This window comes from Lactuca virosa, chromosome 9, assembly GCF_052849685.1.
Source record: "Lactuca virosa cultivar CGN04683 chromosome 9, Lactuca_virosa_CGN04683_v6, whole genome shotgun sequence".
Lineage (NCBI taxonomy): Eukaryota > Viridiplantae > Streptophyta > Magnoliopsida > Asterales > Asteraceae > Lactuca > Lactuca virosa.
The window spans coordinates 261,353,541-261,425,629 of record NC_136434.1 but is presented as its reverse complement, the minus strand read 5'-3'; the positions used below and the strand labels follow the sequence as shown (position 1 = coordinate 261,425,629).

The window sequence follows — 72,089 nt, the reverse complement described above, 5'->3', positions numbered from 1 at the left end:
ATATTTGGGTGTATGAAGTATTGTTTCAACAAATGGAATGTTCACTTGGAGGGTCCTCACTTGCTCCATAAATCTTCTATACTGTTGAATCTGCTCATCTGGTATGGCTCGGATTGGAAATGGCAAAGGGGGCCTATAAGATTTCAAAAGAGAACAATTTTTCTCATCAGCTCTGGGACTCGTCGAGTCCATTATACCGACTCGGCGAGTCGAGTCGGGTTTGCTCGAATTCCTTTCAATCTCCTCTTCTGTTTGCACCTTACTGGGTTTCTTCTGAATAGAGGTCAAAGGAGTGAAAATTTTGTCAGAATTAGTGGTTATCACATTTAGATGCTGCATTTTTGGATTTTGTTCGGTATTGCTCGGAAGTTCACCAAGTGTTCTTTGATTGATTTGTTGTGCAAGCTGTCCTATCTGCTTTTCAATGTTATGAATGGAGGCTTGCTGATTTCTAAGCAAATTTTGTTGATCTTTCATCATAGCTTGATGATCTTTAAGCATTACTCGTTGCTCCTTCAATTCAACGTCGGTATCATTGTGTCTCTTCTCGGACGCAGCTACAAACCTTGTGAATATTTCTTCCAAATCAGCTCTCTTTTCCATAACCGGTTCCTCCTTTTGATAAAAACCCCGTTCTTTTTGCTTGTACTTCTCCTCCTTTGCCTTTTTGTACTCGTCATACGGGAGCCATTCCTTCTTCGGTTTCCGCCAATTATCATCAAATCTATCGCCACTTGAATAGAATACTTGAGCTTGCTTGTTTCCATTCTCATCCAAATCACAATCTTTAGTAAGATGAGGTCCGTTACAATTTTCACATCCAACCCGAATAACATGGATTGTTTGATCCATCTTAGTCATCCTCCGATCTAAACTATCTAGTTTAGCCATCATTGCCGCCATGCTATCGTTCACAGTGTTCACCACCCCCTACTTACTTCATTCCGTGGGTTATGATATTCTCTAGAATGTTTAGAGAATTCCTCAATTAATTCCTTGATCACCGGGGGTGGCTTCTTGGTGAGCGGTCCTTGCGAGTCAAGAAGCTGCCTTGTAGTCACATTTACCCCATCATAAAAAATGGAGACTTCTTGTTGGCTATTAAGATCGTGATGTGGGCAATTCCTTAGTAGGCCCTTGTATCTCTCCCATGCCTCATAAAGGGACTCTCCAGCTTGTTGTTCAAAGTTGGCAATAGCTTTCTTCAACTTGGCTATTTTCGAAGGTGGGCAAAACTGGTCAATAAATTCTTCTCTCATTTTAGCCCATGTAGTGATGGATCCGGGAGGGAGTGACTTGAGCCAATCCTTTGCAGCACCCTTGAATGTAACTGGAAGCATACGAAGCAGCTGGGTTTCGCGAGGCACATTTAGAACATTAAAATAATCAGCTACATCATTGACTTCGTCCAAGTGTTTATAAGCATCTTCGTGGTCTTTTCCGTAGAAGGGAATTTCCTTGAGTTGAGCAAGTATGTGGCCCTTTAGTTCGAAAGTGGCGGTAGCGGGAATTGCGGGTTGCACAAGTCCCGGGCCAGTATCGTCACGTATTCTCTTCTTCCATTCTCCCATGGGAACTTCATCGATGTTGGCCATGGGATTAGCTAGTTCGCCTTCAAAGTCGCTTTCTTCTTCCTATTCGGTTTCGTAGTCGTATTCGAACTCGACTTCTTTTGGATTATCTTCAATATTCTCTAATTTTCTTTCTTCGCTCTTTCGACTGCTGGTCTCTCCTGGTTTCTTGTACTTTTTCTTCCCAAAAACCGTTTTCAAGCTCGCCAAAGGTGACTTTTTAGGTGTATTAGAGCTTTCAACCTCTTTGCCTTTGTTTTTCCTCAAAGCGGATTCTGGGTCTTCAAGTGGAGGAACCAGGGGTGTGTTGGATCCTCTGGTCATGTACTGCCTGCAAACAAAACAAGAAAAACGCGTAAAACGAACAAAAACAAAATAAAATATGAAACTGTGTAGCAGCGCCCGACTCGCCGAGTCGCTTCGATTACACTCGGCGAGTTCAACGCAGAAACAGAAAAATTACTTACTAAACTTCTAAAACTGAAAATTATTAAAACCTATTCTAATTACTAAATTACCTAAGAAATAACTTTGTGTAAGATAAATCTCACACAAAGGATCGATTAAACTAGGAATTATAATTAATTTTTGAACTGTTCCCCGGCAACAGCGCCAAAAACTTGATGTGTGTGAAACTAACTAGTTTTGAACCTACTTTTAGTTATAAATTAACACACAAAAGGCAGTGGACCTATCAATTGTGGTATGGCTAAATAAGTAGGGTATCGAACTCAGGGAATGGAAAATTAAAACTAATAACTAATATTATCTAAAAGACAAGTAATAAAATTAGGGTTTTCTCTAGTTTTACAAGACTAGAAACTTAAACTAAAACTTAACTAAAATACTAACAATTAAGCAAGCAAAGACCAACTAAATTCAATATCTAAAAGGACTTCTGTTCAGGTTCGACTCAATTGATCCTATGGTTGATTTAATGGTAATGGTGCAATGGATTAACCTTTTATTGGCTACCGATTCAAGTGATTAGATTCACATTCGCTATGCTAATCCTTAGAAAATAAACTAATTCAAACAGTGGCCAGTTGTCTAAATTAATTAATTCCCTAGGTTATCTATTCGGGTTGAATAAGACTTGTAATGGTTAATCAATTTGTCAATTCAATTAACCTCTTGTTGTTGGTTTATCAAACAAGCTCACACATTAACTTACCCATTCTCTAATTAATCCTAGTTTCATATTCACTAATCCTAAGCACATAAGTAAGTGTTCACATAAATCACATGAGGTAAACAATCAAGAGATGTTCATGCAGCCTAATTGTCTTCCTATTAACAGAAAATAGTTATGGTTAATGCATAAGGATCTCTAACAAGCTTAATTCAACAAAATCACCAATTTAAAGTTAATCCTACCATTAATCAAATCATAGTCTCAAAATTGTCTTACCCAAACAGAAGCTTGCAAGTTTAGCTCATAATTAAGGCAGTAGAAAACTCAAAAATGAAATTCAATAACATAAACATGGTTTAAGTACTAGATCTAGTTAAGAGAAATCAAAGTATGCCTTAGTTATCCTTCAAAACTTGAATTTGGTTGAATCTTCACTCTTCCAGATGTCTCTCTTCGTTCTGAATCGCAGCTCCTCCTCCTAGGGTTCTCAGAATTCCCGTCTATCGATCTGGAAGGTTTCTTTTATAGATTCGTCTCGACTCGTCGAGTCCACAACCGACTCGAGGAGTCCCTCATTAAATTCCCGTGTACGGAAAGTCAAGGACTCCCCTGATTCGCGAATCTTCGAGGGAACTCGTCGAGTAGACGTCCCTACTCGCCGAGTCCTTTGTGATTTTTGATCCTTTCTTCTTTTGTTCACTCCAAAGCTTCCTGATAGCTACTCCTGCTTCCTTTTGCTTCCGAGTACTTCTTTTGGACTGAAAATATAATTCAAACATAATTAAGTATCTTTTGTCCATAATATGCAATTAATCAGCTAATAAATGATAAAACTTTATACTAAATATAGGGCTAAACATGCACATATCAACATTGGTATCATAATTCTTGAAAACCCTTAGGAAAAATTCCAATCTTAGCAAATTACTGGGGAGGATCCCAAATCGTATGATAACATAAAAATGATATAAATCTTATTTATTTTTTGGGGAAGATCACAACACGAAAATGTTATGAACCTCGTGTGTTTTCTGGCAAGATCCCAACTTAAGATAATATGAAAATGTTATAAACCTTGTGTATTTTCTGGGAAAGATTCCAACTTGAGATAACATGAAAATGTTATAGACCTTGCGTATTTTCTGGGGAAGATTCCAACTTGAGATAACATCAAAATGTTATGAACCTTAGGAATTATCTGGGGAAGATCCCAACTTGAGATAGCATCTCAATGTTATAAACCTTAGATTTCAACTTTAGGATATTAACTTACGTTCAGAAATAAGAGGGTTGCCAAGTCACTGCAACGTGAAATGATCCCCTTATTCACATCCCAGAGTTAGATAACGTGCGTCCAAGCAAGGTGTAGAAACCTTAACTCGTGTGAAAGAGTTAACTCTTTAAACCTTAGAGGGGATTAAGTACCCTTATTCGTAGGAGAGATGATCAATCTCTATTATTAGGATACTTGCGTTACAAATTATAGGGCGTTGTAGCTACGAGACTCTTAGGTGCCAAGGTCTTCAAACGTCAAGATCCTTGTTTATCAGGATCCTTGAATCTTCATATGTCAAGATCTTTGTATGTCAGAATTCTTGTGTGCCAGGATCCTTGAATGTCAGGATTGTTGAGTCCTTGCACACAACAAACATTAGCTAGGGGTGGGCGTTAGTCTAGCTAACTCCCCTCCGATGCTTAAGTTAGTAACGGTATTCGAAGAGAGAAAATAGTAATAAAATAAAGGGTAAAAGGTAAAGAACATGTGTACCTTGAGTGTGTTGGAAAATGACTAATCTTACTTACATAATATAGTCTTTAAGATGTATAGCATTCCATGATCTTGGCAAGACATTTCCATCGAGGGTAGCTAGCCAATATGCTCCCTCTCCTGCTTCAGCATCTATAAGATATGGTCCTTCCTATTTAGGTGCCAGTTTACCTGCACTAGGATCGTTGGTGTTTTGGAATGTTTTCCACAGTACCAATATCCGATTTGGAATCTTCTTACTTTTACATTTTTGTTGTACGCCTTGGTGATTCTCTGTTGATGAGCAGTGATGCGGATCTTGGCAAGATCCATGAGTTCATCAATAGTATCAACATCCTGGGCAAGAATCATGTCGTTGTTTTCTTGGTTTTGAAGTAGGTATCTTCCTTTTGGGATCACCACTTCAGTGGGAATCATTGGTTCTGCTACAAACACCAAGGAGTATGGGTTTGGCCTGTGGCTACTTTGGAAGTGGTCCTATCGGTCCACAGTACGAAACAAAGTTCTTTTGCCCATCTTCCTTTCTTTTCGTCCAACATTTTCTTCAAGTTATTGACTATGATTTTGTTTCTAGATTCTGCTTGACCTTTGGCTTGAGGGTGAACAGGGGTGGACATTACTATCCTGATTCCCCAACTTATGCAAAAGTCTCTTGTCCTTTTGCTTATGACCTGGGATACGTTTTCGCATATGATTTCAGTAGGGATCCCAAACCTGGTCAAGATATTACTTTTAATAAATGAGACTACATCTTTGTCTCTTAGTTGGACAAAAGCTTCGGCTTCTATCCACTTTGAGAATTAGTTAGTCATCACTAGTATGAAGACCTTTCCTCCAGGAGCTACCGACAATTTTCCCACTATATTAATCCCCCACTTCATGAAAGGCCAAGGGGAGATGATTGGATGTAGAGGTTCTGCTGGTTGATGTAGGATATTGCTATGTCTTTGAAAAGCATCACATTTTTTAGCATGAAGCAAGGAATCTTTCTTCATGGTTGGCCAGTAGTATCCTGTCCTCAGTACTTTGGAGCATAAGGATCTGCCCCCAGTGTCATTGTCGCAGTCTCCTTCATGTATATCCTTTAGTAGCTTCATGATCTTCTAGGCATCTAAGGTATGGACCTGCCATAGATTTTTTTATATAACTTAGCTTGGATTATAACAAACCTTGAGCCTCTTGATCTGAATGCTCTTGTTTTGGTCAAAAAAATGAACAATCAATAATCAACGAAATTTTATGAGAGGTTGTGATGTTCAGGGTAAACGAGTACAAAATGATGATCAAAGTGACACAAGTGATTTATAAGGAAAGCCCTTGATCCTTGTTAGGATCTCTGACATAAAACCTTCAGATGTGATAACGATCACCTGCCTTGATGATTTTATTGATTGAAAATGTTGATTACATAGATGAATGTAAAGAATCTAAGTACAAGTTGTAGGGTTTTGAGCATTCTAACACTCCTATGCTGTACATGCAACCCTAGAAACCTTGGATCTATGTTTTATCTATGATACATGCAAAATTGTTTTTCCAAGGTTCATAACCTATCTAGCATACATGGGGAACTTTTAAACATAAAAGTTAGTAGGAAATACATACCTTGTAGTACTTAGGATTCCTTGAAAACCTTGTGAGCCTAGCACCTCAAGTGTGATGCCTCAAATGTCTCACACAACACCAAATGCACTTGGAATAACTTAGAGAGAAATGAAGAACCCTTAGAAATCGGCTAGCCCTCACTTGTATATCTTAGTGGCCGATTTTGGTGAATAACATGTAGCTTATATAGTGTGTTACAATTAGGGTTACACCATGTAAACCCTAATTGTCATGACTTTCCATTTCCATGACCCATGGGTTATATAACCACCATGGAGCATCCTATGGGTTTTAGCCCAACTTGATAATCCATGAAGCATTAGCCCACTATATAAGTATGGATGATTTACACAATCAACCCATATATTTAATTAGTCTTCTTTTGATCACTTAATTAATTCTTGATCAATACTAACTAAATAATACTATTAATATATTAGAACTTATAATATATTAATAAACCTTAAGTGTTATTTCTCTCATTTTAGTCTATCCAAATGCATGATGCCATGCAACCCAAATGGACCATGCTAATCGGGTCAAGTACATTCCAGAAATAGTTATGAACTTAGACACCTAATCCAACAGTCTCCCACTTGGGTAAGTCTAATAACTATAACTGCAAGAATGGCTTCAGGAACCGATCATCAATCGTAGCTCTTTCAAGGTCTCTCGGAACTGAGATGATGATGATACGCCATTTAAGATAAGTGATCATATAATCCTCTGCTCTAGATATCAGCCGGACTAATACATGGAACAATGTCTTACTTATTGTCCAGCAGTTTGTTTCTCGATTTTTGATTTGTTTCACATAGAACTGAATTGAACACATCAAATTAGTTCTGACCGGGCCCGGTACATGGGTCAACACATAATCATCGAGGGGCCCAGATATCTCTTCTAATCCAAGAAGGAACAAATAAACTTTGACTCATATGCTTATTCTACTACTTGTTGAATCATACACAAAGGCACGTTTTATAACATCAAGTCACCAATACGTTTTCGTACAATCAATGCATAACCAACTCATAGGAAACAAGTCATATCTCTAGGTTTGAAGACTTATATGATATTACCATCTTGCGATCACTCGAGATAGATTCCATGAAGTGATACCAGCGAGCGTGGGTTGAATCCAATACTCAGAACTTATGAGCACTCATAAGTGTTGTAGCCATATCCAACATCTTAGACCTCTACAACCAACTCATGACAGTATTGATTCATACCTACTTCCAACATATGACCGACTGTGGAGAATTCTAATAATATGAAATACAACAACATAATTATTCTGGAAGTCAAAACATGTAAAATGAAACGATAGTAAATGACTGACAAAAGATAGCAACACTTTACTCATAAATAAACACAACTTTCATTCATCATCAAATGTCAATTACACTTTGCACATTTCAAAGTTATCTAACTACTAAAACTAATATCATCCTTCAGCCCTATGTGCCTCGCATGCTGAAGATGCTTAACCCTGCCCAGTCCCTTCGTGAGGGGATCTGTCGGGTTCTCATCTGATGATACCCTCTTTTGCACGAGGAGTCCTTCTTCTATTCGATGTCTGATGAAATTGTATTTTCTGTCGATGTGTCTGGATCTCCCGTGATCCCTTCGTTCCTTGGCTAAGGCGACTGGACTTTCACTATCACAGAAAATCTCTATAGGCTCCTTTATAGCTGGTACAACTCCAAGGTCTCCAATGAAGTTCTTTATCCATATAGCCTCCTTTGCTGCCTCGCTTGCCGCTATATACTCTGATTCGCAAGTTGAATCAGCCACTTTCTCCTGTTTGGAACTTTTCCAAGAAACTGCTCCTTCGTTTAAGGTAAAGACCCAGCCTGACTGATAGCGTAAATTATCCCTATTAGTCTGAAAGCTAGCATCACTATACCCCAATACTCTCAAGTCATCACTCCCACTGAGGGTAAGAACCCAGTCCTTAGTCCTCCGCAGGTACTTGAGAATGTTTTTTACCGCAGTCCAGTGAGCCTTGCCAGGGTTCCCCTGATATCTGCTAACCATGCTCAATGCAAAGGCCACATCAGAACGAGTACAAGTCATAGCATACATGATCGAGCCTACAACGGAAGCATACGATACTCGACTCATTTCTGCTATCTCAGCCTCTGTACTCGGACTCTGAGTTTTACTCAGTCTGGCGTTACTCTAGATCGGTAACTCTCCTTTCTTGGAATTCTGCATGCTGAATCTATTCAGCACCTTCTCCAAGTAGGTACTCTGACTAAGTCCAATTAGTCTTTTACTCCTGTCTCTCTGAATTCTTATCCCTAGGATATAGGCAGCTTGACCAAGGTCCTTCATAGTGAAACACTTCCCAAGCCAGGACTTCACTTCGTGCAGAGTTGGGATGTCATTTCCTATGAGTAGTATGTCATCCACATACAATACCAAAAAACTGACTATACTCCCACTAGCCTTGACATATACACAAGATTCATTTTCACTCCTCGAAAAGCCAAACTCTTTGACTTTCTCATCGAAGCAAAGATTCGATCTGCGAGGTGCTTGCTTTAATCCATAAATGGATTTCTCAAGCTTACACACTCTATTAGGGTACTCTGTACTGACAAAACCCTCTGGCTGACTCATGTAAACATCCTCAGCCAAGTTTCCATTAAGGAAAGTGGTTTTGACATCCATTTGCCATATTTCATAGTCATGAAATGCAGCAATGGCTAGCATAACCCTAATAGACTTAATCTTCGCTACTGGTGAAAAGGTCTCATCATAATTAACTCCTGGAGTTTGAGAAAAGCCCTTTGCAACCAGTCACGCCTTATAAGTGTGTACATTACCATCCATGTCGGTCTTCTTCTTGAAGATCCATTTGCACCTGACTGTCTTGCGACCTGGTACATTGTCAACCAAGTTCCAAACTTGAATTTCGTACATGGATTGTATCTCGCTGTCCATAGCCTCTTTCCATTTAGCAGCCTCAGGGCCTGCCATGGCTTCCATGTAGTTGTTAGGTTCCTCCAGATTTACCAGTGTGCTATCACTGATAAGTGTATCACCTTCCGTAGTAATATGGAAACCATAGTAATGCTCAGGTGCATTCTTAACTCTTGTGGAACGCCTCAGAGGTACAGACTCTTCTGTCGGATCAACAGGAGTTTCCTCCTCAGGTTGATTGCTAGGGTTTAAGGTTCCTTCACCACTTGACTCTTGAATTTCTTCAAGGTCAATTTGCCTCCCACCGTTTCCTTGGCTTATGAATTCTCTCTCTCGAAAGACTCATCTCCTTGCTACAAAGACCACATTATCGCTGGGTCTATAGAAGAGGTAACCGAAGGATCTCTGTGGGTAGCCGATGAAAATACACCTCTTACTTCGACGTTCGAGCTTATCGTGAGACTCGCGCCTCACAAAAGCCTCGCAACCCCAAATCTTGATGTGGTCCAGATTTGGAACTTTTCCGGTCCACATCTCATGAGGTGTTTTGGCAACCTTCTTTGTAGGGACTAGATTAAGGATATGGGCGGCAGTCTCTAAGGCATACCCCCAGAATGAGATTGGTAGCGAAGCTCGACTCATCATGGAATGAACCATATCCAACAAGGTTCGATTGCGCCTCTCAGCCACACCATTCAACTGCGGTGTCTTGGGAGGTGTCACATGTGAGATAATCCCACATTCTTTAAGATAGTCAAGGAACTCTGTACTAAGATACTCACCACCTCGATCGGATCGAAGCATCTTAATTTTCCTGCCCAACTGATTCTCCACTTCCTGTTTGAACTCTTTGAATCTTTCAAAGGTCTCTGACTTATGCTTGATTAAGTAGACATATCCATATCTACTAAAATCATCAGTAAAAGTCACATAGAAGCCGTTTGCATCTCTTGTGGCGGTTCTGAAAGGTCCACACACATCAGTATGTATGAGGTCCAACTAACCCTCACCCCTTGCACAAGTACCAGTGAAGGGTGACTTTGTCATTTTCCCAAGCAAACAAGATTCAAAACTATCATATGATTTTAGGTCAAATGACTCCAAGACTCCATCCTTTTGGAGTTGGCCTATGCATTTCTTGCTTACATGTCCAAGACGACAATGCCATAAAGATTCTTTATCCAAGCTAGTGGAAGAATCGATACACAATACATTATTTCCTAGGTTATCTACAACCGACACAGTTTCATACACACCATCACAAGGTAATGCTATAAAATAAAGAACATTATTAAAGAAAGCATTAATACCACCACTATCATTATCAAATGAAAAGGTAAAACCTTGTTTGTACAAACCATGAAAGTAAATAATATTTCTTGCCATTTCAGGCGAATAACAACATTTATTCAAATCAAATGTTAACCCACTACTTAGAAACAAAGAATAAACTCCAATCTTGGTGACATGTGTAACTTTCCTATTTCCCATGATCAAGTTTATCTTCCCATGCTCCACATTCTCACTTCTTCTTAGTCCCTGCAAATCACAACATATGTGAATACCACAACCTGTATCAAGGACCCAAGAATTAGAATAGAGTGAGTTATTAGACAATATATTGTAAATACCTGCATGGTTGGGTTTTACTTTCCCATCCTAAACATCTTGCTGGTACTTTGGGCAGTTTCGTTTCCAGTGCGACTTTTCATGACAATAGAAGCATTCAGCCTCTTTAGGGTTAGCAGAAGGAGTGACAAAACCTTTCTTGGTTCCACTTGAAGAGGAGCCATCAATGGAATTTCCCTTGGTACCCTTCGAAGGGCTCTTCCTCTTCTTTCCTTTGCCTTGCCCGATTGCCAAGACAGGGGCCGCGTTAGGAGTAGGAGTAGTAACAACCGACTTACCTTTAAGACCACTTTCTGCGGTCTTCAAAAGTCCTTGAAGTTTGCTGAGTGTAACTTCCTCCTGGTTGTTATCATGGAGGAGATGATCTCATATCGCTCTTGACGAGCACTCTGATGGTAGCGGTCCATCAAATCCTGGTGCATCTCAAAAGGATAGTAGTCCTCATAGGACTTTTGGAGCTCGACTGTCATAGTGGCCAACATGATGCATGCGACTTTGGTAGCATCTCTTTCATGGGCCTGATATTCAGCGACCTCCTTAGGAGTAGCAGTCGGCTCTAGTTCTTTAAGCTCCTTGTCGAGGACATATTCCTTGTCCTCATACCGAGTGACCATTCTGATGTTCCTGATCCAATCCATAAAGTTGGATCCATCAAAAACGACTCTCCCACAAAGGTTCATGAGAGAGAAGGAGTCCGTAGGGTTTGAGCCAGAAGCAACATTGTTGGAAGACATCTGAAAAGAAGAAAGACAAGTTTAGATTAGATATAAAGATAGTCCTTAATAAAACACCCAAATGTAATATTAAGGCTAGGACCCAACACAATATTTTTATAACTTAGAAGAGGGATGCCGTAATCCAAGCTATAAAATATTTGAAGGTAGGTGAATGACGATCCACCAATTTCCACCATGAAAAAATGAAATAAATTATTAGGTTTTAATTGGTTTTTGAACATCCTAGATTCTTTGAGATTCATTGAACTTTTCAATGACATGTTTCAATCTCGAGTGTGCCCTTCAGGTTTTGTGACTGGGATGCCGAGGATCACAAAACAAGGTGTGAAGTAACCATGCAAATTACTTGATACCCTCAATATTTACCCCTCAATCGATATGTCGGTTAACCACATGCGCTCCATCGATACTATGATAAATATTAAGTTACCCTTGGTCTACCTTGTTAAGTCCAGGTTAGTGTGCTGGTTAACCACACACGCTCCACTAACGACTTAATCAAAGTACAAAGTGTAATTTCATGGGTTAGCACCTTATTCATATTTTCCTAAAGTAACTAAGATTGGGAATTTATAAAAAACATTTAGTTACTTTATTTTTCATCATACTTTTAATAAAGATTTAGAAGTCCTTGTCCTACCCGTTCGGCTAACGACCCTCTACCAGTCAAGGAAGCGGTGGGTGAGAGTGGACACCCATTAAGCTGCCATTTGATAGGCAACAACCTTATACCCCCCTTGTAGACCGGCTTCGTGAATGAGGCCTACTAACGGTAAAACGACTTGTTCTTTTATATATATATATATATATATATATATATATATATATATATATATATATATTATTAAACTTATAATATTATAAAGTATAAGGATTGAATTTTAACTTTTAAAATTCTAGGAGTTAGCACTAAAGTTTTTTAAAGTGACTTTACATGTTCCAAAACTTGAGGGCAAGTTTTGTAACTTTCAAAACTTTTCATATTTCATAACTTATGAGTTAATGGATTAATAAAATGAGAGACTTTTCATTTTATGTAACCTATGTGTTAAATAATGGACTTTAAAAGAGTGACTTTTGGTAATCCATAACTTGAGGACAAATTATGGATTCCATTAAAACACATAATGATCAAGAATTAAACTAACAAGCAAGATACAAATAATTCCTATGATCTTCTAAACTCATAAGTTCATGAATGTTCATATCAACAATTTCAAGAATCATAAATAAACCATATAAAACTTGAAATTTTGATAATAGCTATTGAAAACGGATTAGCATAACCATTACACCATCTAAAACAAGTTTTATAACACCAAAACAGTTTAGGGTAATGTTTCTAGTCCATTTCCAGCAGCAAAACTCGAAAATCTGCATTCAGGGGCTCCTACTCATCGAGTGCAAGAGCCTACTCGACGATTAGGATGAATTTGGTCATGGACTCGTCGAGTCCCCCCATGGACTCAGCGAGTTCATGCTGCAGAGTGCAGAAAAACTGAGTTTTTTCACAATTTTGCATCAAGTATCAAACAAACAAGCCTAGGCTCTAATACCACTGTAGGGATTTGAGCATTCTAACACTCCTATGGTGTACATGCAAACCTAGAAACCTTGGATCTATGTTTTATCTATGATACATGCAAAATTGTTTTTCCAAGGTTCATAACCTATCTAGCATACATGGGGAACTTTTAAACATAAAATTTAGTAGGAAATACATACCTTGTAGTAGTTAGGATTCCTTGAAAACCTTGTGAACCTAGCACCTCAAGTGTGATGCCTCAAATGTCTCACCCAACACCAAATGCACTTGGAATAACTTAGAGAGAAATAAAGAACCCTTAGAAATCGACTAGCCCTCACTTGTATATCTTAGTGGCCGATTTTGGTGAATAACATGTAGCTTATATAGTGTATTACAATTAGGGTTACACCATGTAAACCCTAATTGTCATGACTTTCCATTTCCATGACCCATGGGTTATATAACCACCATGGAGCATCCTATGGGTTTTTGCCCAACTTGATAATCCATGAAGCATTAGCCCACTATATAAGTATGGATGATTTACACAATCAACCCATATATTTAATTAGTCTTCTTTTGATCACTTAATTAATTCTTGATCAATACTAACTAAATAATACTATTAATATATTAGAACTTATAATATATTAATAAACCTTAAGTGTTATTTCTCTCATTTTAGTCTATCCAAATGCATGATGCCATGCAACCCAAATGGACCATGGTAATCGGGTCAAGTACATTCCAGAAATAATTATGAACTTAGACACCTAATTCACCACAAGTATCGTAGATAATCTAACCGTGTCCGTAGTGTGATAAATACATGTCTTATTTATAGTCTAAAGCTAATAACAACAAGTCCGATAATTCCAGGATCCTCTGAGATCAGCTTATAGACGCTATTTGACTTGGTATTCTGAGTCTTTTGCATGGTCAAGATGATTCTTCGTTGATAATAAGTCTCTAACTTACTATGTCTGCAAATGTGAGGAAAATGAAGAAGCATATAATCGTTATATATGTTAGAAAAATAAATGATAATAATCAGGATCTTGAAGTATGTTTAAGGATTTTGAGTATTGAGGATCCTAAATGTAATTATGGGATCCCAGCCCTAACAATTGCCCACAAGTTATTCCTGCGAATTATTTTGAAGTTCGTTTATCAATATATAACGGGATAATTTAAAAAATAAAGGAGATAAGTGCCACACCCTCGGTCGAGGCGGAACATGCCGTGCTCTGTGACTAAGTTCATGTATCACAGATAAACTGAATATATAGCACAAGTACAATGATAAACAAAACATCATTTGTATTCCATCATTAGGTTTGAATACAAGGTTCTTGCAGATAATAATAGTACAGTTGTTGCCTTAAACAAGTAAGCAGATAACAAAAACTAGATAGCTAGGTCACCTGTAAATCATGACCAATCTTCTGTCTGAACGCTTTTGTAATGATCTCCTGAAAATACATGTAAGTTTCAGGGTCAACACAAAGGTTGGTGAGTGTCACAGGTTTTCTGAAATAATGATACTTTTAATCTGATCTAAAAAGTATTGCCTTTGTTGTAAGTAAAACTGTGTTTGGAAATGTTTAATAAAGATAGAAATCTAAACTGTGGTTTCTAGATAATGAAATCTAGTTCAAGTTTATAGTGAAAAAGTTGTACGGATAACGGATAAACAGATATACGGATATACGGATAAAGTTATCTGCTAATGTTGTACTTAACAACCGCAGATACGGATAAACGGATGGAAGACAAGTATAATTGATAAGCGTAAGCATAAAAGTGTATGATACTTGTTTAAACACTTGATAAAACTTAGGGTAGTGTACACAAGCACATATATGAGCCTAAGATACAAGCTCTTTAACTTGTATAAATATATAAACCTATATATTTTTGTGTATGTATGAGGTATATTGAAACTACCAAGTTGATAACCGTCTATACAGTCATAGCATAAGTATATGTTATTTTTATTAGTTATATCATTTTAACGACATAACATATATTGATATTGAGGTTCAAAACTAGCTTGGTTACTGATAAGATATAAGCGTTTAAACAAATATTTCACAAACTAGTAATGTATTTAAACAAAATAATGATATTTCATGTGTATTTTGTATGATAAATATTACTTAGTACACATACTACCATGTACAGACGAGGTCCATACATGAAAGACCGGAGGACAGAATCATTTTAGCAATTAAGCCGTTCTGAAATCTAACAACCCTATGCGGCCCTTCAAACCAGATTCCCCGTACCGTAAATAGTAGAGTAGTAAATAATATTTTTGTGTGATTTATATCGTATAAAAATAATGATGTTGGTTGTATAAACAAAACATTTTGACACATGTATATATATACATAATATAGTAAAAGTAGTACATTTATCCCCCCCCCCCCAAAAAAAAAGGTAAAAGTGTGGCTGTAACACTCACCTTAATGTATGATTGTGCAACTTGATGCTTCTAACATGAACCGTCAAGACTATTTTTGTTACCTATTTAACCAAAGTTTGAATTTTGGTATAAATTAATAAGCATGGGGTTGTTTCGTAAATTAGCTAAATTATGGGGGTTGATTTCCTAAATTGTATTAAAATTAGGGACTGATTTTGTAAACAATTACTAAATAAGGGGTTGAAATGTTTTAAATAAATTTAAGTTTGAGAATGGGACTTATATTGTCAACAAATTCCATGGAAGGGGTTAAAATAATTAAAAGGAAATGAAAGTTTGAGTCTTGGGACTTGTTTTGAAAGAAATATTCAGGGAGGGTAGGTTTTGATTAATTTAAAATTAAGTTTATATATATATATATATATATATATATATATATATATATATATATATATATATATATATATATATATATATATGTGTGTGTGTGTGTGTGTGTGTGTGTGTGTGCTTGTGTACACTACCCTAAGTTCCGGATTCACGTTGTGAATTTTCAAAGATTCACATTGTGAATTTGACGTAAAAAAAATCGAATTTGGTATCATTGGAAAAAGGATAAAAAGTTATGAATTTCTGGATTTTTAGTTTTTTTTTGATAAAAAATAAGTTGTAAAAGTTGAAAAAAAGATTGGTTCTTTGGTTCCTTGGTTAATTATAGTTTTCTATTGAATATATATATATATATATATATATATATATATATATATATATATATATATATATATATATATATATATATATATATATTTATTTATTGTTTCTTTGCTTTTTGATTAATTTCGTACGAAAGGAATACATAAACTAAATTGCGATGGTTGGAAACTCACGGTAGTAGCATGTGACAACCCGTTAATTTCTATCTTGTAAAAGTCAACCAAATTCAAACATATCAAATTAAAGTCAACTTTGTTTTTTGATTAATTTAATAAAGTTAAATTAATGATTTTGGTTAGGATAAATCTTGTGTTAAAGTGTGTAAAGTTTAGAAGGAAAATCACCCAAGAAACCCAGGATTCTCGCCTAGACCGAAAACCCTCGGATTGCCCATCTTTCTTCGGATCGCAAACCGGAGGACAGCAAATCGTTTACAGCCGAGAACCCTCGGACCGCAAACGTGCGAGACAACAGAAAACCATTTCAGAAGGCTTCCTCTTTTCGGCCGAAAACCTCGCAAACTTATCCCTTCTGATCGCAAACGAGGCTTCTTCCTGGCTTTGTGTTCTCAGCCGAAAAGCCACACACATATATATATATATATATATATATATATATATATATATATATATATATATATATATATATATATATATATATATGTTGGATGAAAACTTTCCTCATTCTTCCACCTTTCAGCCGAAAACTTCATCTATTCTCTCAAGAACTTCAATCGAAAACTCCTCTCTCCTCTTAAGAACATGTGAAACCTCTCACTTCTCATGAATTCCATACGAAAATCCATTGATTCTTCTTAGAATCTTGCAAAGTAGCATCTTTTGTTCTTGATGTCATCTATAAACACCTTCCAATCTTCTCATATTGGGCCGAAAACACCAAAATACTCTAGTTTTCACGAAGAACGCGAAGAACACGAATAACACCAAGAACACCCACACACTATTCTAAGAATTATTGTAAGTCTTTTTACAATAATTAAGTGTTGTTTAATACTTTAAACATTACTAGATTATCTAATTTATACTTAATATGATATTAATATAAATTAGGATTCGTTCTTTATCACGAGTTCTAACTTGTGGATTTAGCTCTACAACACCGTATCTTCAACCGGAAACTCACGAAAAGGTGAGTTCATACCCCTGCGTTTTTACTATTTTTCACTGTTTTAAGGGGGAATACAAGTCTAACACAAGAATATTGTGTTTACAATTAAATGATTTCTAAATATTTCTAAAACGAATTCAGGTTACGGAAACATTTTTTAAATAATTGTGAACTAAAACTATGTTACACTATTTTATAGTACAACAACAATTACACAGAACGGTTTTATGGTGTTAAAACTACTTTTCAGTTATGTTAGAAAATATTGAATTTTCTGGAACAATAAACATGATTACTATTTCAAGAAACAAATAACAAGCTTCTAAACATAAATACTTATGAACTCACCAACTTAAATGTTGATACTCTCTTTTTCATAATACTTGTATTATCAGGGAACCAGTAGACAAGTACATTTTCAGGATTTTGAGAAGACGGAGTAGTATAGAGTCATGTCTTCTATCTTTTGCTATATATAACTTTTGATGTCATATAAACAATGACTTGAACACTATGTAAAACTTATACATTATTAATGCATTGGTTGTTGTACTTTGATTACTATGATGTGTATGTTGTGATACTTAAACATGAAGTCATCCACCCCCGGACGTTTCCGCCGCTCCGGTTTGGGGGTGTGACAGATTGGTATCATAGCATTGTTTATAGTGAACTCATTATATCAATTCATAAAAGATATACAACTTAAAATATAAGTATTTTACAAGAAGTATACGAACAACTCATACATACCAGAAACAATATCACAGTCGTAACAACATAAAAGTATTTGGATGTTGGACACTACGGTTAAACCTGGACAATTATGTAATCATATATGGGGTAAATATAGCCTGATCAACTCTATTTATTTGACATACGACCAACATGTCTTTGGGAGTAATGGTAGTGTTGCGACAAGTCAAAAACTTACCAACTCTACATATACAAAAGAACTCTAGAACAAAACATAAAATTTAAAATACTATAGGAGTAATATATGGGGTAAATATAGCCTGATCAACTATATTTATTTGAGATACGACCAACATGTGTTTGGGTGTGATGGTAGTGTTGCGATAAGTCTACAACTTACCAACTCTACATATACAAAAGAACTCTAGAACAGAACATAAAATTTAAAATACTATAGGAGCATTTTTGGCACTATAATACTAAGAACCAACTATGTGAAAACAAAGGACCCTTGCTGGTAGATCTATAAGTACTAAGTGTATACATTACAGTTATATATAATTAAGATTTTATAGACTTAGAATGTGTAGTTTAGCTTTACTTCCTTTTCCTTGTTTGGATGTGGATATAGAGTAGGATCATTTATTCGAAGGTCTATTCAACCTGAGTTATATATAATTAGTATATATTATGTAGTTATAGGGGGACCCAGCATGGGTCATACCATACAGAATACATTAACTGTTAACTGTAAGTTTCTTATATGGAAACTTGAAATTGTTTACTTGTCTTTACTAAATCTATTAGATGTCTCTTATATCCCTATTCTTGCATAGATAACATGGCTGGATTTCATCTACCGGGAGACCCGTACTTTCCTAATCAAGGAAACGGTGGTTGGATTGAAGATGAGCCTGTAGTTCCAATAGAAGAAGACTTCGAAGAAGACTTTCCAGAAGATTCTGACTTGGAACCAGAAGTCTATAATCCACCCCAAGTTGCCCAAAACCCCAATCCCCGTCAGGACTTCCAAGGTTCGACGCCTCAGTGGGCATTAAACTTAGATAGGTGGAGTCATGAGCAGGGTCAGGACCGTCCTTACAATGGAGACCGAAGCTTCTACAACCTTGACGAGGGAGGCTCAGCAGACAGAGCCCTCCCTATGATAGTTAGTCGAGTTGCTCGTAATGACGAGCAAACAAGGGCAGCCATCCATCGAGTTGTGGAGGTCGGTGCTACCTCAATAGTCAACACAGTTCGCCTCCGCCACTTGAGCGAAGACCAAGAGTTAACCAGAAATCACACTGAAGCCTTGCAAAGGGAACTGGATGCAAGCCGAACTGAATTTAGAGAACTTCGAGAACGTCAAGCGACACTAGAAAGGCATATGTTTGCAACAGAACGCCAGTTGGCTAAATCCAAGGATGAAACTAGTAGGAAACCAAACAACACTCCTCGTGAGTAGAGCATACTCTACTCACTATTTTGAATATAGTTTAAGTCTACGTATATACATTAGTGATGTTTTCATGTACATAGTACGACCTCGAAATTTCACTTTTCGATAGGTCGGTATGCTGTCAAAGTTTTCCGTTAAGTTGGTATATTGTAGACCTACTTCAAGGTCAAATTTTCCGAACTCTATGTATCTAATATACCAATGAAATTGACAGGCATCTTATTTCCTTTGAAAAATCACTATCCAATTTCACATTATAGCTTTGCAAGCTGTTCCTTGTGGTAGACTTCTATATAAACTCCTTTCAGAATACATGCTGAACTAGTGTAATTAGTTCAAAGACATCTGATTTATAATCACTATTGATGTCTTACTACCTTTCTATCTTTTGAATCTTAAAGAAAAAGATGCCTCCAAGAAGAAATCCAAGACGTATAAATGTCAGTGCAGCACCAATACCACCTCCACCTCCGCCGCCACCTCCACAGTTTGACGCTGCTATGTTTCAGACAGCGGTCACTGCAACTGTGGCAGCCGCCATGTCACACATAAATACAATAGGTACCAGTGGATCTGGGAGTGGTGCCCATCCCTTAAATCATGGTGAAAGTCATGGACACCCACGAGAGTGTTCTTATAAGGACTTCACAAATGACAAACCTAGTACCTTTAATGGGACTGGGGGAGTCATGGCTCTAACTCAATGGATAGAGGGACCTAAAACAGTCTTTGAAATCTGCTCGTGCCCTGAAGGGAGCAAAGTGAAATTTACTGCGTGCACCTTTTTTGACCGAGCTCTTACATGGTGGAATGGCCATTTAAAGTCACTAACTCTTATAGTGGCTAATTCAATGAGCTGGGAAAATCTGAAATCGTTGATGATGCAAGAGTACTGCCCAAGGGGTGAAGTACAAAAGCTCGAACAAGAGCTTTTGGGGCCTTACCATGACAGGTATAGACATAGCAACTTACACCAATAGATTCAGTGATCTAGCGACCCTATGTCCTGGAATGGTTGCTCTAGAGAGCAAGAAAATCGAAAGGTATATCTGGGGACTATCACCTCAGATTCAAGGGAGTGTGTTAGCCTCAAAACCTGTTACATTCGATAGTGCCAAACAACTGGCACAGTCACTAGTAGATCAAGGAGTGCGTCAAGGCTTCATGATTGTTGCTCCAGAACAACCCAAAACAAACAACAACAACAACAACAACAACAACAGCAAGAATAAGTCCTAGAACAAAAGGAAGGGCCAATCTTCCCAAGAGCCTTCCAAGAAGCAACAGATAGTGGCAGTTCATGTTGCTACTGTTCCTCCTGTTGTTCCTGTTACCCCTACCCCAGCAAAGGAGTATGCTGGAAATCTGCCGAACTGCAACAAGTGTAATTTCCATCACACGGGAAATTTCCGTGAAATGCACTGTAAAAACTGCAACAGAAAGGGGAACACTGCCAGTTTCTGTAGATCACCTGCATAACCAATCACTCAAATTCTTGGCGTTGGAGTAAGCCCGGCATGTTATGAGTGCGGTGAAACTGGACACTTCAAAAAGGATTGTCCAAAGGCGAATAATGCCGGTGGTGTGGGAAGAATACTGGCTATTGGTCACGAGGAAGCCGTTGCAGATCCTACTGTGGTCACGGGTACGTTTCTTCTCAACAATTCATACGCATGCATTATATTTGATAGTAGTGCAGAGAAAAGCTTCGTGAGCCATAAATTCGAACACCTACTTAAACAAAATTCTCAACCACTAAAAGATACCTTCACTGTAGAAATGGCCAACGGGAAAACCGAGAGCACTAACAATATATACATAAGATGTACCCTTACTCAAAATAACCTTTCCTTCCCAATCGACCTTATGCCGGTCTCCATAAAAAGTTTCGACGCCATTATTGGTATGGATTGGGTAAGTCCTAATCGTGCCGACATCCTATGTTACGAGAAAGCCATTCGCCTTAACCTGCCAAGTAACGAAACCCTTATCATTTACGGCGACAAATCCGGTGCGAACCTACAAATCATTTCCTGTATACAGGCGCACAAGTATCTTCGCAAGGAGTACTGTGCTTTTCTAGCTCACGTGGTAGACAAGAAACAAGAGGTGAAGGAGTTTGAGAGAATTCCCGAAGTCTGTAATTCCCCCGACATTTTCCCCGATGATCATCGAGGAGTCGCACATGAAAGACAAGTCGAATTCAGAATCGACTTAATCCCTGGAGCTACCCCCATAGCCAAATCACTGTATCGTCTTGCACCAACAGAAATGCAGGAACTATCCAGCCAACTGAACGAACTTCTTAGCAAAGGTTTCATTAGACCAAGCTTCTCACCCTGGGGAGCAACGGTCTTGTTCGTGAAAAAGAAGGATGGATCTTTCCGCATGTGTATAGACTACCGCGAGTTAAATAAACTTACCATCAAGAACCGATACCCTCTACCGCGGATAGACGACTTGTTCGACCAACTTCAAGAAGCAAACTATTTTTCAAAGATTGTCTTAAGATCCGGGTATCACCAGTTACGATTTTTAGAGGAAGATGTTCCCAAAAAAGCCTTCCGAACTCGTTATGGTCACTACGAGTTTGTAGTGATGCCTTTCGGATTAACCAATGCGCCCGCAATTGTTCATGGACTTGATGAACTGGGTGTGTCATCCATACCTGGACAAATTCGTGATAGTCTTCATAGACGATATCCTTATCTACTCACGAAGTAAGGAGGATCATAGCCAACATCTCCAACAAGTCTTGTAAGCATTGAGAGCAGAGAAGCTATATGCAAAGTTCTCAAAGTGCAAATTTTGGATTAGGAAAGTAGATTTCCTAGGTCACGTGGTCAGTGAAGAGGGAATACACATGGACCCTTCCAAAATAAAAGCAATCAAGAACTGGTCAGCACCCAAAATGCCTACAAAAATCCGTCAATTCTTAGGCCTTGTTGACTACTATTGCAGATTCATTCAGACTTTCTGTGACAACCCGAAAGATATTCCGTTAACATAACCCGTGCCGTTAATAAAAATTATTTTATTTTGGGTTTCCGTTAACTTTCGAATTAAATAATTCATTTAGAATTATTATAATTTCCTATGTGTCATAACGAAATATTTAATTGAGTGAAAACACTCTAAATAATCTTTTGAAAATTTCTAGACTACGACTAATACGGGTAATGGTCATATTCACGGGTAAAATATTAAGCTCCGTTTAATGTCCGTATTGGGTGTATTCCCACCGGGTCACTAACTCTAGTCATATAAAAGAGTGGAGTGACCACCATTTGAGCTTTTCCCACACTTGAACTTTCTCTCTCTACTCTCTCTCTAGTGATCGAACTCTCTCAAGAATCATCACTCTCAAGCTCCAAATTGGTAAGTGATCCTTCCTAACTAGTTATTCATTCTATCATGCATACGAATCTATGATCGAACTTTCCAAACATCACCAAAAACTCGTGTTTACGGTTTGGGGAAGCCTCCCAAAAACCGTAAACTCCTTCAATGGGGGGTTTTGAAGCCCCAAGACCTTTCCAAACCTCTTCTAATGCTTAGATCCTTACATGCATGGAGTTAGAACCACAAGATCATGAAGTTTTGGCCATAAACATGAGTTTACGGTCCTTGAATATTCAAGAACCGTAAACACCCTTTCAAGGGGTTTTGACGCTCCTTAACCCTCCCAATGCATGTCTAATGGCCTAGAAACTTGTTTGAATGATCTTAGAACCTTAAAACGTGTCCAAAGAAGCGTAAACATGAGTTTACGGTTTGGGAACGTCTCCCAAAACCGTAAACACCTTCCAAAGGTGTTTAATGCTCCAAACACCTTGCATGGCTTGTATTTGAGTCTAGAACTTGCATGAATGGTCTACAATCCACCAAAACACATGGAAAACGGACAAACATGACAAAGGTGGGTTTACGGCCGTAAACCCATGAGTTTACGACCGTAAACTCCCCAAGGGTGGTTTACGGCCGTAAACCCATGAGTTTACGACCGTAAACTCCCCAAAGGTGGTCCAATGACCGTAAACCCTATTTCCTTGGCCATTTCATGTCCCGATCATTTCCTAAGCCCTCGAATCAACACTAGATCCTTCCTTTGTGCAAGATGAGACCTTGGATCACTCAAACTACCACACCCATGAGTTTACGGCCGTAAGCTCATGGGGGATGTTGTCTTTGGACCGTAAACTCCCCTAAGGGTTTACACTCGAAGAGTAAACACCTCATCTAGGCCCTACACTCCTTAGGTGCAACCCGTGCCATCCCTAACACTTGAATTGAAGTGTTTTCGTGCCTCGGAGTGTATTGTCCTACTATCTTGGTAAATCAAAGTCTAATTAGATACAATTATGTATCTCTTCATGTTACCTAGGAACCTCACGCGTGTTCAATCCCTAAACGAATACTTAGCATTTAAATCGGCACATCCTCGTCAGGTGAGTTCATACCCCTACACCATTTTCAGTGTTTTTCATGTTTTCAGGGGGGAATACAAGCAAAAGTACAAGGAAACTTGTACTCAAATCTATTATTTCGTATAACAATACTACATGTTCAATATGTTTTAAACATTGAAAATCCGTTTTAACCAACCGTCTAACTCGTGGAGTTAGTTTTCAAAACCATTGTGAAACTCATTATAAAATGTTACATTTTTACATTTCACAAGGATTTCATGACATTTCATAAAACGGGATTTTCTATACTATTACTTGTAAAACTCATTATTCTTATGATTGGAGACACGTCCTCGGTAACACTCCACATGGATTTCGAGAGTGGAGGACTACCCCCGTAACCAGAATCTCTTGGAGGGAGAGCGTGACTTGAGTGTATAGATCTATACGGGACTGACTACCCCGCACCCTGCTGCTAGCTACAGTTGGATCGTCAGGTCCATGGGTGACAAAAGTCATAAAACAACGATGGACTTCTTATTGCCATGTCTAGTCTATTGTATGGTTATGGAACTCGCAACTTAGATAATGGAGAATTACTGATAAAGTAATAACGAACCTAGTGAACTAACCTTCTAGTAATAACTGTCTTTGATTACTACCAGTTCACTACCTACTTATTAGTTTTGTGTACGTGTCAAAACTAATATGCTTACTACGGGATACTAGTCATTCAGTATGTTTCACTCAAACGATACAAGTATGGTAGATACTTGTACACATCATTTCAGAATCAATAACCAACGAATGCTTTTACATAAGAAAACACAGGGTTTTCTTGGGATAACGAAACTTTTCATAAACAAGGTTGTATGGTACATCTAACGAGATTTCAATCCATATTTTCATAAGGAAACTTGCAGGGTTTTCTAAATTCAAATTGTGTAACAAAGGGATAACCAAACTACTTTTATAAGAAAATACGGGATTTTCTTGGATATCAACTTTTCATGGAACTAAAGGAAATTTGAATCTTTTTCCAGAAAACAAACCGCTTATGAACTCACCAGCTTTATGCTGATATTTTAAAACTGCTTGTATTCTCAGGGCATCCATAGACAGGTACTCCTATTAACTTTTGAGAAGACGGAGCACACAGAAGACTCGTCTTTACTTTTGTTCTAACCAATGTATCTAAGAAAACTTGTAGTACTTTATTTTCAAACAAATGTAAAACTTTCTCATATAATGTAATGGTTGTGTTTACTATGCTTGCTATGTACATTGGTTGTGATACTCTACATGACGTCACATCCGCCCCGGAACGTTTCCGCCATCGGTTTCGGGGTGTGACACTTTCTCCCGAATTGCGAAGCCACTTACCACCCTGACACAAAAGGGTGTAAGTTTTTGATGGGGAGAGAAACAAGAAACTGCGTTCCAAACACTGAAACGAGCCCTGTGCAGTGCACCTATCTTGTCTCTTCCAGAAGGGACAGAAGACTTCGCAGTATATTACGATACGTCTAACCAAGGGCTAGGCTGTGCTCTTATGCAACGAGGAAAATTCATATCCTATGCCTCGAGACAGCTTAAGATACATGAGGTCAACTATACACCTCACGACCTTGAACTGGGAGCAGTGATATTTACTCTGAAGATTTGGAGACATTACTTGTATGGCACGAAATGCACAATATTTACGGACCATAAAAGTCTTCAGCATATCTTCGACCAGAAAGAACTGAACATGAGACAACGATGTTTGGTGGAACTACTAAACGATTACGAATGCGAAATTCGTTATCATCCTGGTAAAGCCAATGTAGTAGCTGATTCCCTCAGTAGAAAAGAATACTCGGGACGCCGAGTAAAGTCGTTGACTATGACTATCCATTCACATCTGTCCACACAGATCAAAGAGGCTCAACTTGAGGCCTTGAAACCCGAGAATGTGGCAGGTGAAACTTTAAGAGGAATGGACAAAAACTTAGAAATCAAAGGGGATGGAGCCCGATACCTCATGAACCGGATCTGGACACCAAAGTTCGGTGGTTACAAAGAGGTTGTCATGAACGAAGCACATAAGACGCGATACTCCGTTCACCCGGGTTCAGACAAGATGTATATGGACCTTAAGAAACTTTATTGGTGGCCTAACATGAAAGATGAGATTGCTACCTATGTGGGAAAGTGTCTCACTTCTGCCAAAGTCAAGGTAGTATATCAAAAGCCTTCGGGTCTACTGCAGCAACCAGAAATCCCCGAATGGAAGTGGGAACGGATTACAATGGATTTCATAACTAAGTTACCCAAGACAATGGGTGGTCATGATACCATTTGGGTAATCGTCGATAGATTTACCAAATCCGCACACTTCTTACCAATAAAGGAAACAGACAAGATGGAGAAGCTAACTAGAACATACATCAGAGAGATAGTTAGACTGCACGGTGTACCGAAATCTATTATCTCTGACCGAGATAGTAGATTCACCTCACGATTCTGGCAGTCACTTCAGAAACGTCTGGAACTAGGCTGGACATGAGTACAGCCTACCATCCATAAACTGGAGGGCATAGTGATAGAACGATTCAAACATTAGAAGACATGCTGAGAGCATGTGTAATCAACTTTGGTAAAGCATGGGATACCCATTTACCACTAGTCGAATTCTCGTACAACAACAGTTACCATACTAGCATTAAGGTTGGTCCATTCGAAGCCCTCTATGGTCGCAAGTGCAGACCACCTCTGTGTTAGGCTGAAGTGGGTGACACGCAACTGGCTAGAGGTCAAGTTCCTGACATCACTCTCACTGGCCCGGAGATCATTCGAGAAACTACTGAAAAGATAGTACAAATCCGAGAATGACTTAAAGCTTCTAGAGACAGACAGAAAAGCTACGCAGACAAAAGGACAAAACCCTTGGAATTCCAGGTTGGTGACCGCGTCATGTTAAAGGTCTCACCCTGGAAGGGCATGATACGCTTCGCAAAGCGTGGAAAACTAAATCCAAGGTACATCGGACCGTTCGATATTCTTGCTAGAATCAGTCGAGTAGCTTATAAACTCAAACTACCTCAAGAACTCAGTAACATACAACCTACCTTCCACGTGTCTAACCTAAAGAAGTGCTTATCCGACGAGACTCTTATTATTCCACTCGATGAAATCGAGATAAATGAGAGTCTCAAATTCGTGGAAGAACCAGTAGAAATCCTAGATAGGGAAATCAAGAGAACTAAGCAAAGCGGTATCCTGATAGTGAAGGTTTGCTGGGGTGCTAAGTGGGTACCTGAATTCACTTGGGAGCGGGAGGATCAAATGAAACAAAAATACATGCATCTCTTTCCCTAGTCTTATTGTATCTTTGTAGTCTAATTTTCGGGACGAAATTCCCTTTAACGGGGGGATAATGTGACAACCCGTAAATTTCTATCTTTTAAAAGTCAACCAAAGTCAAACATATCAAATTAAAGTCAACTTTGTGTTTTGATTAATTTAATAATGTTAAATTAATGATTTTGGTTAGGATAAATCTTGTGTTAAAGTGTGTAAAGTTTAGAAGGAAAATCACCCAAGAAACCGAGGATTCTCGCCTAGACCGAAAACCCTCGGACTGCCCTTCTTTCTTTGGATCGCAAACCGGAGGACAGCAAACCGTTTACAGCCGAGAACCCTCAGACCGCAAACGTGCGAGACAGCAGAAAACCAATTCGGAAGGTTTCCTCTTTTCGGCCGAAAACCTCGCAACCGTATCCCTTCTGACCGCAAACGAGGCTTCTTCCTCGGATTGTGTTCTCAGCCGAATACCCCTATATATATATATATATATATATATATATATATATATATATATATATATATATATATATATATATATATATATATATATATATATATGTTGCACGAAAACTTTCCTCATTCTTCCATCTTTCAGCCGAAAACTTCATCTTTTCTCTCAAGAACTTCAACCGAAAGCTCCTCTCTCCTCTCAAGAACATGCGAAACCTCTAACTTCTCATGAATCCCATGCGAAAACACCTTGATTCTTCTTAGAATCTTGCAAAGTATCATCTTTTGTTCTTGATATCATTTATAGACACCTTCCAATCTTCTTATATTGTGCCGAAAACACCAAAATACTCTAGTTTTCACGAAGAACACGAAGAACACCAAAAACACCCACACATTATTCTAAGAATTATTGTAAGTCTTTTTACAATAATTAAGTGTTGTTTAACACTTTAAGCATTACTAGATTATCTAATTTATACTTAATATGATATTAATATAAATTAGGATTCGGTTTTTATCACGAGTTCTAACTTGTGGATTTAGCTCTACAACACCGTATCTTCAACCGGAAACTCACAAAAAGGTGAGTTCATACCCTGCGTTTTTACTATTTTTCACTGTTTTAGGGGGAAATACAAGTCTAACACAAGAATATTGTGTTTACAATTAAATTATTTCTAAATATTTCTAAAACGACTTCGAGTTACGGAAACTTTTTTTAATAATTTTCAAACTCCTTTAAATGTTTTAAAAACTCTTTTAAACTTATATTTTGCCAAAATCATATATATATATATATATATATATATATATATATATATATATATATATATATATATATATATATATATATATATATATATAAGAATTAAAGGGCTTAGGACTCATAATTCATTTTATTTCGTTTTCATTGTTTGGATGTAAGCTTAGGGTAGCATTATTTGTCCCAATGTCGTTTCAATTTTAATTATATATATATATATATATATATATATATATATATATATATATATATATATATATATAAAAAGTTACTTCAATCAGATTTATTACCCTTTGTAACATGTCGAGCAAAGGGGTACTTTCACGAATAATTCACATCAAACAAAACATACATATAAATTATAATAGGTATAATTTATGATATATCCACACTATTTTACTAGTCAAGTTTACAAGGTTACACTATTTCGCTAAGACATAAATACAATACAAAACTAAGCACAAAAGTACAATTCACTTTATATATTCAAGTATACTAGAAAAGGATCATACTACCAGTTCATTTATTTCAGAATAACTTATTATTATTATTATACATGTAATTGTCAATATGGTTTTTGTGAGACAAAGTTCACTCGCTTAACTATTTAAGCAATACTATTAAAGACCTGATAAATATAACCAGAATCTCCCGACAGAGAGCGAGACAAATGTGTATAGATCTATACGGGATTGACAATCCCGCACTCAGACTGTTCGCTACAGTTAGGCTGGTATGCCTGTGAGTGACAAATGTCGTTACAGTTCTAACGCCCGTAAAGCGTTGTATCAGGCTTACTAGTCTTAGTATGGTTATAATAACTCACAAAAAGATATGAACAATATGATTAGTGTATGAATAATTAAACCAAAGAGTACAAATACAACGTACTGGTTTTATGACAATATAATTTATAGTATAATACTACGACTTACAATTACAGCTGGTGGAACGAGGCATACTCACGATTACAGGGTTTTCAAAGAATACAATTACAACATACTAGTTACAACAAAGAGAAACATAAACAATACAGAAAATATTATTTTGATAGTTTTATTGTGAAATAAAACTATGTTACACTATTTTATAGTACAACAACAATTACACGGAACGGTTTTATGGTATTAAAACTACTTTTCAGTTATATTAGAAAATATTGGATTTTCTGGAACAATAAACATGATTACTATTTCAACAAACAAATAACAAGCTTCTAAACATAAATACTTATGAACTTACCAACTTAAATCTTGATACTCTCTTTTTCAAAATACTTGTATTCTCAGGGAACCAGTAGACAGGTACATTCCCAGGATTTTGAGAAGACGGAGCAGTATAGAGTCATGTCTTCTATCTTTTGCTATATATAACTTTTGATGTCATATAAACAATGACTTGAACACTATGTAAAAATTATACATTATTATTGCAATGGTTGTTGTACTTTGATTACTATGATGCATGTGTTGTGATACTTAAACATGAAGTCATGCACCCCTGGACGTTTACGCAGCTCCGGTTTGGGGGTGTGACATAGCAACAAGAAACAAGAGGTGGTGGTTGATGGCATACGGCGACAGAAGGTGGCAGTGTGGTGGTGGCAGCCTTGTTGCCTTGATCCTCCTTCTTTTCTACTAGAAAACACGTCGAGAGAGGGAGGGAGGATGGAGGGAACGGCTGGTAATTTTAGGGGGTTAAAAGGGTGGTGTTGGGGGGGGGGGGGTGGAGTTGGTGGTGGTTTTAGGTGGTTGAGGGTGGTGGTGTTGGGTGTTCTTGGTGGTAAACCGGGAAAGATGGAGGGTGGTTTTAGAGAGAGATAGGGAGGTTTTAGAGGAAGAGAAGATAGTTGGAAGTTTTGAGTGAGTTTATGAGGTGATATGAGGCCCTATTTATACTAAAACATATACCTACATGCTTGATGAAGCCATGCTTCGAACTAAGCTTTGTACCACTTTGTGTAAACTTGCACTCAAGAAGAAGTGATAGGGGAGAAGGAAGTCCACGTGGGGTTATACCCCCATTAAATGCCCAAAACACTCCAAACCGGGTGCATCGGGATCCGAAAGTCGAGAATTTTTTTTCGAAAGTACTGTTAGATAGAGTTTAATTCAAGGATTCCAGATAATCAAACGGATTAATTTTTGGAGTTATAGAACTCTGAGAAATTACGTTTGAAGTTTTACGTCTAAACGGTTCGCGGTGTCCGTTTTCGCGACTTTTTTAAATATTTTCGTTAAAAATATTTTCGAGTGTGAAATTAAATAATAGAATATAGTTTGATTCCAAGAACGTTCTCGAAAATCACGTCGACAATGTGTAAGTGCCTCAACGGATCGATTCGGTTTTACGCAATTAAAGAAAACCAGTGTTTTACTGCCTGTTTTCTTAAAACTGCCGTATCTTTTGCATACGAACTCCGTTTTGGACGTTCTTTATATTTTCGGATTCAGGGTAACATGTACTATGAGTCTAGAATAATTGTTTCGCTCAAAACTACTTATTACGAATGACATGATTGTTTACAAGGAAAGCCCTTGATCCTTGCTAGGATCTCCGACACAAAACCTTGGGAGGTGATAATGATCACCTGCCTTGATGATTTTATTAATATAAAATGACGATTACAAAGAGTATTTCAGTAAGAACAAGTGAAAATTTTCGTAGAGTAAGTTAAGAGTAAGTAGAGTGTCTCTTGTGCAAGATACATGTGTCAATTTATAGTCTAAACTAGCTAACAAGATGTCCGATATTCCCTGGATCCTCTATGACCAGCTTTGTGAACATTGATTGACTTGGTATTTCGGGTATTTAGCATAGTTGAGGCGAAACTCTGTTGAGAATAAGTCTTATCTTGACTATCTATGCACATGTGTTAGTTAAGAATGAAATATAACTGTTATAAATGTTAGTAAATAATAATAGCGATAATAGTCGGGATCCTGAGATAGTTGAGGATCCTGAATATTTGAGGAGGTTTGAGGATCCTAAATGTTTTGAGGATCGTGGCCCTAACAATTTCCCCCAAGTTATTCCTGAAAATAAGTGAGTTAGTTTCGATAATATTTAAGGAATAACTTAAAGTAAATAAATGAAAATAGGTAATAGTAATTTTAAATTTTAACCCTTAACGGCTAGAATAATTCATATTCTAACGGATGGATTACTAGCCGTTATTGTTAGGGCCAGGATCCTTACGATATTCAGGATCCTCAAATATCCAGGATCCTCAGCTACATCAGGATCCCGACTAATTACCGTTCTTATTTTTATTAATATTTATAACGGTAATATTTTGTCTAGAACTAACACGTGTGTAGAAGTAGTCAAGGGAAGACCAATTCTCAACGAAGAATCATCTCAACTATGCTAAAGACTCGGAATACTTGGTCAAATAATGTTCGTGAAGCTTGTTATAGAGGATCCCGAAAATATCGGACATCTTGTTGGCTAGATTAGACTATAAATTGACACTTGTAATCTGCACACGACACACTGTTCTTTAGTCGAAGCTTACTCTACGAAATTCTTTATTCATTCTTACTAAGAACTCACTTCATCTTCATTTTATATCAATAAAATCATCAAGGCAGGTGATCATCATCGCCTCCCAAGGTTTTATGTCGGAGATCCTAGCAAGGATCAAGGGCTTTCCTTGTAAACCATTGTGCCACTTCCTTTTACCATTTGCTATTACACAGTCTGAACATCACAGCCTCTCATTCAATTTGGTTGATTAGTACTTGTTGGCACCCAAAGTGGGGCCGTGGTGTTCAAAATCCTCAAAAAAAATCATGTCTACACAACCGATCCTCTCTTCATCCTCTGCTCCTTCCATTCCAACCAAAAACCTACCACCTCCTCCGAGTAGCCCCCCTAATCAGAGGAAAACGCTTGACACCTCCAAGAAAATCACCCCCTCAATTGCTAATCCAGGAAGTTTGGGATCCTCAAGGCTCCAGGATCCAACTGCCTCAGTCACTACTGCAGAACTTTTCACTATGATGAGGAAATGACGCAACAGGTGACCCAACAACAGGAGGAGAATAAAGCACTACTCAAAGAAGTGGAGAGGATGAAGGCATAATTTCAGAAATCCCAGGAAACAGTGCCTACAGTTGTGCAACCAAGGATCCTGGACTTCAATAATACAGGATCCTCAGAAAATCTCCAGAAGAACACGATTCCTACCACTGTGGCGTCACCCCGGGGGGGGGGGGGGGGCACTATGGACAACCGAGCGTCCACGATCAATGATCTCAATGAGCCTTTCAACACTCCTAGAAACCTTGATTCTAGTAACTTCTTAAACAACAATACTATTAATACTAACTATACTAACGTTGATGCAGGAATAAACCCAAACATGGCCAGGTAACTTCAGCAATTAAGACAAATGATCTCCAGTGTACTCGGAGTGGTCCAACCAATACCAGAAGCATCTCCTACAAGCTACAGGATCTCGAGATTTACTCCCGCGATAGCCGATACCGAAGTTCCTAAGAGCATATAGCCCAATACAGAGAAAGGATGGAGATCATTCCCATCCCAGGGCACTTGAAGGAAGCTTGCCTATGCAAAGGCTTTGGTTCGACCCTTACAGGATCAGCCCTCAAATGGCTGCGAAACGTTCCCCCATACTCTATTACTTCATTTGCACACTTAGTCAATATCTTTAATAACCAGTTTTCTTGCAGCAGAACCTTCAAGAAGATCACTAGTGATCTCTACAGGGTGGTTCAGGATCCTAAGGAAAAACTTAGGGACTTTGTTAACATGTTTGGCAGGGAAGCTCTGAGCATCCCCAACATCGACATGGCCACCGATGTAGAAGCCTTTTAAATGGGACTAAGAAAGGATTCAACCTTCTATGAAGACCTTGTGATGACCCCATGCAAAAGATTGGATGAAGTCAGATGCCGGGCGTTGACGTTCATAAGGCTCGAAGAGGATAGAGAGATCCAGAAGAAGAGCAACCCTTCAGATAAATATGAGAACCCTAACAGGAAGGTCGAATCCTCGACTCGATGATCCTACAAATCGAAGCCTTATTCCAAACTAGATCATCACAGGGTTAATTCCCTTAAAGATGGAGGAGAAGAAGAAGAGCTTCCTAAAATCAATGACTATTGTTTTTATGTGGATGTTTCAGGTGTAATTCATGCTATGCAGGATCTTGGAGATAAGGCAAGATGGCCAAAGAGAGACATCAAGTCCACCGCTTGGAAAGACAAGTCCAAATGTTGTGCTTACCACGAAGACTTTGGCCACATGACGGAGGACTGCATAGCCCTACGAAAACAAATCATCTACATCTTTAGTAAAGGACACCTCAAAGAGATCCTCGGGAGAAAAAGAGAAAAATCCAAGGAGAACAGCCAGGATGATCACAGGATCCTAGAGAAACCAGGATCTCCACCCTCTGACGCTAAGATAATTCACGTTATCTCAGGCCGATCTAACATTTGTGGTACCACTTATTCTCAGGCTAAAAGACACGCCAAGGTCTCTAAAACAGAAAAGAAAGAGAGACCATAGAAGAATACCATGATTAGCAGTGAAAAAGATATCACATTTGATGACACGGACAGGGAAGGAATTCAGGATCCTCACAATGACGGACTCGTGATAACACTATACATGGCCAACCATTTCGTCAGAAGGATCCTTGTTGACGGAGGATCCTCGGTCAATTTCGTACTCCTAGACGCGCTGAAAAGAATAAACATCCTAGAATCAGAGATAGTCAGGAGATCCTCAGTCCTCATAGGATTTAGTGGGGAAACGAAACACACAATTGGAGAAATAAAGATACCAATATACATAGAAAGGGAAACTATATACAAAATTTATGTGTTATTGACACCTTGTCTTCTTATAATGTGATACTAGGTAGACCATGGATCCACAAGATGAAAGCGGTTCCATCAACATACCAGCAATGTGTGAAGTTGCCAACTTCATGGGGAACAGTGAAGATCATGAATGATCAACAAGAATCGAAAAATGCTACAAAACCTTTATGAAATCTACGACCAAACCCCAACAACAATAGCAATTAAGGGAGGGGGCACGACATGTTCTAGAGACAAAGGAACAAGACATAAAGGAAGTTCCCCTGGGCATCGAGGATCCTGAAGCTAAAGTCCTCATAGGTTCCTCAATGCCTGAGCAGATCGAGCAGGATCTATTGAATTTCATAAGAACCAGAAGCAAGACATTCGCATGGAAACATGAAGATATGACAGGTATAGACAAGAGTATTATAACTCATAAACTTAATATTGATCCTTCTTTCAGACTAATACACCAAAAGAGAAGGAAGTTTGCACCCGAAAGGAATCAAATCATCCAAGAGGAAGTAGAGAAGCTCCTCAAAACACGGATGATCAAGGAAGTAAAGTTCCCAAGATGGCTAGCTAACGTGGTTGTCGTACAAAAGAAAAACAGAAAAGGGTGAGTGTGTGTAGATTACACGGATCTTAACAAGGCTTGTCCTAAGGATCCTTTCCCTCTATCGCATATTGAATCTAAGATAGATGCGACAGCTGGCCATGAACTCCTGACCTTCATGGATGCTTCAGCATGATTCCAACAAATCCAAATGGAACCAACAAACCAAGAAGATACTGCATTCATAACACCAACATGTATATATTGTTACACCGCAGTGCCTTTTGGTCTTAAAAATGCAGGTGTGACATATCAAAGGTTGGTTAATCGGATGTTCAGAGACAAGCTGGGGGACACCATGGAAGTTTATGTTGACGACATGGTAGTGAAGTCAATGAAAGCCGAAGATCACCTCAGAGACCTTAAGGAAGCATTTGACATCCTGGACGAATACAACATGAAGCTGAACCCACTCAAATATCACTTTGGAATGAAGTCAGACAAGTTCCTTGGATACATGGTAACCAAAAGAGGAATAGAAGCAAGCCTAGAACAGACAAAAGCAATCATGGAACTAAGAATGCCATCTTCAACAAAGGACATCCAAAGGCTAACCGGAAGAGTAGCAGCACTCAACAGATTCATTTCAAGATCCTCAGAAAGGTGCAAGCCCTTTTACGATATCTTGAAAAAGAACAAGAAATTTGAGTGGAAGGAGGAACAAGAGAAAGCCTTTCATGAACTCAAAAAATATCTAAGCTCTACTCCACTACTAGTGAAACCTATAGATGGAGAACCACTTATTCTGTACCTCTTGGTATTCTCAAACACGGTAAGTGTCGTTCTGGTCAAGGATCTTAACGGGGATCAACATCATATCTACTATGTAAGTAAAAGTCTCATGGATCCTAAAACTAGGTACTCTCACCTCGAAAAATTAATTATTACCTTAGTAACAGCTTCTACCAAATTAAGACACTATTTCGAAACACACACTATACATGTAAAAACTGACTATCCTATCAAGAATGTCATGAGAAAACCAGAAATGTCAGGAAGGATGGCAAAATGGTCGGTGAAATTAAGCACATTTGACATCAGATATGAACCAAGATCCACCATAAAATCACAAGCATTAGCAGACTTTGTGGCTGACTTTAGTGATGATCTACAAAACGAAGTAGACATGGAAGCCAAGCAACTCCTAGAAGATGAACACCTGGGAAAATGGACGTTGTTCACAGATGGAGCTTCAAATCAGAAAGGAACAGGCCTAGGGATCATACTTAAGTCGCCACAAGGGAACATCATACCCCAGGCAGTTAGTTGTGAATTCAACACTACCAACAACGAAGCAGAATACGAAGCACTCATCATGGGACTACAATTAGCTAAGGACCTTCAAATCAAGGAACTTCAGGTATTTGTTGATTCTTTATTACTAACCAATCACTGCAATGGATCTTATGCAGTGAAAGGTGAAAAATCAGCATTATACCTAGAGATCCTCAAAAAATTAGCTTCTGATTTTGAAAAATTTAGACTAACCCAAGTTCCCAGAGAGGAAAACACAGAAGCAGATGCATTAGCCAATTAAGGATCCTCCCTTAGGATCCTACCAGAGGCAAAAATTCCTATAACCCACATAATAACCCTAGCCATAGAAACCCTCTCCGATAAATCAGAAGATCCTAAACATCCGACAAGCAGCAGCTATTGAAGATCCTGACCCTAGGATCCTTTCTTAAAGGGATCCCGACGAACAGGATCCTCAAAGAAGTCCGCGATCATTAACCCAACCCATTATGGAGTATCTCCAAAATTGCACAATCCCGACAGAAGAAAAAAGCAAAAGAGCATGCAGAACGAGAGTCTCAAGATTCGTGTTAATCCAAGGTAAAATTTACAAAATATCTATGGCAGGTCCATACCTTAGATGCTTGGAGGATCCCGAAGCTGCAGAAGTCTTAAAGGATATACATGAAGGAGATTGTGGCAATCACACCGGGGGCAGATCCTTATGCTCCAAAATACTAAGAACAGGATACTACTGGCTAACCATGAAGAAAGAATCCTTTCTACATGCTCAAAAGTGTGATGCTTTCCAAAGACACAACAACATCATGCATCAACCGACAGCACCTCTACATCCTATTATCTCCCCGTGGCCATTCATGAAATGGGGGATAGATATAGTAGAAAAATTACCAGTGGCCCCAGGAGGAAAAGTCTTTATGCCAGTGATGATTGATTACTTCTCCAAATGGATCGAAGCTGAAGCTTTCGTTCAGGTAAGAGACAAAGACGTATTATCATTTATTAAACGTAATATATTGACCAGGTTCGGGATCCCGGCTGAAATAATATGCAACAATGGAACCCAATTTATTAGCAAACGGACAAGAGACTTTTTCACAAGCTGGGGGATCAAAATGATAATGTCCACTCCTGTTCATCCCCAAGCTAATGGTCAAGCAGAGTCCAACAACAAAATCATAGTTAACAATTTGAAGAAAAGGCTGGACAAAAAGAAGGGAAGATGGGCAGCAAAACTTCCTTTCATTTTATGGGCAGATAGAACCACTTCCAAAGTGGCCACAACTCAGACCCCCTATTCTTTGGTATTTGGGACAGAAACAGTAATCCCTACTGAAGTAGTGATCCCAACGGCACGATATTTGCTGCAAGACCAAGAGAATAACGACAGGATCCTAGCACAAGATCTTGTCACTATTGACGAGCTTAGGGATCTTGCCAAAATACGCATTGCTGCTCATCAACAAAGAATCACCAAGGCTTATAATAGGAATATAAGGATCAAAAGGTTTCAAATAGGAGACTTGGTATTAAGGAAAATTTTCCAGAACACCAAGGATCCTAGTGCAGGAAAATTGGCTCCCAAATGGGAAGGACCATATATTATAGATGATGAAGAAGGAAAAGGAGGATATTCGCTAGCAACACTCAAAGGAGATGTTCTGCCAAGATCCTGGAATGCTATACACCTCAAAGCATACTACATGTAAGTAGGGTCGACTGATCCACAATGAATCCAAGGTACACATACTCTTTACCTTAAAATTTTCATTGTCACTCGTTTTCTCCTCGAATACATTACTAAATTAAGCATCGTAGGGGTGTTAGCTAGACTAACGCCCACCCCTAGCTAACGTTTGCTATCCAGAACAACGTATGGTTAAGGATCCTCAAGATTGAAGATCTTGAAACATCAAGATCCTCACAATCGAAGATCCTAAAACATCTGGATCCTCATGTTTGAACTGTTGGATTAGGTGTCTAAGCCCATAACTATTTTGGTATGTACTTGACCCGATTATGAGCATGGTCCTTTTGGGTTGCCTTCACCGTAGCAACTGATAGGATGAATTATGGAGAAAGAGGATTAATTGTGATTTATTAATATATTATGTGAATAATATATTAAAAACGAAATCATATGGTTTAATTAATATTGATCAATAATTAATTAAGAATTAGTTTTGTGGTCAAAAGAGATTAATTAAATCAAGGGGACTGATACTGTAATTATAAGATAGATACAAAGTTGGGCTTAGGATCCATAAGGAAGCAATGGTCGAATTCTATATGGGAGTCCATATAGAAATCGTGCAAGGGGCCTTCTGGAAGGATCCTTTGGGATGCTTAAGGACTAAGCAACTAGATTAGGGTTTTGACTGAAACCCTAATTGCTCAGCTTTATAAGAACCCTTGGGCATGCCAAAATCGTCCACTAGCAAACGTAGAAGGATTCCATAGCCGATTTTTGAGCCTCTCCTCTCTCTCTTGTTCTTCCTTGTTGCTAGTGGTGTTTGTGACTCAATTAGAGGTGCAACACTTGGGGCACTAAGCTTTCAGAAGTCAAGATCAAGAAGGATTGTGATTGTTATTGCTATATAACAATCAAGGTAAAGTTTCTAACTTGCTTATTATGTTAATTTCGAAATAAGCATGCTAGATTAGGGTTTATTGCTTTGGTATTCAATGATGTATGTTCAAATTAGAAAAACCTAGATCAAAGCAGTTAGGGTTGCATGAACACCATAGGATTAATGTTATGCTCATAACCCATCAGTGGTATCAGATCCTAGGTCGTTTTTCTAGTTGAATAGATGCAAAAGTGAACTGCCAACTGATCAAAAGGTCGAATTTTTTCTCCAATCTGAGAAGAAGGGAGAGTACTTTTGTATCATGTTTTATGATCATCTGAATGATTATGAAATCATATCACAATTGATCCTCCAAGGACAACTTAGTGCACTAGTGTGGCTAAGTATACGAATCGTGAATTGTTAAAATGGTTAAATAAAAAGGTGAATCATACTTCGTTCCAATATCGAGTCTTAGAGTCATACTCTGAGATTGTAACTTGAGTGACATAGTCTTAAATAGGTTTATAACACTTATTAAATATGGAATAGGAAAAGTTTTCTTGTTTCTGCACATTTGAAATTGGTAAGTTGTGATGTCTTGGATAAGACAAAGACCAACTAAGACCAATTGTGTAAAGTGTTAAGTCTTGTAAGAATCCGCACTAACTCTTGAATATTTGTTTGTCAAAAAATGATTATTGAAAAGAGAATCTTATATGTCAAGAGGTCAGTGAGAGTCTTAAAGATCTTGAAAAAGATTTCAAGAACTTATCAAGAGTAAATCTATTGTTAACACTAGCACACGACTTGAGGTTTATAACTTATCGTATTGGCATGTTCTTGTTTCTGTGCCATTCCAGTTTAAGTCAACTATGCATGTGAGTTCTATGAGTTCTCAATTGATTGCATAGAGGCAAGGCACCCTGATCAATGGAAAGTATATTGATAGATAGGGGTGAGCTTCTCAAAGACTTGGAAGCAATGGTGGGACCCTTGAAGGCAAGAAATTAAGGAAGAACTAGTTCTATCCATATGAGTTGGATTTGTCACAAACATTCTCTTATGATTATGGTTATGACAAATTCACATGGATAGGAACACATACACCATTAAATCTAAGTTTCATGAGGTTTCTCTCCAATTCATGAAAATGATTGTGAGGAAACGCTTTCACTAAGTAGATTTTAAGGAGTTAGCTGTTGTGTAAATTGCGTTCTCAAATTCGATTATGACTACGACATCCCTCTACATAGTTCGAATTGTGAGATTTGGCAATTAGTTTAAACATTTAAGACTTATTGCTATAGGTGTTGAAACTGTTTAGACACACATATGAGCTATCCAAGGAAAGGTGTATGAGTATGAGAAGCTTAGATAAAGGCTTGTCAAAGCATCTCGTATTAGAAATACGAACTTTCGTTAAGAAATTCAATAAGTATTGTTCTCTGGAAGTTCAGCTGATTTCTGGATACATGTCAAAGCTAGTCGGAGCATAAGTGTTATGCTGGTAAGGATATAGTCATCATGTTAGTGGGAGCATGATTATTATTTTAAGTGTTGCAAGTGAGCAATATTAATTATAGAAAACAAAAAGTTTCACTTTGCAAAGTTGCAGGGGTTGAAAGGTTGTTTTGCTATAATTAATGGAGAGAATATTATACTTCATTTCAAATCTAAAAGCTTAGATCGAGAATTTTTAATGAAATTTAGTCAAAAGATATATATGGATGTTATGTTGAAAAGACTCAACATAAGGGAATTCTATATATGACAATATTATAACAAGAAACTGGTAAAGTATCACGTTTTTCATGAATCGTGTCCCATACACTTCTGGTATAGGATCGATTGCATATGTTGTAATATTCGACCTTTCTAAACTTTCCAAATGCCTAGGGCATTAAGAGGGAAAAAGGACCAGAGACGGATATGACTAAAATAATTAAACAACTTTCAAGTACAATCTAAGGTTCGCCAAGGATTGGTCCTTGTAGGCAGTTGGAAGTATAGTAGTGGATGGACCATATTGACATTATTATGAATAGATAGGATTCTATTTAGAATGAGTTGTCATATGACAAATATGGAAATGTTTCCATAAATAGGAGTTGGATATAAAGAATCTATGTCTAGATTAAAAACTTTTATGCAAGAAGGAATGTACTTTGAATGTGAGACTTCATATCTATGGAATTGCCTTGTAACAATCTCCAATAGAGCATTATGTAATATCATTGGCAAAGTCTTGGTGGATTTGGTGCTGTGACATTACGAAAGGATCATTGCATAAAATGTTAGAATCTAACATATTCTAATAGTGGCAAGAATTTGGTATTCTTACACTTATGATAAGGATTAAGAGTTGTGAAATGAGTATCGTTGGAAATGTGTTCAATTGATCTATTTCACAAAGTATGGACCATAGGTAAACATAGTGTGCATGCTTGGAGCATGGGACAACTATTGTTATAATTCGAGTAATAAGTTGATTATCCAAAACATTATACAATGAATAATGAGTAATTAATATGGTGATGAAATAAAAGGTGTTTTATTTATACTCAAGAGTTTGGGACCGTATAGGATTAGTATTATTCTTGTGTTTCACTTCGTATGTTTTAACTTCCAAAATAATAAGATTATTTAAACTATCCACAGTTGATCATACTTTGGAAGTAGGTATGAAAGAAGACTGTCATGAATTGGTTTGTAGATTGTCTAAGTGTTTAGACATAGCAAAGGTTTGTTGTAACGTTCATTAGTGCTCCTGAAATAAGATTTGAGTATTGGATTAAACCCACGCTCACTTGAATCACTTCATGGATTTTAGCACGGGTGATTAGTGAGACGATAATATCTTATATTCTTGAAAGCAAGACATGTGAGTTGTAATTTACAAGTCGGTTGCACATTGATAATATGTAAACGCACCAGTAACTTGGTGTTATAAAACATATTGTTGTGTGTGATTTGATGAGTAGGTACAAGCGAGCATTTGAGTCGAAGTTTATCCGTTCCTTTTACCCAAAGTTGGATAAAAGCGATATCATTAGGCCCCTCGATGATTTGGTGATGACACCCTAAAGCGCTTGGCCAAGTCAGGATTGATTTGATTTGTCCAATTAGTCAGTCGTCATAAATCGGAAATCGGGAAACAACACATAGACTGAGAGAATGATTAAAGTCCATGTCTTATGTCTATACGATATCTTGAGAATGGAGGAATATATGATCCCTTATCTAAAGGACGCGATTCTGATAGATCAGAGTTGACAGCGGCTTTTGAAAGCTACGATTGCTAATAAGATTCTGAAGTCGTACTTGCAAAATAGTTATTAGACTTATCCAAGTGGGAGACTGCTGGATTAGGTGTCTAAGCCCATAACTATTTTGGTATGTACTTGACCCTATTATGAGCATGGTCCTTTTGGGTTGCCTTCACCTTAGCAACTGATAGGATGAATTATGGAGAAAGAGGATTAATTGTGATTTATTAATATATTATGTGAATAATATATTAAAAGAGAAATCATATGGTTTAATTAATATTGATCAAGAATTAATTAAGAATTAGTTTTGTGGTCAAAAGAGATTAATTAAATCAAGGGGACTGATACTGTAATTATAAGATAGATACAAAGTTGGGCTTAGGATCCATAAGGAAGCAATGGACGAATTCTATATGGGAGTCCATATAGAAATCGTGCAAGGGGCCTTCTGGAAGGATCCTTTGGGCTGCTTAAGGACTAAGCAACTAGATTAGGGTTTTCACTGAAACCCTAATTGCTCAGCTATATAAGGAACCCTTGGGCATGCCAAAATCGGCCACTAGAAACCCTAGAAGGATTCCATAGCCGATTTTTGAGCCTCTCCTCTCTCTCTTGTTCTTCCTTGTTGCTAGTGGTGTTTGTGACTCCATTAGAGGTGCAACACTTGGGGAACTAAGCTTTCAGAATTCAAGATCAAGAAGGATTGTAATTGTTATTGCTATATAACAATCAAGGTAAAGTTTCTAACTTGCTTATTATGTTAATTTCGAAATAAGCAAGCTAGATTAGGGTTTATTGCTTTGGTATTCAATGTTGTATGTTCAAATTAGAAAAACCTAAATCAAAGCAATTAGGGTTGCGTGAACACCATAGGATTGATGTTATGCTCATAACCCATCCTGAACACCCTGAAACACAAGGATCTTGACACATAAAGATCTCAATACTTGGTAAACTCTATTATATTTAACAATGTAATCTGTAAACTATCATGTACACAAGCTAGAGACTGATCATCTCTCCCACACTTAAGGGTACTTAATCCCCTCTAAGGCTTAAAGAGATAATTACCTCTTTCACACGAACTAAGGTTTATACACCTCGCTTGGACGCATGATATCTAACTGTGGGATACGGGTAAGGGGATCATTTCACGATTCAGTGGCTTGGCAACCCTCTTATCTTTGAACACAAGTTGAGATCCTTAAGGTTTATAACATTTTCATGTTATCCAGAAATCGGGATACTACCCCAATGATTACTTAAGGTTTATAACATTTTCATGTTATCCAGAAATAGGGATCCTACCCCAGTAACTACTTAAGGCTTATAACATTATCATGTTATCAAAGATTGGGATTTTGCCCCAGAAATTACATAAGATCTATAACATCTTCATGTTATCACATGTTGGGATCCTCCCTAAAATATAACATTAACATGTTATCTATTTTGTCAAAGTCTATAATCTAAACAGGTTATCCTAAGGAGAAATTTCCCATGTCAGACCTAAGATCCTTATTTTTTAGGATCTCTAACAATAAGGATCCCTGCCCTTATGGATCCTCATCGAACTTCGTTGGTAAAGAACCTCATTCTCAACAGTGAACCAATGTTCTCTCCTAAGTTGGAATTTATCCTCAGTAAAATCTAAAATTCAAAGACTCATGAAGCTAAAGACAAACTCGAAGACAATCAGGTTCCATCTTTCCTTAAATTTGAAGTTTTAAAATCAAGGATCCTAAACTTTCTAGGATCCTAAACCAATCGCTGACTTATGAACTTTCGTCACTTCGTAGTCATTCTCTATTTTGATATCTTCAAAGCTGTTTTAAAAGCATATTAAAAACTCTTAAGAGTTGCAAGTTAACCATTAAACATCAAAAAGAAACTTTTAGATTACTTAACAAAGTCAATTATTGTAATTTTTTTAACTAATCCTTATCAGGCCATTTTGTTTTAAGAATTATTCACTTCTTCAGGATCCTAACCATGCAAAGACCTTAGTATTGTATTATGCAGGAAACGTAGAAAGATGAAATAAAGATCAACCATTATATTCAAAACAAAAAGGCCTACAGCCTTACAAGAGTCCTGCGTCAAAAGATTATGCTACCCTAATCACCTAAAAGGCCTAGACCTTAGCCTGGTCATCATCGGCCTTCTTTAATTTGGACAATGCCTCGCGCCAACCAACCACGTGCCAGGATCCTGCATTTTTAAGATCCTCAGTAAGATGAATCTTGGCCTCCCAAACAGCCACCGCAGCATTGACCCTTGCGTCGGAGATCACCTCCTCCATCTAGTGTACATGCTCCTCCTCTCTCTCAGCCTTTTCCTTGATGAGCAGCTCCACCTTCCTCAGAAGATCCTCGTTGGTCGTCTTCCACATCTTCTCCTGTCCCTGAAGGGTTTGTTCAGCCCTCTCCGCCCCGATCCTTAGATCAAAAATATAGTAAGTCAGCGAAAAACAAAATGAAAAATGGAGCGAGAATGAATTCAAAACTTACAGCCTGAGAGAAAGAGACCAACTTCTGGAGCGCTTCCTCAGCTCCACGGCTCTCCAAAGGTAAACCTTTGGATTTAGCAGTTTTCCTCTTTCGGGATCCCGAAGTTTTCACTGTCAAATCCACGGTCGACCTTTTAGGAGGAAGAGAGGACGAAATCTTCTCCTTCTTCACCACCAGCTGATCTCCTGATATAGCCGTATCAAGATAATCAAGAGTGAATCGAGAACTGGAGCGAGTGACCTTGGATCCTGTATATAGCAAAAGATTATTAAAGATCCTCATCACAAACAGGAAAAAAGTAAGGATCCTTACCCGTCGACATGAGGTCAGTAGCGTAGGAGCTTTCCTGCGGGACAACTTGATCGAATCGAAAGGATCTCTCAACTTCAGACAAGGCCAAGAACTTCTCAATCTTCTCTTCAGAATCCTCAACGACGGGAACAAGTTCCTCGAACTTGAAGGCTGCAAAGAAACAAACAAAATAAGAATAAGATTCCAGGATCACAAGGTAAATCATTGAAATCCTACCCTTCTTAACCCAATTTGTGGGCAAGAGATCCCCATTGGGAATATAGTCACGCCTCACAAAGAGTTATCTCCCTTTCCAAGATCCATCATTGTTCTTGGTTTTCAAGATTAGAGAAGATCTGAGGGTTTTGACCTTGAGAAGGAAACGAGAATTCCCAAAGGTTGTCAGATTGTATACGCATGCCAACTTAGAAAGGCCTGTGTTAAGACCTTTTGATTGATTTATCTGGTCGACCCAATATAGAATCCTCCAGACATTTGGCATGGCCTAGATATACGAAATCCCAGTCACCCTAAAAAATCTGGAGACGATCCCGGGGAAAGGGTATCTCAAGCCTAAGGAGAAAGGATACTCAGGAAAGCACACCCAAGTGGGAGAGACGAAACCGGGCTGAATCAGAGGATCGAAGGGGCTAAAAACAGCGCTGGGAGGAAAGGCCCCATTGAGTTTTAGAGATTCGATGTCATCATCGCCAAAAGAGCATGTCTCCTCATAATAGGGGATCCCTTGGTTAATAAAATCATCGTTAGGAAGGGCTAAGATGCTTTTACGAGAGACAACCATTTTTTGACCTATGGTAGAAAGAATAAAAGCTTGGAAGAAAAATTACCTTCTAATGAACGATAAAAGCAAAGAAGAATGGATAGGAGATTATGAAACCGATCCCTCATATTTATATTGGATCGATAAATATGATTTGACTGTTAACGGCTAGTAAACTATCCATTGGAATTTAAATTACGTAGCCGTTATGGGTTAAAATTGAAAATTACTATTCTCTCTCCTTTTACGTATTTACTTTAAGTTATTCCTTTAATATTTAAAAAAATAACCCTCATATTTTCAGAAATAACTTGGGGGCAATTGTTAGGGCCAGGATCCTTACGATATTCAGGATCCTCAAATATCCAGGATCCTCAACTACATCAGGATCCCGGCTAATTATCGTTATTATTTTTATTAATATTTATAACGGTAATATTTTGTCTATAACTAACATGTGTGAAGAATTAGTCAAGGAAAGACCAATTCTCAATGAAGAATCATCTCAACTATGCTAAAGACCCGGAATACTTGGTCAAATAACGTTCATGAAGCTGGTCATAGAGGATCCCGTAAATATCGGACAACTTGTTGGCTAGATTAGAATATAAATTGACACTTGTAATCTGCATACGACACACTGTTCTTTAGTCGAAGCTTACTCTACGATATTCTTTATTCATTCATAATAAGAACTCACTGTAATCTTCATTTTATATCAATAAAATCATAAAGGCAGGTGATCATTATCACCTCCCAAGGTTTTATGTCGGAGATCCTAGAAAGGATCAAGGTTTTCCTTGTAAACCATTGTGCCACTTTCTTTTACCATTTGCTACTAAACAATCTAAACATCATAGCCTCTCATCCAATTTGGTTGATTAGTACTTGTGTAATTTTTGACTAAAACAGTTATTAAGCGGTCAAATCGGCTGTTGAGTCAGTATAAATACAGATGGATTGTCTCATGATTTTATTTACTCTCCCTTGCTGTCTTACGAGTACCAAAATTTTTTCAGAAGGTAATTATCTCTTTTTCTTTTATGTTTTTACTTCTTCTATCATGGTTAAAAAATGGCCGTTTCTCCCAAAAGCATCTTATCTCTCCCTGAAGATGACTTCATTGACCAAGGGATTTTCTCTTATGAGGAGACGTGTTCCTTCAGCAATGATGATATTGAGTCTTTGAGACACAATGGAGCCTTCCCTCCTGAAGCTATTTTTAGGCCCTTTGACCCTCTCATCAAACCTGCCTTTGTTTCTCCTGCCTGGGTGTGCTTCCCCGAATACCCATTCTCCCTGGGTTTGAAATACCCTTTCTGTAGGATTGCTTCTGAATTCTTCAAGATGACTGGGGTCTCATATATTCAGTCCATGCCGATTGTTTGGAGGATCCTATACTGGATTGACCAAGTAAATCAGTCAAAAGGCCTTGATATAGATCTTCCTGAACTGGCCTGCGTGTATGATCTCACAACCTTCGGGAATTCTCGCTTTCTCCTCAAAGTCAAAACCCACAGATCTCCTCTAGTCCTAAAAACCAAACATAATGACGGAGCTTGGAAAGAAAGATACCTTTTTGTGAGACGTGACTCTGTTCCTAGTGGGGATCTCCTATCGGATGCATGGGTCAACAAGGGTAGGATTCTTTTATATTAATATAAGGATCCTGAAATTCACATTTTCTTATTTTGTTTGCTTTTTTGCAGCTTTCCAATTCGAAGAGCTCGCCCCTGTTGCTGAGGGAACTGAAGAGAAGATCGAGAAGTTCTTGGCCCTGTCTGAAGCTGAGAGAGCCTTTCGATTTGATCAAGCCACTCTACAAGAAAGCTCTTCTGCCACTGACCTCATGTCGAGAGGTAAGGATCCTTGATTCCTTTCTCTTCTGATGAAGGTTTTTAATAGTCTTCTGTTAAATATTTATATATGATCCAAAGTCACTCGCTCTAGTGCTCGCTTCACACTCGCTAATATTGACACTGCCATGTCAAATGATTAGCTGATGGTGAAAAAGGAGAAGAGCTCATCTTCTCTTCCTCCCAAAAGATCGACCATTGACTTGACACTGAAGACCCTAGGATCTTGGAAAAGGAAAATTGTTGAGTCTGTAGGTCTATCTTTGGAGAGCCTTGGGGCTGAGGAAGCGCTCCAGAAATTGGTCTCTTTCTCCCAAGCTGTAAGTGTTGGTTTTATTCTCGTTTTATCTTTTATTCTACCTTTCGCTGACCCACTATGTCTTTGTTTTAGGTCTCTGATCATGTTTCCGTTGATCTAAGGATCCGAGCGAAGAGGGCTGAACAAGCCCTTCGGGGACAGGAGAGGATGTGGAAAGCGACCAACGAGGATCTGTTGAAGAGAGTGGAGCTGCTCAGCAAGGAGAAAGATGAAAAGGATGAGGAGCACTTTCATGAGATAGAGGAAGTGATCTCTGATGCAAAGTTCAGTGTTGCGGTTGCTGTTTGGGAGGCCAAGATCTGTCTTGCGGAGGATCTGGAGAATGCAGGTTCCTGGGATATGGACGGTTGGCGCGAGGTACTGGCCAAATTGACTGGCAAGCCTGCTACCGCCAATCAGGATCCTGTACTGCGGCTGGCCGAAGGAGGGGAGAAGAAGGATGCGGCCGATGACGACCAAGCTAAGGTCTAGGCCTGGAAGAAGTTAGTTTAGGTAGTTTTTGTTTTCATCAGTAATGTAAAACAATTAATCTTTTGGTTAGGTTGGTGCGCAACCCCTTTTGAATGCAATGGTTATGATTTCTTTTTATATCTCTCTCTTGATTTTCTGCATGACTGTTACGATATTAGGATCCTTAAATAATCAAGATTCCGGAAAACTTGGTTTCTGCAAACAATCCTGAGACAAAATTCTTATAGTGAATCATTTATAGTATACTTGAATTCTGATAACCAAATGATTTTTGCTTAGGAAACTAGAAAATTCAGGTTCTTTAAACTTTACTTAGAGTTTTTCGAGAATAAGGATAGATGGAACCTGATTGTATTCAATTTTTTCCTTAAGCTTCATAAGCTTTTCAATCTTAGAATTTACGGAGGATAAATCTCAACTTAGGATCGATGTTGACTTCTGATGATAAGGTTCTTACTGATGAGGATCCATACCAATGAGGACCCTTAATGATGAGGATCCTTAATGATGAGGATCCTTAAGCATGAGGATCCTTAAGGATGAGGATCCTTAATGATAAGGATCCTTAATCATTAGATCATACGGGGGAATTCCCTTCTCAGGATAATCTGTTTAGGTTATAAACCTTGACAAAATTCTTGGTTAACATTATAAGTGCAATTGATAACATGTTAATGTTATGTACTGGGGAGGATCCCAAATTGTGAAATATTTCATGGGAAAGATCCCTACTTACGATAACATGAAAATGTTACGATTCGTGTGTATTTTCTGGGGTAAGATCCAATTTTACATAACATGAAAATGTTATAAACCTTAAGGATCTTAACTTATATTTAAAGATAAGAGGGTTGACAAGCCACTGCATCGTGAAATGATCCCTTTATTCGTATCCCATAATTAGATATCGTGCGTTCAAGCGAGGTGTGTAAACCTTAGTTCGTATGAAATAGGTAATTAGCTCTTTAAACCTTAGAGGGGATTAAGTACCCTTAAGCATAGGAGAGATGACCAGTCTCTATCTTATGCGTATGATAGTTTAAAGATCATACCGTTGATATAATAGAATTGTTCAAGTGTTAAGATGCTGAGATCTTCATGTGTCAAGATCCTTATGTTTCAGGATCTTCAACCTTGAGGATCCTTATGTTTCAGGATTTTCAACCTTGAGGATCCTTATGTTTCAAGATCATTGCTTATGGAGATCCTTAGTTGTATGTTGTTCTGCATAGCAAACGTTACCTAGGGGTGTGCGTTAGTCTAGTTAACTCCCCTCCGGTGCTTAAGTTAGTAATCTATTCAAGGAGAAAATAAGTAATGATGAAAACTTTAATGTAAAGAATATGTGCACCTTGGCTTTGTTGAAGATCAATTGATCTTATTTACATATAGTATGCTTTGAGATGTATATCATTCCAGGACTTGGAAAAATATCTCCTTCGAGTGTTGCTAGCCAATATGCTCCTTTTCCTACTTCAGCATCTATGAGATATGGTCCTTCCCACTTAGGAGCTAATTTACCTGCACTAGGATCCTTGGTGTTTTGGAATGTTTTCCTTAATACCAAGTCTCCTATTTGGAATCTTCTGACTTTTATGTTCTTGTTGTAAGCCTTGGTGATCCTTTGTTGATGAGCAGCAATGCGTATCTTGGCAAGATCTCTGAGTTCGTCAACAGTGTCAAGATCCTGGGTTAGGATCCTGTCATTGTTTTCTTGATTTTGGAGCAAGTATCTTGCTGTCGGGATCACTACTTCGGTAGAGATCATTGTTCTGTCCCAAACACCAATGAGTAGGGGGTCTGACATGTGGCTACTTTGGAAGTAGTCCAATCTGCCTATAGGACGAAAGGAAGCTCTTCTGCCCATCTTCCTTTCTTTTTATCAAGCCTTTTCTTCAAGTTGTTTACTATGATATTATTGCTAGATTCTTCTTGACCATTAGCTTGGGGATGAACAGGAGTGGACATTAACATTTTGATTCCCCAATTCGTGAAAAAGTCTCTTGTCCTCTTTCTTATGAATTGGGATCCATTGTCGCATATGTTTTCAGCTCGGATGCCGAACCTGGTCAAGATATTACGTTTAATAAATGAGACTACCTCTTTGTCTCTAACCTGAAGCTATTGGTAATTTTCCTACTATATCCATTCCCCATTTCATGAATGGCCATGGAGAGATAATAGGATGTAGAGGTTCTGCCGGTTGATGTAGGATGTTGATGTGTCTTTGGCAAGCATCACACTTTTGCGCATGTAGAAAAGAATCTCTCTTCATGGTTGGCCAGTGATATCCTGGTCTCAATGCCTTGGAGCATAAGGATCTGCCCCCAGTGTGATTGTTACAGTCTTCTTCATGTATGTCCTTCAAGACTTCTGCAACTTCAGGATCTTCCAAGCATCTGAGGTATGGACCTGCCATAGACTTTTTGTAGAGTTTACTTTGGATTATTATGAAAATTGAGACTCTTGTTCTAAATGCTCTTTCCCTTTTTTTCTTCTGCTGGGATCGTGCCATTTTGGAGATACTCCATAATGGGTTGGATCAATGATCTTGGACTTCTTCGACGATCTTGTTCATCGGGATCCCTTTGAGAAAGGATATGAGGGTCAGGATTGTTGGGTTTTGAGCATTCTAACACTCCTATAGTTTACATGCAACCCTATAAACCGTGGATCTATGTTTTCTCTATTATACATGCAAATACTCAATATTCCAAGGCTTCATCCTAACTAGCATAATATGAAGTATATACAACACAAGAATCTAGTAGAATGACATACCCCTTTGTTGTAGCTTGATTCCATGGAGCTTAAGAGCCTAGTGCCCCAAGTGTGACACCTCAAATGGATCACACAACACCACCAACAACTTGGAATAACTTGAGAGAAAATTTCTTATGCTCAAAATCGGCTAGCCCTCTCATATGAATCCATAGGGCCGATTTCTTGAGCTATGGGGTCTTTATATATTGTGGCTATTAGGGTTACACCATGTGACTCATGACTTTCCATATTCCTCATGATCCATGGGTTTTAACCTCCATGGAGTATCCATGGGGTTAGCCCAACATGAAGAACTAAGGATCATAAGCCCACATATATAAGAATGAATGATTTACATAATCAATCCCCATATATTTAGTTAGTCTCTTTTGGTCACATAATTAATTCCAAATTAATTCTTGATCAATACTAATTAAATAATATGATTTCATATTAATATATTAGAACTTATAATATATTAATAAATCATAAATATCTTTTTCTCACAAAAGTCTATCCAAATTGTTCTGATGCCATGCAACCCAAATGGACCATGCCAAATCGGGTCAAGTACATACCAATTATAGTTATGGACATAGACACTAATCCAACAGTCTCCCACTTGGATAAGTCTAATAACTATTATTGCAAGTATGACTTTACAACCTGACTAGCAATCGTAGCTCTTAAAAGCCGTTGTCAAACTCTAAACAAATCAATGATGCATCCATTAGATAAGGGATCATATATTCCTCCGTTCTAGATATCATATGGACCAAGACATGGATTATAATCATTCTCTCTGTCCATCTATTGTTCCCGATTTCCGATTTATGACGACCGCCTAATTGAACAAATCAAATCAGTCCAGGCCCGGCCGAGCACTTACGTTTGTCATCACCAAATCATCGAGGGGGCCACATATATCACTTTTATCCCTCCAAGGGTAAAAGGAATGGATAAACTTCGACCCAAATGTTCGCTTGTACTTACTCATCAAATTACACACAACGATATGTTTTATAACAACCAAGTTACTTGTTGCGTTTGCATATGTCAATGTGCAACTGACGTGCAACTATAACTTACACGTCTCCGTTTAAAGAATATAAGATATTATCGTCTCATGATCACTCGTGATAAAATCCATGAAGTGATTCAAATGAGGGTGGGTTTAATCCAATACTCGAATGTCATTGCAGGAGCACTCATGAATGTTGCAACAACTTTTGATATGTCTAAACACTTTAGACATCTACAAGGCCAATTCGAGACAGTCTTGATTCATACCTACTTCCAAAGTATAATTGACTGTGGAGAATTTGAATAACCTAGTTATTCGGGAAGTCAAAACATGCAAAATGAAACACAAGAATAATCGAATCCAATATGGTCTCGGAACTTATGAATATAAATAAAACACCTTTTATTTATCACCATATTGATTACATATTATTCATTGTATAATGTTTCGAATAATCAACTTAATACTTGAATTGAAACAATAGTCATGCCATGCTCCAAGGATGCACACTATGTTTGTCTAAACAATAACTATGCCATACTCCAAGTATACAAACTATGTTTGTCTATGATCCTTACTTTGTGGAATAGATCAATTGAACACAATTCCAATGATTATCATTTCACAATCCCAAATCCTTATCGTAAATGTAAGAATACAAGATTCTTTGCCGTTTACTGAAATCTGTTAGATTTTAAACTTATATGCATTGATCCTCTTGTAATGACTATGCAAAAAAGTGTCACACCCCAAAACCGGAACGGCGGAATCGTTCGGGGGTGGAGGATGTCATGTTCAGTATCACAACAATGCATAGTAGTAAACAAGCAACAACATCATCCATTGCATTAATAATATAATTTAATACAAGTGTGTTCTGTGAAGTGTAATAGACACCCAAAAATATGAATCAAAATAAAAGATGAGTCTTGAACGAGCTCCATCTTCTCAAAACCAGGCACCGGTACCTGACTATTGGTGACCTGAGAATACAAGTTATTTTGAAAGAGTTGATCAGCTTTAAAGCTGGTGAGATCATAAGTATTTTAGTGTCATTGTTTGTAAGAAAGTGTTTGTAAGTATGCGATGTGTAAGTTTGTAAAAGTTTGTGAATGTTTGTAAAATGTTTGAATCTCATAGAAAACCCTATGTTTTTCTACTAAAAGTAACCTTCTACCAAGGCATCAAGTGTTTGTATGTGTGTCTCTTGTAAGAGTTTGTATTTTCCCAAATCTGACTATCATTAACCAAAAATATAGTTTTTACATTACTGTTCATTGTATGAAGATCACAAAGTGAATGCAATGGGAAATAAAATAGTGCTGTAGTGTTGTATTAAGTAACTACTGATGTAATAACTACCTTAAACCAATTGTGATTTAAAGGACCATGTGATCGGCCTGTACCATACTACCGACTAGAAACACGACGATGTAAGACGTCGGAAGGAATGACGTTTGGCACCCGTAGACTTGCAAGTCTCACTGTAGCTAGCAGCAAGGTGTAGGATAGTCAATCCAGTATAGATCTATACACAAACTCAACGCTCTCCACTTAAGGAGATTCTAGATACAAAACGAGCCATGACAGGTGATGCCATGCCCCGTTACGTTGCTCACATAATTGTAGTAGTGTTCTTGTATATGTATTGTGTGTACTAGCTGTATTGTGTGTTCTCTCTCTGTCTAGTCTGTATGTATGTTCTCTCTGTTTTTCATAATAGCATGTTCCCTTGTATAATGTATATTATGTACTAGCTGTATTGTAATATATAGTATGTACTAGCTGTATTGTAATGAATAGTATGTACTAGCTGTATTGTAATGTATAGTTAGCTGTATTGTAATGTATAGTATGTACTAGCTGCATTGTATGTTCTCAGTCTGTCTAGTATGTATGTATGAACTGACTCCTTGTATGTTTCATTATTCTAGTAATAGTATTAGTAACTTCCTAAACTATGCCTATTATAGTTTACTAGTAATGTTGTTTGTATGTATGAACATGTTTGTATACCTTTGCTACCCAAAGCTATTGAATAGAAAGAATGAACTTTTATATCTATATACATATACATAATATATAACTAGGATTCAAACGACATTCGGACAAACAACCGATCCCCTAAGTCCACAACCAAACAAGGAACAGGAGGTAAGGTGAGCTATCAGTCCTAAGTCCTTTCAATCCTACTTATATAACTATATCTATATAGATACACAATTAACAGAATATAAGTTTAAAAGAGTTTAATAAAAGTATTTGACATGTAACAGAGTTTGTAAAACAGTTTGAAGTAGTTTGTTTGATAACACAGTTTGAAAAGTAAGAAATCCACTTGTTTGCTAGTTATTAATCACATGTGATTGATATAATAACTATAATAGTTCAACTTGTATCCCCCCCATAAGAGCATTTAAAATCATTTAAAAGGTTGATTAAGGGTATGAACTCACCTGTAGTGAGTGGTTTGGATGAACGGATGGTATAGGATGCTAAGTGTCAAGTGAAGACTTGAGCACACACAAGGATCCTAATTAACATATAATAACACATATATGTATCCAATTAGTCATTATACAACTAATTAACCAAGTAATGACACCCTAAAACATGGATAACACTTTGATTTAAGTGCTAGTAGTACCAAGGATTGCATCTAAGGGTTGTAGGGCTTTGCTTTTGAGGTTATGGTCCAAGGGTAAACTCTTCATGAGTTTACGGTTTTAGGTTTACGGTCCTAATGGGTTTACGACCGTAAACCCATGGTAACTTCTACCATTTTGTGTTTTGAGGTCTTATAAGTCATAAAGAAGTATCCTTACTTCAAGTCTAAGCCTTAGGAAGCATTAGTGGCACAATGGCACCACTTTATAGAGTTTCCGGCCCATGGACCATTTCTCTATGAGTTTACGGCCGTAAACTCTATGTGTTCTTGAAGTGATCTAGACTAGTATCCAAGGCTAAGGAAGGGACTAGGGTTCACTTTGCCCCACCTATTTGGGTTTACGGTTCAAGAACATGTCTTGACCGTAAACACCTTTGATCTTGTGTTTCTTTGTGTTTTCTAGTTGAATAAGAAGTGAAACAAGCCTTATAACACACTAGGGTAAGAATACTTACAATAAAGGAGCTTGAAAGGGTGTTCACGGCCCAAGAACACTAGTGTGTGTTCTTGGTGTTCTTGGTGAAATGAAGAACACTTGAAGATCTAATAAAATGGAATGATTTCATGGATGGAATCATGTAAGATCACTAGATAATGGAAGAGATCAACTAAACAAGGCAAGAAACACTTACTTTCTTGAAGATCTTGAAGAAAAGTCGGATGATACTCGAGAGAGAATGAGTTTCTAGGCTTGAAATGGAAAAAAAAGTGAGTAAAATGACTAAGTGTCATATTTATACTCCTTAGAGTTTACGGCCGTAAACACCATGTTTGGGCCGTAAACTCCAAACTCTTGGAGTTTTGGAACTTACATGTTGCACACTTTACCCTAAAGTATCCCCTCTCCAGTTGTCTCTTGAAGTACTAAGCTTTAAAACACTCAAACTGACTCCACAAAGCTTAAAAGTTAGCAGAAACAGTTCTGACTCCTATTGAAGTGAATGGTTGTACATAATAGAAATTTCGGGTTGTCACATCATCCCCCTGTTAGAAGGAATTTCGTCCCGAAATTAGAGTTTAAGCAAATAAGTAGTTACAAATAACTAAGTAAAAAGATGGGGATATGTCAGTTTCATCTGATCCTCTCGCTCCCAAGTGAATTCAGGTCCTCGCTTGGCGTTCCAGCGTACCTTCACTATCGGGATTCGGCTTTGCTTTGTTTGCTTGACCTCTCCGTCCATGATCTCTACAGGTTCTTCCACGAAGTTGAGGCTCTTGTTGATCTCGATTTCGTCGAGTGGGATTACAAGAGTCTCGTCGGACAGACACTTTTTCAAGTTCGAGACATGGAAAGTAGAACGTACGTTACTGAGTTCACGGGGTCAGTTAAGTTTGTAAGCTACAGGGCCGATTCTAGCGAGAATCTCGAAAAGCCCTGCGTAACTTTTCTGACGGTTACTAGAGGCTTTCAATCGTCCACTAATCTGAACGATCCTCTCTAATGATGCCCTCTAACTCTAGATCGCGAATTTCATAGCTAGCTTTGAGGGTTTCCAACTGATGGGAGGCTTAGGTAATGACCTTACTTCGTTGCATCCAAATGCAACTGTGCCCTGGATTTGGACGCATCGCAATAGACTACAAAGTCTTCTATTCCTTTTGGATGGGATAGTATCGGTGCGGTGCACAAGGCTCGTTTTAGCGTTTGGAACGCTCTCTCCTGCTTCTCTTCCCAGTCAAAGGCCATGCCCTTCTGGGTCAAAGTTGTAAGGGGCTTCGCGAATCGTGAGAAGTTCTGAAAGAACCTACTATAGTAGTCTGCGAGACCTAGAAATTTACGAATTTCTGTAGGTGTCTTCGGATCTGACCATTCTCAACGGCCTGGATTTTGGAAGTGTCTACTTGAATTCCCTCTTCACTAACAATGTGACACAGGAGTTTGATCCTTCGAATCCAAACTCGCATTTAAGAGAATTTCGCATAGAGCTTCTCTGATCGAAATGTTTCCAAGACCTGCTGAAGATGTTGACTATGCTCCTCCTTACTACGAGAGTAGATAAGTATGTCATCAATGAAGACGATGACGAACTGATCCAAGTAAGGACGACACAGCTTATTCATTAAATCTATGAATACTGCGGGCGCGTTTGTTAATCCGAACGGCATCACTACGAATTCGTAGTGCCCATAACAAGTTCGGAAGGTTGTCTTCGGAACATCCTCCCTTAATACTCGTAGTTGGTGATACCCGGATCTTGGATCGACTTTTGAAAAGAAGTTTTCCCTTTGCAGTTGATCAACTAAATCGTCTATGCTAGGCAAAGGGTACCGATTCTTGATGGTTAGCTTGTTGAGCTCCCTATAGTCGATGTACATACGAAACGATCCGTCTTTCTTCTTGACGAAAAAGACCTGAGTTCCCTAGGGTGAAAAGCTTGGTCTTATAAAGCCCTTGCTGAGCAGTTCGTTAAGTTGATCGGACAGTTCCTGCATCTATGCAGGTGCTAGACGATAGGGCGATTTGGCTACTGGGGTAGCCCCTGGAACTAAGTCGATCCTAAATTCGACTTGACGTTGCGAAGGTAATCCTAGGAGTTTTCTGTTCTATCTGAATCTATTGTCTCGATCGGTGAGAAGGCATTTGATTGGATTCTAAGTTTATCCGCATGGCAGTACGATCACTCGTAGTCTTGGGCAGTCTCCGTCCTAAAGTTCATATCAGAAGTCATATTTGGTTCATCAATCACAGCTTCGTGTATACGAGTCGTATATAATTAAGACTAAAAAGGGAGTCGAATAAATGATTCTTCTTTAAGCTCACATCCAAACAAGGAAAAGAAGTTAAAGCGGAATCATCAATTCTAATCTTGTAGAACCTTGATTATATACCACCCTTGCATATACCTTCTCCAGCGATAGATCAATCGTATGGGTCTTCGGGTTGAACTTGACGTACTGTACGAGTGGTACTCCGGGGAGGTTTGCTGAGGTGTCTTTGGGAAGGATACAAAACATAAGGTACTCTCTGCATGAGTACCTCGGAGTTCTGGAATGACGGCTTCGCTAGAAAGGCGATTTCGGAGAAAAGAATTTACGCATGAAACTGGTATTGTGAGGGTCGAATTTGCTCAAGTTATATGAAAATGTCGGACGACTCGGAATAAGAGGCATTAGACTCAATTCATAAAGGTATTACAAACTAAACATGACAGTGCAACTTTTAACAGAGTTTCAGTACTTTAATTTACTACTAGAATACGGCTGCGAACAAGGTATACTACAAAAGCAAGTATACGCAGCACGAGAGCTCCTTGACTGACGGAATCTCGCAAAAGGTAAGACTTTAGTTGCACTAGTGTTTAAGAGTTTATAAGTCTATTATAATGAAACGCCCTAGTATTTCAACGTGGGTCCGGAGTAGTCTCTCCTGCGGCAGTGATCCTTAGAATCTTCCCGTCTGCGCCAGAGTTCTTTGCTATTGGACAATCCTTCTTGAGATGTCCTATCTCACCGCATAAATGATAAATCGGGCTTGCCCCAGCATCGGTGGTGGAAGTGAAGTGTCGAGTCGGAGTTATGTGGACACGGTTGCTTTCGTTGATCTTCCCTTTTGGACAATTCCAATAATAGTGTCCTGTCTCACCACAACTATAGCAAACTTGGCTGGCCCCGGTGGTGGAGGTGGTTCTACATAAACGAGCAATGTGCCCCATTTTGTTGCAATTGATGCATTGCAATACCCGGCAAGCTCCATTATGATGATAGTTACACTTGTTACACTTCGGGAGTGTTCCCTCATATCGCTTGACCGGTGCTGAGGTGGCGGGGTCGCCACTGGTTGTTGTTGCATGGCAAGCCTTTGAAATCGCTTGCATTCCTTTTGGGCTTGACGCTTTCGTTTCTTAAACTCTAAGTTGTGGCCTTGGGTGTTCGTAATAGTTATCATTCGTTGATTTCCCGGGTGGTTACAACAATTTGAACTGTCAACACCTTTTACAACCTTCCCTTCGTTACTAGTGTTGAGGTGTGCAAGGACAGCTGTCACGGCAGCTGATACCGCTGCTTGGAAGGTGGCAGCGTCTATATGAAGGATCGGGGTTGTGTCGTTCGGCGGATTACCTCTAGGTGACGACATGATTCTGCTATTTGACAAGAAAAGGAGTTTGTGAGTGATTATGGTCGGCCCTAGATGTATTCTACTCAATCTTGTAATTGTAAAGTTTTTGTTTTGTTAAACTGTTCTCGATGGTTTGACCTACATCCCTATGATGCAGTACTGGAAAAGAGTTGAAGTAAGTTCGTAGAATGTTTACTAGACAATTGCTATTTTGAACTAGACTATCATTGGTTGGTGGATAACCGGATCCAACCTTTGACAAGAATTGGAGGAAATCTTTGAGCTAATTCACCACAGCTCAATAATTTGACGAAGTGAGTGTTTAGATAGGATTCTAATGATAACAAAACGAAAGTATTTGGACAAGGATTGGCACAAAAATTAGCCGACTGTCAATAACATTGATATTCAAGATGTAATACGTTTGGGAAAAATGACCTTGGAGTAGGTCTTACATCATATCCGAAGTAGAAAAGTTTTGACGGCATACTGGCCTACTAGAAAGTACTTACAGTACAGAGTTAGTTACTTAGAAAAGTGGTACTTAGAGCATAGATAGGAAGACTATTGTTTCAACCAAGGAAAGAAAGGTAGAATATCTCCTACTGGTGACGGTTATCCCTTGGGTGAACCCTTAGTTAAGCCAGCTGACGCTCCATATCAAGTAGGTGCCTTTCGTACACCCTTTGGCGTACTCGGAGCTCTATGACTTCAGCTCGAGTTTCAGCTAGCTCTTGCTGCAGGGTCTCATGGTCTCCCCTAGACCTCTCACGAGCATCTTCTAGACGAATGGTGCGGATGGTATGCATTCTCTCATTGGCGTCAACTTCCGTGATTCGATGGAGGGTTGTCCTGCCCTGAATCTCGTTTCGGGCCACTCTGCGGACCAGGATTGGCAAGACTCTGTCTGCTGAGCCTCCTTCGCTCAGGTCATAAAAGCTTTGGTTCCCGTTGAATGGTATGGGCTGATTTTGCTCTTGGCTCCATGTTTCCAAGATTTCCACCCACGGAGGCGTCGGGCCTTGAAAGGCCGGACGAGGGTTAGGATTTGGGACAGGAGCCATCAAGGGTAGGTTCTCGACTTCAGGCTCGGAGTCAGAACCATCTGCAAAGCCTTCAGCCTGGTAATCATCCACAGGGATTTGGTGATCATTTTCTGGCTCTGCTTCAAACCCTCCTCCATTACCTTGGTTAGGGAAGTACAAGTTGTCGTGGGGATGGAATCCAGCCATATTATCTACGCGAGAAAAGGGATATAAGAAATAAGCACATAAGTAATTTGTAGTAACACAAAATACTATTATAGTATTTTAGGTTTATCTTTTGTTCTAAGGTTTTCGTTGTGGTCTTGTTGGTAAGTTTTTTTGACTTGTTGCAACCTCACAACCACACTTAGGCACATGCTAGTCACTCCTCGGATAATATAGTTGATCAGGGTATATCTTCCCAGATTTGACTATATGTCTCTAAGTCTACTTGTGCTACCCAACAATCGTAATACTTTTGTTCTGTCCTAGTGACACTGATTTTAGTATGAATGCAGGTATGTATACTTGGTTAAATATTTTATTATTTAAAAGTATAAACTCTTTATCAGAGTATTTTTAAATCCCGCTGTATTTATAGTTCGTATATCTTTTATGGGTTGATATACTTGTTTCACTATAAACAATGCTCTAATACCAATCTGTCACACCCCAAAACCGGAACGGCGGAATTGTTCGGGGGTGGAGGACGTCATGTTCAGTATCACAACAATGCATAGTAGTAAACAAGCAACAACATCATGCATTGCATTAATAATATAATTTAATACAAGTGTGTTCTGTGAAGTGTAATAGACACCCAAAAATATGAATCAAAATAAAAGATGAGTCTTGAACGAGCTCCATCTTCTCAAAACCTGGCACCGGTACCTGACTATTTGTGACCTGTGAATACAAGTTATTTTGAAAGAGTTGATCAGCTTTAAAGCTGGTAAGATCATAAGTATTTTAGTATCATTGTTTGTAAGAAAGTGTTTGTAAGTATGCGATGTGTAAGTTTGTAAAAGTTTGTGAATGTTTGTAAAATGTTTGAATCTCCTAGAAAACCCTATGTTTTTCTACTAAAAGTAACCTTCTATCAAGGCATCAAGTGTTTGTATGTGTCTCTCTTGTAAGAGTTTGTATTTTCCCAAATCTGACTATCATTAACCAAAAATATAGTTTTTACATTACTGTTCATTGTGTGAAGATCACAAAGTGAATGCAATGGGAAATAAAATAGTGCTGTAGTGTTGTATTAAGTAACTACTGATGTAATAACTACCTTAAACCAATTGTGATTTAAAGTACCATGTGATCGGCCTGTACCATACTACCGACTAGAAACACGACGATGTAAGACGTCGGAAGGAATGACGTTTGGCACCCGTAGACTTGCAAGTCCCACTGTAGCTAGCAGCAAGGTGTAGGATAGTCAATCCAGTATAGATCTATACACAAACTCAACGCTCTCCACTTAAGGAGATTCTAGATACAAAACGAGCCATGACAGGTGATGCCATGCCCCGTTACGTTGCTCACATAACTGTAGTAGTGTTCTTGTATATGTATTGTGTGTACTAGCTGTATTGTGTGTTCTCTCTCTGTCTAGTCTGTATGTATGTTCTCTCTGTTTTTCATAATAGCATGTTCCCTTGTATAATGTATATTATGTACTAGCTGTATTGTAATGTATAGTATGTACTAGCTGTATTGTAATGTATAGTATGTACTAGCTGTATTGTAATGTATAGTATGTACTAGTTGTATTGTAATGTATAGTATGTACTAGCTGCATTGTATGTTCTCACTCTGTCTAGTATGTATGTATGAACTGACTCCTTGTATGTTTCATTGTTCTAGTAATAGTATTAGTAACTTCCTAAACTATGCCTATTATAGTTTACTAGTAATCTTGTTTGTATGTATGAACATGTTTGTATACCTTTGCTACCCAAAGGTATTGAATAGAAAGAAGGAACTTTTATATCTATATACATATACATAATATATAACTAGGATTCAAACGACCTTCGGACAAACAACCGATACCATAAGTCCACAACCAAACAAGGAACAGGAAGTAAGGTGAGCTATCAGTCCTAAGTCCTTTCAATCCTACTTATATAACTATATCTATATAGATACACAATTAACAGAATATAAGTTTAAAAGAGTTTAATAAAAGTATTTGACATGTAACAGAGTTTGTAAAAAAGTTTGAAGTAGTTTGTTTGATAGCACAGTTTGAAAAGTAAGAAATCCACTTGTTTGGTAGTTATTAATCACATGTGATTGATATAATAACTATAATAGTTCAACTTGTATTCCCCCCCATAAGAGCATTTAAAATCATTTAAAAGGTTGATTAAGGTGTATGAACTCACCTGTAGTGAGTGGTTTGGATGAACGGATGGTATAGGATGCTAAGTGTCAAGTGAAGACTTGAGCACACACAAGGATCCTAATTAACATATAATAACACATATATGTATCCAATTAGTCATTTTACAACTAATTAACCAAGTAATTATTGGGTTTTGAGCATTCTAACACTCCTAAGTGTACATGCAACCCTAAATACCTTGGATCTATGTTTTCTCTATTATACATGCAAATATGATTATCCAAGGTATTATCCTAACTAGCATACCAAAACATTGATACTAGGATACTAAAATAGATAGAATACATACCTTGTTGTTGTTGCTTGACTCCATGAAGCTTGAGAGCCTAGTGCCCCAAGTGTGACACCTCAAATGGTTCACACAACATCATGAACTCTTGGAATAACCATGAGAAGAAGACATACATGTTCAAATCGGCTAGCCCTCAAAATATGTATCACTAGTGCCAATTTCTTGAACTAAAGGGGTTCTTATATAGTGTGGCTATTAGGGTTACACCATGTAACTCATGACTTTACCCATTCCTTATGCTCCATGGGTTTTAACCTCCATGGAGTATCCATGGATCACCACATGGGTTAAACCCAACATAAAGGAATCTTGGATCATAAGCCCACATATATAAGAATGAATGATTTACACAATCAATCCCCATATATTAATATGTCACAAAATGTCTCTTTTTGATCACTAAATTAAGTCCAAATTAATTCTTGATCAATACTAATTAAATAACACGATTTCATATTAATATATTAGAACTTATAATATATTAATATGTCACAAAATGTCTTTTCCTCATAAACGGTCTATCCAAATGTTCCGATGCCATGCAACCCAAATGGACCATGCCGAGTCGGGTCAAGTACATACCAATTATAGTTATGGACTTAGACACTAATCCAACAGTCTCCCACTTGGATAAGTCTAAAACTATTATTGCGTATGACTTCAGGAACCAACTGGCAATCGTAGCTCTCAAAAGCCGCTGTCGAACTCTGACCTTGTAGATGAACTCTGACCTTTGTCAATGACTTGTCCATTAGATAAGGGATCATATATTCCTCCATTCTAGATATCATATGGACTGAGACATGGATTATAATCATTCTCTCTGTCCATTTGTTGTTTCCCGATTTCCGATTTATGACGATTGACTAATTGAACAAATCAAATCAGTCCAGGCCCGGCCGAGCACTTACATTTGTCATCACCAAATCATCGAGGGGCCCACAGATATCGCTTTTATCCCGAATGTAAAAGGAATGGATAAACTTCGACTCATATGGCTTGTTCTACTACTTGTTGAATCATACACAAAGGCACGTTTTATAACACCGAGTTACCGAATGCGTTTTCGTGCAATCAATGTACAACCAACTCATAGTAACAACTCATATCTCTAGGTTTGAAGAATATAAGATATTATCGTCTCATGATCACCCGTGATAAAATCCATGAAGTGATTCCAATGAGCGCGGGTTGAATCCAATACTCAGAACTTATGAGCACTCATGAGTGTTGTAGCCCCTTGTCCAACATCTTAGACCTCTACAAGCCAACCCATCACAGTCTTGATTCATATCTACTTCCAACATATGACCGACTGTGGATAGTTTGAATAACTTAGTCAATCAGGAAGAACGACCTAGTTATTCTGGAAGTCAAAACATGCAAAATGAAACACAATAATAATAGAATCTAATATGGTATCAAAACCTATGAACATAAATAAAACACCTTTTATTTATCACCATATGATTACACATTATTCATTGTATACTGTTTCAGCTATCAACTTTATTCTTGAATTTAAAACAATAGTTGTCCCATGCTCCAAGCATGTACACTATGTTTTCTAAACACTAGTCATGCCATACACCAAGTATGCATACTATGTTTGTCTATGATCTTCACTTTGTGAATTAGATCAATTGAACATAACTCCAATGATCCTCTTTCACAGTCCCAAATCCTTACTGCAAATGCAAGAATTCCAAATTCATGCCATTTACTGAAATCTGTTAGATTCTAAACTTATATGCATTGATCCTCCTGTAATGATTATGCACAGAGTCAGAAAGACTTGACAACAACCATTACAGAGCATTCCAAGGAGATCAACTCCTTGGAAACATCCTTCTTGCATTAAGTTTCCTAATCTTACACAGATTGAATAATTTCCAACTTTGAAACATTTCCTTATTCCATTTTGACTATCACCTCTGAACAAGAGTTGCCTCCTTACAGATTATGTCAATATGGTCCTTCCAGAATTAACACTATACTTCCAACTGTCCTTGAGCAATCAATCTTTAGTAAACCTTAGATTGTCCTCGACAATTGCTTAATCCTTTTAGTCATATCCAGTTCTAGACCTTTTCCCTTCTTAATGCCCCAGGCATTTGGAAAATTTTAGAAAGGATAAATATAGCACATGTAATCGATCCTATATCCGAAGCATATGGGACTCATGTCATGATGTCTCACATAAAGACTAAACCAGTCTTTTGCTATAACATTTCCATTTCTATTTGCCAAGTTCTCATAATTCAGATTATGAAAAGGGATGCCGTAATCATAATCGAATTTTAGAACGCAAATAATGGACCCATATATAGAATTTCCTTATGTTGAGTCATTCCAACATGAAATTCATATATATATATCCTTGACTAAATACGACTTAAAACCTCAATCTAAGCTTTTAGAATTGAAATGAAGTATAATTTTCTCTCCCTTAATTATAGCAAAACAACTTTTTCAACCCCTGCAGCCTCACGAATTGAAACTTTTGTTTTCTATAATTAACATTGCTAACTTGCAATCTTTATCATAATTATCATGCTCCCACTAACATGATGATTATTAGCATAACTCTCATGCTCCCACTAGCTTTGACATGTAATCAGAAATCAGCTGGACTTCTAGAAATCAATACTTTATTGACTTTCTTACCAAAGTTCAGATTTCTGATACTAGATTGCTTTGATAAAACTTTATCAATATCATACACCTTATCTTAGATAGCTCACATGTGTGTCTAAACAATTTTAAGAACTATGAAAAGGGATGCCGTAATCATAGTCTCGATTGTTTAGACCTTTACCACTTCTCACAAGTCCATGTTAGTGTGCCGGTTAACCACACACGCTCCACTAACGACTTTGAGAATGCAAATATCACAATTGCTATCTATATAAAATCTACTTAGTGAAAGCGTTTCCTCACCATCATTTTCATGAATCGGAGAGAAATCTTATGACACTTATATTTTATGGTGTATGAGTTCCTATCCATATGAATTTTGTCAAAACCATAATCACAAGACAAGGTTACTGACAAATCCACACTTATATGGATTAAACTTGTGCAATCTTAAATTCTTGCCATGTGGTAGCTCAAGGGTCTGCCATTGCTTCCAAGTTGCCGTGCAACCAATTGAGAACCCTAAGAACTCATATGCAAAGCCAACTATAATTGGAATGAACACAGAAATAGTCAACACGATAGGTTATAAACCTCAAGTCGTGTGCTAGTGAAGAACTTTAGGTTTTACTCTTGATTAGTTCTTGAGACTTTCAAGATCTTTAAGACTTCCACTGTCTTCTTGACATATAAGACTCTCTTGTCAAATATTCAAGAGATAGTGTGGGTTCTAATCAAGATAAACACTTCACACAATTGGCCTTAGTTGGTCTTTGTTTTATCCAAAACATCACAACTTACCAATTTCAAATGTACAACAGTAGAAAACTTTTACTCTTACATTTGACAAGTGTTCTAAACCCTTTTAAGACACGTCACTCAAGTTACAATCTTAGAGTATAACTCCAAGAATTGTTTTTGGAACGAAGTATGAATCATCTTCTTGATTTAACCATTTCAACAATTCATAACTCCTCTTCTTAGCCATCAGAATGCACTTAGAGGATGAATTGTGATAAGGTCTCTTAATCATTAAGATGATTACATAACATGATACTAAAGTACTCTCTCATCTTTTCAGATTTAAGAAACTTTTATCTTTCTGCCCAAGTTGATTCTTCTCATCCGTTCTGCCATACATTGAGACTTTTCCAATGCTTCAGAAATATACTTAAACTTATAAGTATAACCATATTTGCTAAACTTTAGCAAGTCATGACGAATAGTCTTATCGATCTTTGTGGTGGACTTAATCAGTGCACAAGAATGTGTACTCGATCCCTTAGTCCTTTACTTGACTCACACATCCATGCGAACAAGTAATTAGTCTTAATTTTCCAATGCTTGAAAGTTCTCATTCATCATACTATACACCTTGCATGATTCCAAGTTTCTATCCAACTGAAACTTGGGTGATGAAAATCTTTCCTTATTTGGTAAATTTAGACACTACCACAAATAAAAGAATCAAATTCATATTTCCTATCTTGCTCTTAATGGAATCTTATAAGCAACAAAAAATTTTCACAAATGCCATTGTAAGGATATTTTTTTAAAATAAATAAAATCAAAATTTTTTTTCTTTTATTTTAAAACTTTGCGGAAAAACTATCCTTACAATGCAAAAGCACATGAAAACTTTGTTGCTATCTAATCCTATGCAATATATCATAACTCCTAAGATGTAGCTTAAGAATCCGATCTTCAAACTATGCGATAGAAATCCATCTACGCGATCAGATTCAGCATAATCTTTCTTTAAGTTTCTTCACTTTTTCCTTTGATTCTTAAAACATCAACATGTGACCCAGTCACATCATGTATCAAGAATCTCATAATAGAAACTTAGCAGAGTTAGATAGTGGACTTTACCCGAAGTAGAGTCAAACTTATTGACTTTAATATCCTTAGGTAAATTTGGCAGCTTCGCAACCAATGCCCCTTTCTTTGGCAATAGACCCTTGATAATGGGACTATCTCAGACTTAGCCTCTCTCTTTACCATTTGGTCAACCGAGTTGACTATGGGCGATCCCTTTCCATTGGGAAGAGAGAGCTTTACTGGATATCCAATGTCATCATTGTCAATGTCCATAAAGTTTTAGGAAGTTGATCTTAGCAAATAGATAAGATCATTAAGGGTCTTGTCATAGTCTGTTTCATAGGAGTCCCAAAGGAACTCACTATGTGACTTAGAAAATAGTTGAGTCACCAACTTTCTCAAGACTTTGACACCCAACTCTCCCGGCTTGTCAATATCTGACTACATCTCCAAGATGTGATCACATATAGACCTTTGCTTGCCAATAGGGCTTGAGTGACCTTAAACTTTTCAAGAACTTTAGGGAGAATAATTAGAGGAGGTGAAAGAAGTATGATTTCCATGGGACATCATCTTCATTTAGGAAAGCTTGTTTCAAGAGATTTGGGAAGATCATAGATGTCTAAACTTAGACATCTTTTGGGAGATTTTCAAGAGAGTTGATTTAAAGTCCTTAATATAACACCCAATATGAAATATTAAGGCTAGGACCCAACAACCTATTTATAACTGGAAGAGGGATGCCGTAATCCAAGGTATAAAATAGTTGAAGGTAGGTAAATGACGATTTACCAATTTCCACCATGAAAAACGAAATATAATTAAGTTTTAATTGGATTTGAAACTCCTAGATCTTTTGAGATACATTGAACTTTCAATGGCATGTTTGAATCTCGATTGTGCCCTCTCAAGTTTGTGACTGGGATGCCGAGGATGACAAACAAGGTGTGAATAACCATACAAATTGACTTGGTACCCTCAACAATATTACCTAATCGATGTGCCGGTTAACCACACACGCTCCACCGATCTATAATAAAGTTAAGTTACCCTTTGCCACTCTTACTAGTCCATGTTAGTGTGCCGGTTAACCACACACGCTCCACTAACGACTTGGTAAGGTACAAAGTGTAATTTTATGGGCTAGCACCAATTTCACATTTTCCTAAGTAACTAAGAATAGGGAATTTATAAATGTTTAGTTACTTAGTATTTATCATTAATACTTTTAATGAAGGGAGAATTATAGTCTTTGTCCTACCCGTTCGGCTAACGACCCTCCACCAGTCAAGGAAGCGGTGGGTGAGAGTGGACACCCATTAAACTGCCATTTTATAGGCAGTAACCTTATACCCCCCTTATAGACCGGCTTCGTGAATGAGGCCTACTAACGGTAAGATTGACTTTATCTTATACATATCTATATAATTAAAATTATAATAATAGTATAAGGGTTTGAATTTTAACTTTTAAAATTCTAAGGGCTAACTTGGAATTAAAGTATTCATAAGTGAAACTTTTCAAATTCCAAAACTTGAGGGCAAGTTTTAAAACTATTCAAACTCATATGGACTGAACTCAATCTTAATTTCTTGCCATGTGGCAGCTCAAGGGTCTGCCATTGCTTCCAAGTTGCTGTGCAACCAATTGAGAACTCTAAGAACTCATATGCAAAGCCAACTATAATTGGAATGGACACAGAAATAGTCAACACGATAGGTTATAAACCTCAAGTCGTGTGCTAGTGAAGAACTTTAGGTTTTACTCTTGATTAGTTCTTGAGACTTTCAAGACCTTTTAAGACTCCCACTGTCCTCTTGACATATAAGACTTTCTTGTCAGATATTCAAGAGATAGTGTGGATTCTAATCAAGACAAACACTTCACACAATTGGCCTTAGTTGGTCTTTGTTTTATCCAAAACATCACAACTTACCAATTTCAAATGTACAAGAGTAGAAAACTTTTACTCTTACATTTGACAAGTGTTTTAAACCTTCTTTAAGACATGTCACTCAAGTTACAATCTTGGAGTATGACTCTAAGAATTGTTTTGGAATGAAATATGACTCATCTTCTTGATTTAACCACTTCAACAATTCATAACTCCTCTTCTTAGCTACCAGAATGCACTTAGAGGATGAATTGTGATAAGGTCTCTTAATCATTAAGATGATTATATAACATGATACTCAAGTACTCTACCATCTTTTCAGATTTGAGAAACTTTTATCCTTCTGCCTAATTTGATTCTTCTCATTCGTTCCGCCATACACTGAAATTTTTTCCAATGCTTTAGAATTATACTTAAGCCTGTAAGTATAACCATATTTACTAAACTTTAGTAAATCATGACGAATAGTCTTATCGATCTTTTGTGGTGGACTTAATCAGTGCACAAGAATGTGCACTCGTACCCTTAGTCCGTTACTTGACTCACACATCCATGTGAACAAGTAGTTAGTCTTAATTTTTCCAATGCTTGAAGGTTCTCATTCATCATGCTCTACAAATTGCATGATTCCAAGTTTCGGTCCAATTGAGACTTGGGTGATGAGAATATTTCCTTATTTGGTAAATTTAGACACTACCACAAATGAAAGAATCAAATTCATATTTCCACTCTTGCTCTTAATGGAATCTTATAAGCAACACAGTTTTTCACAAATACCATTGTAAGGATATTTTAAAATAAATAAAATCAAAAGATTTACCTTTTATTTTAAAACTTTGCGGAAAAACTCATCCTTACAATCCATATGAAAACTTGTTGTTATCTATTCCTAAGCAAAATATCATAACTCCTAAGAAGTAGCTCAAGAATCCGATCTTCAAACTATGTGATAGAAATCCATCTACGCGATCAGATTCAGCATATTCTTTCTTTAAGTTTCTTCACTTTTTCTTTGATTCTTAAAACATCACCATGTGACCCAGTCACATCATGTATCAAGAATCTCATAATAGAAACTTAGCAGAGTTAGATAATGGACTTTACCTGAAGTAGAGTCAAACTTATTGACTTTAACATCCTTAGGTAAATTTGGCAGCTTCGCAACCAATGCCACTTTCTTTGGCAATGGACCATTGATAATGGGACTATCTCAGACTTAGCCTCTCTCTTTACCATTTGGTCAACCAAGTTGACTATGGCCGATCCCTTTCCATTGGGAAGAGAGAGCTTTACTGGATATCCAATGTCATCATTGTCAATGTCCATAAAGTTTTAGGAAGTTGATCTTAGCAAATAGATAAGATCATTAAGGGTCTTGTCATAGTCTGTTTCATAGGAGTCCCAAAGGAACTCACTATGTGACTGAGAAAATAGTTGAGTCACCAACTTTCTCAAGACTTTGACACCCAACTCTCCCGGCTTGTCAATATCTGACTACATCTCCAAGATGTGATCACATATAGACCTTTGCTTGAGTGACCTTAAACTTTTCAGGAACTTGTGGGTTAGGGAGAATAATTGGAGGAGGTGAAAGAAGTATGATTTCCATGGGACATCATCTTCATTTAGGAAAGCTTGTTTCAAGAGATTTGGGAAGATCATCTTTTGGGAGATATTCAAGAGAGTTGATTTAAAGTCCTTAATATAACACCCAATATGAAATATTAAGGCTAGGACCCAACAACCTATTTATAACTTGGAAGAGGGATGCCGTAATCCAAGCTATAAAATATTTGATGGTAGGTGAATGACGATTCACCAATTTTCCACCATGAAAACCTAATAGGGTATTGGGTTTTAATTGGATTGAAACTGCTAGATCTTTTGAGATCCACTGAACTTTTCAATGGCATGTTTAAATCTCGATTGTGCCCTCTCAAGTTTGTGACTGGGATGCCGAGGATCACAAACAAGGTGTGAATAACCATGCAAATTAACTTGGTACCCTTAACTTTATCACCCAATCGATGTGGCGGTTAACCATACGCGCTCCACCGATCTATGATAAACATTAAGTTACCCTTTGCCACACTTACTAGTCCATGTTAGTGTGCTGGTTAACCACACACGCTCCACTAACGACTTGGTAAGGTACAAAGTGTAATTTCATGGGTTAGCACCAAATTCACATTTTCCTAAGTAACTAAGATTGGGAATTTATAAAGTTTAGTTACTTTATATTTATCATTATACTTTTAATGAAAGGAGAATTAATGTCCTGTCCTACCCGTTCGGCTAACGACCCTCCACCAGTCAAGGAAGCGGTGGGTGAGAGTGGACACCCATTAAACTGCCATTTTATAGTAAGTAACCTTATACCCCCTTATAGACCGGCTTCGTGAATGAGGCCTACTAATGGTAAAACTGACTTACTCTTATACATATATATAAATATTAAACCTATAATATTATAATAGTATAAGGGTTGAATTTTAAACTATTAAAATTCTAAGGGTCTAACTTGGTATTAAAGTATTCATGGGGGGGGGGGGGACTTTACAAATTCCAAAACTTGAGGGCAAGTTTTGAACAATTGAAAAACTTTTGGTTTCTATAACATATGACTTTAATATAAATTTAAAGAAAATACTTTTGACATTCCATAATTTGAGGATAAGTTATGGAGTTCATAAAACCATTTATGGGAAAAGACTCTTCAAGTATCTATAACCTATGGCTTTAATAACTCTTTTAAAGAAAAATTTTGGTTTTCCATAACTTGAGGACAAGTTATGGAATCCATTAAAGGCATTTAGATCATCTAATAAACAAACAAACAAGTCAAGAAAACTACGATCTAGATTAAACTCATATGAACAAGACAATTCAAATCAAACAATTTTCATGTAATTAGCCTAACCATTAAACTAATACAAAACATGAATATATTGCCAGTTATCTTTTGAATTGGATTAGAATGATCATTACCACATCAAAAACAGGTTTATAAGTTCAAAAACAACTTAGGGTAATGATTCTAGTCGAATTCCAGCCTTAAAAGTCGACAATCTGCACTCTGCGCCTCCTACGCGCCGAGTGTATGAACCTACTCAACGAGTAGGATTAGTTTGTTCATGGACTCGGCGATTCCACAGTCCAGACAGCCCGAAAATCGATTTTTTCAGCAATTTGCATCAAGTATAATTGAAAACAAGCCTTGGCTCTGATACCACTGTTAGGTTTTGAGCATTCTAACACTCCTATGATGTACATGCAACCCTATAAACCTTGGATCTATGTTTTCTCTATTATACATGCAAATATTCAATATTCACCGGCTTCATCCTAACTAGCCTAATATGAAGTATATACAATACAAGAATCTAGTAGAATGACATACCTCTTTGTTGTAGCTT

The 72,089-nt window shown here is 37.8% G+C and overlaps 1 non-coding gene across 1 annotated transcript; it reads left to right on the top strand.

Moving 5' to 3' along the window:
• The first annotated feature begins 1,104 nt into the window (after positions 1-1,104).
• On the top strand, positions 1,105-1,211 carry LOC145141642 (small nucleolar RNA R71). Its single transcript, XR_013722836.1, has one exon. It is a non-coding gene; the product is annotated as a small nucleolar RNA R71 (small nucleolar RNA).
• The last annotated feature ends 70,878 nt before the right edge of the window (positions 1,212-72,089 follow it).